Raw genomic sequence first — 72089 nt, forward strand, 5'->3', positions numbered from 1 at the left:
ACATTCGTATGTTGAAGCCCTAACCCCGTGTGACTGTATTTGGAGTTGGGATCTCTAAGGAAGTAATTAAGGTTTATGAGGTCATAACAGTGGGGCCCTGATCTGATACACTTTGTGTCCTCATCATGTAGAGGGCACGTGAGCACACGGCAAGGAGACGGCGGTCTGCAGGCCCAGGGAGGGCCCACACCAGACATGCACCCGCTGGCACTTTGATCCTGGACTTCTAGTCTCCAGAACTGTGAGAAAATAAATTTCTTTTTTCTAAGCCACTAAACCTATGACATTTTGTTATAACAGCCCACGCAGGCTAAGACACCAAGACACATTCTGGGCAATAAAACACACCATAACAAATGAAAAGAAAACAGATACCACACCAAGGGCAGTTTGAGATGATAATGGAATTGGAAAGAGCCAGAGAAAAGCGAGGTCTCCGGAGCTTACGCTCCACTGACTTCAGGCAAATCTGCTCCTGCTGTTGACCCCACTTCAGGCAAGACTGGTCAGCCCACCTGGGGTAGGTATCCTCTGCAAACCTCTCTCTCTCTCTCTCTCTCTCTCCCTCCCTCTCTCTCACTGTGGGGATCTAATGAGGCAGCTGACCTGGCTTCCGGGGCCCAGCCAAGGTGTGACCTGGTAACAGAGGAGGTGTCTGTAGCCAGGGATGAGGGGAAGTGGAAATGGGGCTCATGGATGGTCCTGGGGAGGCATCAGAGTCTTTCCTCTGGCCTTGGGGGCCCCATGCTGGCAGGAGCATGAGCCCTTTCTTGGGTTAAAGAGATGATGTCATCTGCACTGGCCTTTTGCACTTCTTGGAGTCTGCAGGCGAGTGTCCACTCAGCCTCAGAGTGAGCAACATCGGACCAGATTGGAGGACATTCCCGGGGTGGACCGTTGGCAGCTGTGCTGTGGCAGCTGCAGAGCTAACTGTATTCAGTCTTTGAGGGTCCGGGACACGTTTTAGAAGTGGAGTCTGGTCCAGGCAGCAGGACGGATAGCTGGACTCATCCTGGGGTGAGGTGGGGCATGAGGCTGGGGGATTGGCTACAGCTGGATGCAAAGGGACCAAGTATCCCTGCTGTTGGACCTGCAGCACCTACAGGCCACAAAGGGATGCCCTGGGTTCCCAGGAGGCTACTGAGCCAACAGAAGAATGAAGAAGCACATGGACAATATTTTTTAACAGTTTTATTGAGATATAATTCACATACCATATACTTTCTTATCCATATAGAGCATACAATTCAATGCCAGTATTATCATAGAGTTGTGCATTCATTCATCATAACAATTAATTAGAACGTTTTCATCAATAAAAAAAACAACAGCACAAAACTCAGCACCTTTTAGCCATCACTCCCAATCTGCCCATCAACTCCAGCCCTGGGAAGCATTCAGCTACTTTTTGTCTCTCTAGATTTGCCTATTCCAGACATTTCACATAAATGGAATCACACAATACGTGGTCCTTTTTGACTGGTTTCTTTTACTTTACATATGTTCGTCCACGCTGTAGCAGTACTCCATTCTTCATGGCGATATAATAGTTCATTGAATGGATATACCACATGTTATTTACCTGCTCATCACTTGATAGAACTTGGGTTGTTTCTGTGTTCTGGTTATCATGAATATTGCTGCTATCAACATTTGAACACAGTTTTGTGTGGACGGACACCTTTTCATTTCTTTGGGGTATATAGTTGGAATAGAATTGCTGACCATACGGTAATTCTCTGTTTAGTCATTTGAGAAACTGCCAGGTTGTTTTAAAAACCAACGGCACCATTTTATATTCTGCAGCACACTTAAAATATATATTTCTGGTCAATCTGACCAAAAATAGGTATAATTTTGACTCATTGACCCTGCACGGTTATTGATATGTTGACTGTTGTCATTTTTTACATGACAGCCTAAGGGAAAAGAGGGCAGTGCACCTGACTAAATAGTCAGGGACTGCGTGTTTTACACATTCTTGCAGCACAGTGATCGAAAATTGCTGCCTTGGGACAATTTCCAGACACTTGAAATTCTTTAATAATGTCCATCAGTTTTGCTTGTTTTACTGAGGAGGGGCTATGGAGCTTCTCATGCTTTCAAGTGGAACCAAAGAATTTTTTTTAACATAAAAGTGGTCTTAAACATAATTAAGAAAAAGATAAACACCCCCCCACACACACACATACAAAATGTGCAAAGAGCAATAGGCAGTTTACTTTAGAAAAACTAGAAATGGTCCATTAACATAAAATATATTGAGTTTCAAAAATATTTGAGACAAAGATATTTAACTCAAAAGAATATATCATTTTTCTGTTATCAAATTGTTGGAAAGGGGAAGTAATAATACAAAGGATTGTCAAGGCCATGTATAAACAGACACTTTCCTACCTCGTTGAGGAGGGTATTAATTACAATAACTATTTTGGAGGGCAATTTGATAATATATACCAAGATTTAACAAAAATAACACTTTAAAAATTACTAGAAATTTACTTTAGGAAAATTATCTAATAAGAATTCAAAACATACATTAAAATTAATACAATCTAATTGTCTTTTCTTTAGGGGATTGGTTGAATAAATTATGGTGTACTCAAACATAGCTATGGAAATGATTAGGTAGATCTCTATGAATGAACATGTATATTAAAGGTGGGGGGGTATATCAGAGAAGTATGGCCCATATGATTCCCTTGGTAAAATCTACTCTCTATAATCACTCTGTCTAAGTTATATGTATGGCCCTAGCTGGTTTGGCTCAGTGGATAGAGTGTCAGCCTGCAGACTGAAGGGCCCAGGGTTGATTCCAGTCAAGGGCACATGTCCTGGTTTGCGGGCTCAATCCCCAGTAGGGGGCGTATAGGAGGCAGCCGATCAATGATTCTCTCTCATTCTTGATGTTTCTATCTCTCTCTCCCTTTCCCTTCCTCTCTAAAATCAATAAAAACATATTTTAAAAAAACAATAAGTTATATGTATGCACATGCATAGAAAAACACCCTCAGATGGTGTATCTTAAACATTGAATAGAGAGTACCTCTGGATGGGAACCTGGGTGATTTTCATTTTCATATTTTTGTCTTTCTGTGAGAATATGTGTTTAAATGTATCTCCAGTGACATGTATTATTTTAACCACAAAGAAAGCCCACCAGTAGTGTTTCTTCCTGATGGCAGGCCCAGGAGCTGGGGGCTGAGGGTGGGCAGAAGGCAGCCGGGGAAGTCAGTGTCCAGGCAGAGCGGGGCCTGCAGGGTCTGTGGGAGCTCCGTGCTTTTGGAGCCTCACTCTTCCAAGCCGTCCATTTAACAAGTGACAGGCTGGACGTAGGAGACACTGCCGAGGGAGGACCCACCTGGCCTGCCGGCAGGTGGACGGGACTGAGTCGTGGAGCCTGGGAGACGCTGCCCCTCAGAAAGAGCTGTTCTGTGTCCGCGCCAGGCGAGGCCCAGCATCGCTGCCCTTGGAGTCCGAGGCTGGGCTAGTGGGTAGCAGGGGAGGAGGCCACGTCCTGAAGGCGGACACCTGGGCTGGGGCTCTGGAGACATGGGAGGCCCCCTGCAGGCCGGGGTATGACGATTAAAAGGGGCAGCAACAAAGCGTGTAGTTTGACCCACAGGAGTGGCTGAACTCCCAGGAAGAGATGATAGCAAGCAGGGGAGAAAGAAGAAAACGGTGACCAAGGACAGAGGCCTGGGAGGAGGGAGGGAGCCCGAAGAGAGGTGGCCAGGCCGAGTGCAGGAAGGAGGGGAGCGCCCAGCAGCCAAGGGGGACCTGGGCCCCAGGGCTGAGGCCGCCACGCCCCGGCCACACTCCTGGGGGCACACTCCGCACGGACACTAGGTGGCACTGTGCCCACTCTAATGGCCACTCCTTTCAGCCTCGGCCATTCTCTTTTTGTTAAAGAGAAAAACCCATGTGTGCGGAGGGAGGCCCGGCAAATGCCCTGTTTAACAGAGAGAAGCCCGGAGAGGGGCAGGGGCTTGCCCCAGAGCATGTATGGGGGTCACGGCAGAGGCAGGCCTACCTCCTCGCCTCCTGGTTCCGTCTCAGGGCCTCTCTCCTGTCACCCCCAGAGACGAATCCAGAAAAATGCTGGCAGAATCCTGAAGGAAGGAAGCCTGGCGGTCCCGAGCCCCAGCAGGCCGAGCGTCCAGCACCACCCACGCTTAGGTCCTGCGCGTGGGAATCACCTTCCTTGTTTTACCCACCTCATCGCACCCCCCACTCTCTCCCCACCAGATCACTCCCCCATTCACACCCCTGTGGCTCCCAAATGGGCTTTGCCCTGGCGTTTCCCTGAGCCTGGCCTGGGGGCTGTCCCTCTGGAAGCCGGGCCAGAGCTGTCTTGCCCTTTGGGTTCGGCCTGAGGGTGAAACAAGGCTGTAAAAAGATAAGACGCCTTGACGGGTCCATGGCTCAGAAGAGAAATGCATTTGGAGAACAGACCAAGGACCGGACAGCTTTGATTTGGTTGCTGCACCTGGACCCTGACCCCCACAGGGAGTTTTTCTCGGGAACGCTGACCATTCTGCGGTCCCAGGAAGGGACTGAGCTGTATGTAACATCATAGAGTCTAACTGCGGCTCGCGAGCCACATGCGGCTGTTTGGCCCCTTGAGTGTGGCTCTTCCACAAAATACCACGGCCTGGGCGAGTCTATTTTGAAGAAGTGGTGTTAGAAGAAGTTTAAGTTTAAAAAATGTGGCTCTCCAAAGACATTTCAATCGTTGTACTGTTGATATTGGGCTCTGTGGACTAATGAGTTTGCCGACCACTGTCATAGACCATTAGCCACTTGTTATCAGGCTTTGAGCTCCTGCAGACTCTACCCTCCCCTTTCCTGTTAACACTTGTAACTCGCAGCCGCATGTAGCTATCTTCTCCCTCTTGGGTATATAACCGCCAACTGGCAAGGGGGGTCAGAGCAGATTTTTTTTTAAAAATATATTTTATTGACTTTTTACAGAGAGGAAAGGAGAGGGACAGAGAGCTAGAAACATCGATGAGAGAGAAACATCCATCAGCTGCCTCTTGCACACCCCCTACCGGGGATGTGCCCGCAACCAATGTACATGCCCTTGACCGGAATCGAACCTGGGACCTTTCAGTCTGCAGACCAACGCTCTATCCACTGAGCCAAACCGGTTTCGGCCAGAGCAGATTTTTATGGGTGATCGACTGCTCTCCGCACTGCCGGCAGGATTGGAATAAACGCTCATATGTGAGTCCACCTTGTCTCTGCTTCGTTGGCTCAACTGGTGACAGGCAGCCCGGACCCCTTGGTTGTCCCGTTACAGCTCCATCCCCGGCCCCTCTAACCCCTCTTACCCCCTCGGGGCACTCCCCTTCGCTCTAACACCTGCCAGCCGCATGTTTACTTCTCCTCCATCCTGAACTGCAGGCGGGAGGCAGGCCGGGCCGTTTTGTTAGCAGCCTGTCCATCGGGGTCCAGTGGTGGCTCTGGGGACTGAGGACAGCCGTGCTGGCCGAGCAGGAGGGCAGCCGGTGTCACAGGGCAGTGTCTTTGGGACAGCCCGACCGGTACTGCGACGCGGCCACGGGTGTCCGTCTGGCACCGTGGGCAGAGCATCAGCGTTTGAACAAAGGGCGCTCGGAACAGAACGTCTGCCAGATGGTCAGGCAGAGCCGCAGAGCGAGTCCTGCCCAAGGGCGCTCGTGTTAGCCTCACGTCCCCATTCGGAGACCTGGCATGGTCTAATGCAGCGGTCGGCAAACTCATTAGTCAACAGAGCCAAATATCAACAGTACAACGATTGAAATTTCTTTTGAGAGCCACATTTTTTAAACTTAATCTTCTTCTAATGCCACTTCTTCAAAATAGACTCGCCCAGGCCGTGGTATTTCGTGGAAGAGCCACACTCAAGGGGCCAAACAGCCGCGTGTGGCTCGCGAGCCGCGGTTTGCCGACCACTGGTTTAATGTGTTTGAAAATAGAGCATCCCTGGGTTGGAGCTCAGTTCCAAGTTTTGGAAAATGAGGGGGTGCATCTGGAGCAGGTGGGCCCCAGCATGGCCTCTGTCCTGAGCTGGTCAGAGCTCTCCCAGAGTTGGGACCGACAGACCCCTGAGCCAGACAATGACGGCCACGTTCCGGGACCCACGGAGCTGACGGTGGACCAGCACCCCAGCGTGGCACCCCTGTTTGCACAGCTGGATCACAGAACCAGCACTGCAGAACATTTCCCTCTCCTCCCTCGTACAACGCAGCTGCATCAGTGCGTCAACCGAGGTTTGTTACTCAAAGGAGGTCACATGTCTTTATTCACAAAGATGTCAAAAAGGCTACATAAAGGAAAAATGATCTTAACAAGCCTCTCTTCGTTCTATTTTATATTTCAATGGTGAATAACATTTTAAATCTTATCTTTTTTTCAGGAGTGTTCAACATCGGACAAAAGGAATTGGAGTCCTCTGTGTCTGCAGGAAGTTCTGACGTCGGACAAATCGGAACAAGGCGGTGGCCCTCGCCCCTGGCCAGCATCTGCCGAGGGCAGCGCCTTTCGCCGTCTTCCTAAAGAGGAAGGATGCTTCTCGTGGGAGGGAAGCTGAATCCGTGTTCACGCTCCCGCACGTGAGCAGGGGTGGGATGGGCAGAGGGAAAGGAAGGGAGACAGCCAGGACGAGCTCTGGATGGAGGGCGGTCTGGGGAAAATTCTGGAAGCTTTGAGGTTGCTCAGGCTGAGGGAAGTGGTCAGGAGACTCTCTCCTAAAAGTGACTCCAAAGGTCTCTGAATCAGCACTTTAAAAACACACACAGCCATAGCGGGTTTGGCTCAGTGGATAGAGCATCAGCCTGCGGACTGAAGGGTCCTGGGTTCAATTTGGGTCAAGGGCACATGCCCAGGTTGTGACCTCAATCCCCAGTAGGGGGCGTGCAGGAGGCAGCCGATCAATGATCCTCTCTCATCATTCACGTTTCTCTCTCTCAATATATATATATTTTTAAAAATAAATAATAAAATAAACACACGCACAACATAGGTCACCAGACATTACTATATAAAGCAACGAGTAAGGGGGCTATATCGTCCAAAGTAAACATCAGAATACTGGGCCTGCTGATTGGACGGTGTAATTGGAACCGAGACTGCCCACCCCTTCCAGACGAGGGGTGCAGGCTAACGGGCATGAACCCCAAAAGGAAATGCGTGTCTGCGAAGAAGAGGTTGCACCAGATGGTTCCTCATTCCCTGTCCGTCTTCCGTGTGACCGGTGGTGGGCGTGTTGGGAGAGTAGGAGAGGTTAGCAAGAGGAGAGGGTGTCCCCTCAGACCCCTTCCTCGCCCCCCCGGGGCTCGCGGTGCACCCACCCGTGCTCCTACACTCAGGTCAGGTCTGCAGAGACAAGTGACACAGGTCGGCCACAGGCAAAAGCCGGGGAGGGCACGCCGCTGCTGTGACATTCCTCTCAACCTTTCGTTAGGACGAGACTCTTGGTTCAGGCGAGAACCTAGTTTTGCTTGTTTGGTGTCGTGTGCGTGTGTGTGTGTGTGTGTGTGTGTGTGTGTACGCACACACGCGTGTTGAATCTCCCTCATTCTTCATACTGAACGCTTCACTGGGAGAGGAAGCAGCTCCGGAACAAAGCCTGTCAGAAGGTCTTCCGTCCGCACTATTTTAAAGACAGGGCTGCGTACTTCAAAATGATCGGCTCTTCCGCATCCCCCTCTTTTAAACATCGTTTTTATTGAATAAACTACGGGTAGCAAAAAACAACAACAACAAATCAGACAAATACGTAGATGCCACCATGGTATGTTATCTCGTGTCCAAATTCCACATAGTAACCTCGCTGACTGCCCTGAATACAAAACACAGAGGTTTGATGCAGGCGCTACCGTTAGCGTCTGAAACCTCAGCCCTCCCTGGGTACCTTGGCAGGTCTTTTGTGTTTGAGCACCCAATTCCAATGTGTGTGTGTGTGTGGGGCCGGGGGCGGGGAGGGGGGAGGTCTCCACACCTCCAGCAAACAATGCTCAGACACCAGCGGGGTGGCAGAGAATTCAACTCAACTCTGACGCTATCTACCCCAGATAGCATCAGCTTCCACGGGTTGAGGGCTCCGTCCTTAAGACCCCCACCCCCCTATCAGATGCTAATTCCAAGGCCAGGCTTGTACTTCTGCCCACTGGGCTACCTCCAGCTCAGGATGCCAACCGCAAATCCAGGTTGTCGCCCGCACTCCTGACGGACTGCTCTCTGTCTGAGGTTCCCAAGACACTCCCCTGGGCTCAGTTAATTTACTAATTGAAGAGCGGCTCACGGAACCAGAGAAACATGTTACTAGGCCACGGGCTTATTGTAAAAGGATGTAACTCGGGAACAGCCAGATGGAAGAGAAGCATGAGGCAAGGCATGGGGCCAGGGCGCAGTCCTTCTATGTCTCTCCCATGCACTGTTTTCCCGCGTCTCCATGTACTCACCAGCCAGAAGCTCTCTGAACCCCATCTTTTTAGGGGCTCCGTTACATAGGCATGATACAATCATTGGCCGTTGGCAACTGATTCAACCTCCAGCCCCTCTCCCCTCCCCAGAGGTCGGGGGTGGGAGTGAAAGTCCCAACCCTCTAGTCACATGATTGGCCCCACTGGCAACCAGCCCGCATCCTTGGATGAGTTCCAAAAGTCATCATTAACACAGCAACAGACACCTTCATCACTCTCACTACTTAGGAAATCCCACGGGCTTGGGGTGCTCTGTGCCAGAAAAGGAAGACCAAATAAATATTTCTTATAAATTACAACAACACAGCAGGTCTTTGAAAAGATAAGGTACACACCTATTTTGGATACTTCAGCAGTAAGTTTTTTCCCCCTCAAAATGTATGGATAATATATACAGCCATTAAACAGGCCTGTCCACCTTTTGGCATATTCTTTTAAAATACCATTTAAATCACTAGGACAATTACACACAGAAAAAGTGGCTGTGTTCATTTATTGCTCTCGTTACCTGTATTCTGTTCCTCTTAGCAAAAGACCCTCTTCACCCAGCTTCTAGGCCCAAGAGCTCTCCACGATAGTCAAGCTTAGACTCTCAGCTGCCCATCCTTAAATTCCACTGAAGAGAGCAAATGAAATCAAAACATGTTTAACACCTACAATAGGCGATGGCTTGCTATAAGTTCTATAAATGGAAGAAAGCGTAAAATCCTGTCAGTAGAGTTTATAACTTGGCTATGGATATACTCTCAAATTCTCATCGCTGCAGGGCTGATGGTCAAGTTCTTCCCACCCCAAATGAGCTTGCCTGATAGCCTATCTTGGTATGTTATGGGTCACGACTTTTGCATTTGACTATTGTTTTTATTGTTGTTGTTAATCCTCACCCGATGATACTTTTTAACATTGATTTTTAGACAGAGTGAAGGGAGGGGAGAAACAGAGAGAGAGAAACATCGATGTGAGAGAAACACATCGATTGGGTGCCTCCCACCATACCCGGACCAGGGCCGGGGATGGAGCCTGCAACCGAGGTACGTGCCCTTGACCGGAATCAAACCCAGGAACCTTCAGTCCGCAGGTCGACACTCTACCCACTGAGCCTAACTGGCCAGGGCCAACTGCTGCTCTTAATCGCCCTTAACTGGGCCTCGCTGCACTGCTCCGTCCTCAGCCACCTGTCACACTCACATCACTGTCTGGGAATTTAGAGTGCTCTTTTCAAATCAAGGATCTAACTCATCGTTTTTAATATCCATTTCTCTTGGCACTGGTTTTCTTCAGGAAGTCAATGCCAAGACCAGTTTGGCTCTGTGGATAGAGCATCGGTCTATGGACTGAAGGGTCCCAGGTTCGATTCCGGTCAAGGGCATGTACATTGGTTGCGGGCACATACCCGGTGGGGGGCGTGCAGGAGGCAGCTGGTCGATGTTTCTCTCTCATCGATGTTTCTAGCTTTCTATCCCTCTCCCTTCCCCTCTGTAAAAAATCAATAAAATATATTAAAAAAAAGAAGTCACAAAACACAAGCCAGGTAGCAGAAGGTAGTGGAAACTCTGCTCTTTTAGAAGCTACTGATTGCCGCCAGGAGGTATCTGTTGAAAAGTCGGTTCCTCTAATATTTACATTTTCTGAAGATTCCCTGCATTACATCCTCATCGGCACAAAGGCCACAGCGGCTCCACCGGCCAAGTCTGGGATGGCAGGCGGCCTGACACCAACGCAGCGCTGGCCACCTCGCTCCTCCCCGACGGAAGGGACTTCATAAACGTGTCTTCCTCCCCACGTGCCTTCTGGACCCTGGCCGCCGGGAAACCGGCGTTTGAAAAAGTTAGGACTACATCTCCTAGCATGCCGTTTATTCACTCTTGTTGCGCCCACAGCCGACCACTGTGATGCTCTTCTTGCTAAGTGGGCTGAAATTTAATATTGGAAATTAGTCCAATCTAATCATTTCACTAATGAAGGTCAAACTACTCAGACTGTAATTTCCTTTTGGGGAACATTAATTTCTAGTCAATAAAATCTGAGTGTGTTTGCTTAATGAATAGTTCTCCTTCCCAATATACTTCAGTCTTATATTGAGTGTTGGTTGTAGGCAAATCTAGATAAATGCCATTTTGTTTTTTTAAAAATATATTTTTATTGATTTCAGAGAGGAAGGAAGAGGGAGAGATAGAAACATCAGTGATGAGAGAGAATCATTGATTGGCTGCCTCCTGCACGACCCCCACTGGGGATCGAGTCCGAAACCTGGGCATGTGCCCTTGACTGGAATCGAACCTGGGACCCTTCAGTCCGCAGGCCGTGGCTCTATCCACGGAGCCAAACCAGCTAGGGCCAGATAAATGCCATGTTTTGAGAAGACAAACCCATGCTGTCTGAAGAGACTTTGGGCAGTGGGAAAGGAGAGAATAGACCCAGAAGGTTGGGCCAGGGTTCCTCGCTCTCCGGGGGGGGGGGGGGGGGGGTCCTGTTTTGGGGAGGGGGTGCTCTCTGTACTGGGTCTGCTTCCCTTGTTGTCTGGGTCCTGGGCTGAGAGCGGAGTGTTGGTCACGGAGGGTCAGTGCCTGTGAACAGGGCACTGGTCACAGGGGCAGAAAACACGGCCCTTTGAGGGAGGTTTTGCTGCCGTGTGTGTGAGTGAAAGCAAGCCGGGTGTCACGCGGTTCTTGCTCGCTAGTCAAGCGTACTAACGCGAGCACTTCCTTCTGAGGGGGATTCGGCTGAGTCACAGGTCCTGTTCCCTGTCCTCCTCCTCAGTGGACACAATGAAGTGTCCCAAGCAAAAGATGAAACAATACCCCACGCTCGGACGCTGTAAACCTGCCAAGGAGGAGACGGAGTCACCCTTTCTCCATCTTCCTACCACGCTGGTCTCCCAGTTTCCGGAGACAACAAGGCGAATTCGACAGCCCCGTTGACATCATGTCCCAGAGCGCTGGAGACAGAAGGCGGCTAAGGCAACGTGGTCCTTGGTTTTAGAAATCTTTAATCACTGGGGCGACTAAGGCGTGGCCCCTATTTCGCTATTTCTCTTACAAGGAAGCCCGTCCACCCCACACACCGACTTGACAGCTGACGGCCACGAGGTTCAACACGAGCAGTCCAGTCCGAAGCTGGTTTGACAGCTTAACTGATGGGTCCAACAGATGACGAGACACCCCCTGCACCCCACCCCGTTCTGTGGAAACAGACATTGTCAATGCCTTATGAATACATTATTTGGAAAAAGAAAAAAGTCAGTGGGACACAAAAGGAGCAATGAAGCAGGCATGGTAACACCTAGAAAAAATATGATGTTGTCTAGATCCCAATTTAGCTTTTGCCTAAAAACATGAGATATATCATTGGGAGGTACCCATCCCAGGGCCACAGCCGGCCTAGGTTTCTGGAGAGGCTATGCTTCCTATAGGAGGAAAAAAACCCACAAAAATAAAGACAAAATAAAACCTAAAGTTCACTGATATTTTCTGTGGCTCAAAGTTCCAGTAAGAAGTATGTCACGCCCTCGCTGGTGTGGCTTAGTTGGCTGGGCGTCGTCCTGTGCACGGAAAGGTCACCGGTTCAATTCCCGGTCAGGGCACGTGCCAGGTTGTGGGCTCGATCCCCAGTGGGGGCCCGTGCAGGAGGCAGCTGACCAGTTTTGCTCTTATCTTGATGTTTCTCTCTCTCCCTAAAAAAAAAAATCACACACAGAAAAGCTGTCACAGGACAACTGTGGTCCGTCTCCCTGAGTCTCCATCTTCAAATCTCAAGTCATTTAACTGGGGAGAATTCAAAAGCATTTTCTCTTAAATAAACAGTGTCTTATACAGTGGAAAGCAAAATCCATGGGAAATGGTAAGACACAAACCAGAGAACGGTTATTTTGTTGCGCGTGCTAATCTGAGTCTGCCCAGAGCCCCGAGAGCCAGAGCGAGTCTGCTGCAGCACCACGGGGCTCTGACCTGCACCGCTGGGAGGCGGCAGGGAGGAAGACGTCAGAGTGGGCGGGGAGCCCAAGCTGCTCTGCAGCTGCAGACGCAGGTGAGATCTGAGGGAGAGGCTGCAGCAGGAGCCAGGAGAGGCGGGCAGGAGGCGCAGCAGCTGTCTCACACTAAGACTGGAGCAATTAAGACACAAGAGCTTCACAAGCCTGCTCTCTGGAAGCCACGACCCACCATCTCTCTGGAAGAGCTCACAGCTGCCCGAGGCGAAGCCCCTTGCAGGAGAAGGCAGCTTTTACCCTCGGTCCCTCGGTCCCTCGACAGGGAGGTCTACCTCTAGCAGCATCCAAAAAGGACATTTCCGGTAGACTTATATAGATATATATATATACACACACACACTAGAGGCTCACTGCACGAAATTCGTGCATGGAGGGGGTCCTTCAGCCTGGCCTGCACCCTCTCCAATCCGGGACCCCTCGGGGGATGTCCAACTGCCGGTTTAGGCCTAATCCCACAGGCCTGATCCCCCTAACCGCTCTCCCATGCTGGTCTGATCACCCCTAACCGCTCTCCCCTGCCAGCCTGATCGCCCCTAACTGCCTCTGCCTCGGCCCCCACCACAGTGGCTTTGTCCGGAAGGACATCTGGAAGACATCCGGTCTATCCAGTCTAATTAGCATATTCCCCTTTTATTAGTGTGTGTGTGTGTGTGTATGTGTGTGTGTGTGTGTATGCACTCAAATTAACTATACTGTGAGAACTCCTCGAAAACTTTTATTCTTTTTTTCTTCTGACCAGCACACTGCCTGGTACATACTGCCAGGCAGGCATTCAAAAAAATTTTTTTAATAGGCAATTGCTAATACTGGGAGAATGTCACTTTAGTGTTTCAGAAAATGTGTTATTCTTGGAAAGGGCTTGTTCTTTTACGACTCTGGAAAACAGAGGTTTTGTCCTAACTCTTGTAAGCCTCCTGGGATGGGCTGTGTAACACCTTAGATGAACATGGAAGTGCTTTGGAAGGGCGGTTAAAAACTCTCAAGAAATTCAATGTTGTCCTAATTGCAGGGAAGACGGTGGCCTCTGCAGCCCAGGGCCGATTCGCAGCGCTGAGAGGACACGGGAAATGTCTTCTGTGACTCTCCCTGACGGGGACCTTCAGGACAGCCCCCCTGCTGATCCCTGCAGGTTGCCAGCAGCCAGCAGCTGGGGGGAAGGAAGGCCCCAATTGGCCCTGATTGCCAGCCAGGCCTAGGGACCAGGCCAGAGGGTTAGCTCCTGAGCAGGTCCTCCTGACAGGGCCTCTGACCTCGTTCCAGATGTCGTGGTAACAAGAACCAGAACCAGGTATTCAGGGCTCTCCTCAAAGGCCGACTCCCCTCTCCTTCCACTGACCTGGTATTGCATGTGCACTACACGTGGGCAGCGTTCTTACAAATTAAATAACATTCTTAAACTATAGTAAAACATCATTACACCCAGTTCTCTTCGAAAAGTCTTTCCAATTCAATTCCCAAAATTAACTTACAAAATTTTGTGCAAAAACACCAACCTCAAATAAATACGGGGGGGGGGGGGGGGAGGAGTGGGAAGAGCGAAACTGGTTTTTGTCTTTTAAAAGTTAAAAACACCAGCTGCATCTCAAAGGATTTGTAGAAGAAATGCCTCAAGAAGGCCAAGAAAAGCGGCCCTCAGAGTCCGAGGAGCATTCCCAGTGAGGTTGTCAGTGTTCAGAACTCGCAGTGGATGCCCCCGCTGAGGTCCTTCACCACGCCCTCCTTGGCCAGCCTCAGCAGCAGCCTGGTCTCCGTCGTCACGTTGTGCATGGTCTGAAAGTTCATGGCCGCCATGCAGAGGTTGTCGAAGTAATGCAGAGGCGTTCTGGGTTGGCTGAGGTCATAGCCAAAGCCTGCCAAGCTGACTTCATCACACAGGTGTGTGGCTAAGACAACGGCAATGACACCAATCGTGGGCACGTTCTGAAAAAGAAAAAAGACCCAACCGGCTGAGCACACTTCGCTGCTCCCCACGTGGCATACATGCTGTGCCAGCAATAAAGGCCTCGGTCTTAAACATCCCACAATCTCAGTCTGCTGTTTATTTCCAAGCTTTTTCCTGTGCGTCTCGATATACACATTTTTATTTTTAAACAAAAATGGGATGTTCTGCAACTCAATTTTCTAGCTTAATATATTATGAAGGTGTTCTCATATCCATTAGCTTTTCCTTTTTTAAATATATATTTTATAAATTTTTTTTACAGAGAGGAAGGGTGAGGGATAAAGAGTTAGAAACATCGATGAGAGAGAAACATTGATCAGCTGCCTCCTGCACACCCCCCTACTGGGGATGTGCCCACAACCAAGGTACATGCCCTTGACTGGAATCGAACCTGGGACCCTTCAGTCTTCAGGTCAACGCTCTATCCATTGAGCCAAACTGGTGAGGGCCCATTAGCTTTTCTTCACCCTTCACAGTCCCACAATATTGCACTGACTATACCATAATATGTTTATACAATCCCCTAATGATGAATGTGTAGGCTGCTTTTAGTCCTTTGCTGTTAATGCTAGGGTGAGCATCTTAGAATATCCATCTATTCAGATTTCTTTCATTTCTTTACACTAAAAATTTTACAGTACAATTACTGGGTCAAGAACTATTCATAATTAAAATAGATATATATTGCTAGACTACCCTCCAGAAGAAGTGCCAACATATAATTCTACCCAAAAGCTAAGAACTATATTCTGCCCAAAATCTAAGAATTAAATCCAACGCCTTCATCTATTTTCTTTCCAAAAAGCCCATTTTGTTAAGTACTCAGACTTCTCAGCTATGCCCCACTTACACTTTTTGCTTTCCTACTGCCTACGACCCAATGTTGTTAATAATCACAATAACAATAAAAACCCCAACGACGTTATCAAGCTTTTAAATCTTTGCTAAGGAAATAGGCAAAAAATGTCACTTGGCTCTCATTTGCTTTAATTTGATTATGGGTGAAGTTGAATATCTTATCACGTATTCCCTATCTGTATTATTTTCTTCTTTGTGAAATGTCTGTTCATAGCCTTTCTCTATGTTTTTGTTTGGCCATCTTTTTCTTTTTGATTTAATAAGATCTCTTTGTACCTGAGAGCATTTACTCTGTCAGACAGATGCTACATTTCCCCTTGCTTATTTTGTTCTAACTTTTGTTTCTGATACATTTTGCCACTCAGCAATTTCATATTTTACGCAATCAAATCTATGCATTTTTAAAGGCTACCTTTTAAATAAAATCTATCCTATATAATGTCTCCTTGGGAGTTTGACCACTTGCTATGATGTGCGCTGACCACCCGGGGGCGGCACAGAATGAAGGAAGGCCCCAGCCAGCAGCCAGCAGCCAGCAGCCAGCAGCTGGGGGGAAGGAAGGCCCCAATTGGCCCAGATCGCCAGCCAGGCCTAGGGACCCTACCTGTGCATGATTTCGTGCACCAGGCCTCTAGTAATCAAATAAATGAGCATTTGCCTGTGTTTTAAAAATACTATGGAATTTACAAAAGAAACAGGGCAGTCTTTAAAAGAAGCAGAAATCTAAAAGGATTGAAAGATACCCAAGCATATTTATAGGAAAGCCTCTTTATAACTTAGTTTAAAACTTTTGCCAAAGTCTGTTTCTCTTTAGAAAACTTTTGTTGAAAGTGATGCTAACAGACTGCCATGTTCTGGGGCCTCTCTGTGCTTCGTGTGAGAGAGCAGCTAAAGCCCCTGCTACGTGAGTCCAACCACAGACCCGGACAGTCCCTGGAGAGGGGTAGAGCCGCTCTCTTCGGAGGGACGAGGAACCACCTCCTGACTGGAAACCTGGTCCTGGACAAGCTCCTGCAACGGGCAGGCACTCCACGGCCTTCGTGGGCGTGCCGTCGCTGGAGAGGCAGGAAAGCACCAAAGAGGGCAGAGCCCCTGGAGACGATGGCAGCCTGCTGGTAGGGGAAGAGCGTCAACACCATGAACCGACCAGGTGAGCTGGGGAGTGGAGCCTGAGGCGGGAGCCAGAGTGGATTCAGCCCTCACTGCACACAGTAAAGAACTAGGGTTTGTTCTCAAGGAGCCTACTCAGGTGTTTGCTTTCCTTTATGACCAAAGAATTCTTTCTTTACAATCTACACAGTTGTTTTCAAGGGTCTTTATTATTAGAATTTGATTTACCTGGCAAACAGAAGAACCTGCTAATCTGCCCATCAGCTGACGTCAAGAACTATTCATATTTAAAATAGATACATATTGCTAGACTTAGCTCAGTGTTGGTAAACTGTGACCCTGACCAGCTCCACGTCCTAGGAAATATCTCAGGCCCTCAGTGGGGACAGCAGCCCCAACACTTCAAAATTCCTTGCTTTCCCTTACATATAAAGGTTTTGCTCAAGATGCTGTTTAAGAATGATTCCCACTGCTTTAATAAGTTTTAAAGACACAAGTCTAGCTATTCAGATAATAGGTAATAAAGGACCCGCCACCCCCTGGTGGCAGCACAGGCTAATTACAGGTAAAGAATTGCAGTGAACAGCCAAGATTCTCAAATTAGGCTGCAAAATAAAATCGCCCAGGGAACTCCGAAAATCCAATGTACAGAACACAGCACAGACCAATTAAATCAGAATGTCTGGGGTAGGACCCAGGCATCAACTGAAAAGTATTGCTCTGGGAGCTGACTTTATTATCACCTCTAAAGTGATGAGAAATGTCAATTCTCACCTGAGTGGCCCACAGAGTTAAAATAGAAAGAACTTTCCCTATCACAGTGACTTCCAGTGTCCTGCAGTTAGTTATATGAGTCAGTTATGAATATCTGTGTATATAAAAGGCTAATATGCTGAGTACCCGACAATCTGACTGGTTGCTATGAGCGCACTGACCACCAGGGGGCAGACACTCAACGCAAGAGCTGCCGAGCTGCAGTGACTTGGCAGCAGCGGTTCTCGGGGGACACACCCTGAAACCAGAGAGGAGGGAGCCTGATTCCTCGCAGGGCCGCGCAATTCCACCTTCGGCGGTGGGTTATGTTGTTGCTGGGGCACTGTTGGCCCCGAATCTGGTTTACTGCACACTTGTGTTTGCCTTCCACACCCTGTACAACAGCAACTTTGCAGAGTGCCCTCTCGCACTCCAGGACCCCTAGGGGGATGTCGGAGAGCCGGTTTCGGCTGTATCCCCGCAGGTCAGGCCAAGGGACCTCACCTGCCAGAGGGACCCCGCTCACTTCACAGACGCCCTTCAAGCCACGGTGCCACCCCAGGTGCAGTTGGCCAGGGAGGGACCGTGGGAAGTTGGCTCCAAGGCGTGTCTGGTCCATCTCGCCCAGTCCCGCCCTGCTGGCCACCTTCTAACTAATTTCCTTTCAATGTGCACAAATCTATGCACCAGGTCACTAGTCTTAAATAACATCTCAGTGACCTAAGTGTTAATGTGCTGACTCTACTAAAGAGATGAGTCACCAGGGATGACCAATGAACACTGAGGAGCCCTGAGTCAGGGTGCAGAGTGGTGAATACAGATTCAGCTTCTCATCATGGCCTAGATTTCCCCACTGTCTGATGCATCTGTGGACACAGCTGAGCCTAAGTGAAATATGTACAGAGGTCACCCCTCAAACACAGACAAGAACAGTTAACTCCCAGTAGCAAAAAAATAAATAAATACCTTATCTCGGCCCCAGAACCTGGACTGCGGCTCTGAATACTGAAGGATGTCAAAGGCAGTCTCTTTGATAATAACTGGATTCAAAATCCTGAAATGTTTTGGCTGTAATGGGATTTTTTCTGCCACCTGCTTCCAAAAGAAGAGTCGTACCCAAAATGGCTAAGGAAAGAAAACAAGCAATCATTAGGGAGATGTAACAGTCTTCAATCAGTGGAGGGGAGAATGCATCCCCTGATAACCAGGCCAAGCCGTGGTCGTGACCCCTGGCGGGCATGCGTTCTATAGCCAAGTCACAGATGTCTGCAAAGTCACTATCTCAACTCAAAAACCGACTCTAAAGGACCTGATTTTTGAAGGTGGCATTGGACAAGGAGAGAAACTACAGAACCAGCTCTTGTTTGGGGAAGAAATTGCTTAGGGAATGACCAGGGGAGGGACAGCCTTTTTAGGATTGAAAGCCACCATTCTGCCCAGGGAAGACTAAGCCAACAGCGCCAATTCCAGGGTCTTAAGTGCTGTAAGTGCCGGCTCTGTCAGGCCCTCACCCAGGGTCCTCTCTCCACTTACTGTTTCCTCGTCCCGTGAAGCCCCTTGGTAACTAAGTCATTTCGTATGTGCTTCATGTCCCAACTAGAACAACTTCTATTCAATAGAAAGCCCAGAAGACCATGACAACCGGCACAAAACCAAGCTCCGAGATACAGTCCCCACCACGTGAAGCTTCTGTGAAAAGTCTAATATGACCCATTACTTGTGTGGACAGCTAGTTTGTGCACGTGAACATAAAGGCACACGCACTCCACGACAGTTGGCCTCTGAAGTTACTTTCAACATAATGGGTGGGACTATAAAGCAGTGTGATTGATCACCGTCAAGACAAAGAAGAATACGACCAGGTGAGGCCATCTCCCTCACATCTGCCCCCTCTGGAATGCTGGGAATTTACTCCTGTGAATTTACACCACCAACCAAAGCAGTTTGGGAGACGCTCTTTGAGAAGACTCCCCAGAGATTTTATGTATATCCTTTTGAATATCCCCAATAATGGTTTACATTAACCCATGTAAACTAATTTCTAGAAAAAGCCAAAAGCTATAGAAGTTCCAGTCTAGTGAATCAATTGAGTCATCAACCTTGGTAATAACAATTTTTGTCCAAAACTTGATATTCCCATTAAGTAATGATCTTAATTTCCAGCAAGGAGTTCTGAGGGGTTCCCACAGAGGGAGTGGTTATTTAAAACACAACACGGAAGTACGCACTCCACCGTGTCTGCTTAAAAGTAAAAGTCTGCCGTCACAATCAGAGACCCCAAGACACACTTGAAGGCTGGATTTCCAGCGCTTACCAGGGTTTCGTTCTGCACCATTGCGTGAAGCCAGTTGAAGTCCACACTCTTAAATAAAACAGCGACAAACAAGTCAGTGGAATAATATTCCAAGTCAGACAGTGGGGCGCCCTCTGGATAAGTCATCCTTATAGTCGTTTTATTTCCAACGTGCTCTGAATATCCCTCAACGGGCGCACTGTTTAACCTATTTAACACAAAGGACAAGATAAACAGACAAAGCAAGCCATTAGCTACCTTATCACACCACAAAAGAATTCCCTCCTCGTGTACTCTGCACTTTTTTAGGACTGGGAATGGGTAGTGGTGGGGGCCGGGGTGTCCCTCCCAGCAGCCTCCCTGCCCCCACGGCTCCACCCTTTCCCGGTGCCAGAGGCATGCAGCCCTCCTTGCCCTGTGAGATGCCCTGTGAGGGATGCCCCGAGCTCATCTCTGAACGTCAAGCAATTCGCTCCCCAATATGTCAGGCAATCCAAACATATTATATTTGGGGCTTTTTCTGGGCAGTGATGTTTCCTTGAAAGTCTCCCATTGTGCTCAGATACCAGTGGCTCTTGCCAGAATTTCAAAAAGGTAATCAGAGAGGAAAACCTAGAAACCAGGGCCAGGCAGACACAGAGAGGGTTATACATGGACAGGGTCGAACGGGGTGGGGGTAGGGGGTGAGGACCATGGGCCCAGGTGCAGCCTGGTCTTAAAGCAAGGATTTGGGACACTTACAACTGTTAGAGCAGTGAAGGCTTTACAAGGGTGGTGGTTTGGGAGAGAAGTCTAAGAATTCTTCCCAAAGCAATACCACTGCTCACACTGTTACACAGTTTTGTTGTGTGTTTGGTACTTCACCTGTACTACATCACCTGTATCTAACCTTCCTTTTCTATTCCACTTCCTCTTCTAAATCTCAGACACCTACCCCTGGATTATTAAAATATATTATTAGACATGACAACAAAATGTAAGACATGATCCTGAGACCAGCTATTTTTTCCTTTTTCTTTCAGCTCCTCCCCACCCCCTTTCTTTTCTTTTTTAAAATAAAGGACATTAGGAAAACTGGTGAAATGTGACTGTAGATAACGTATGTTGTATCAGTGCTAACCTAATTCTAACCACTGCTCTGTGCTTCTGTAATAGAATGTCCTTGCTCTTGGGAACCACATACTAAAGTATTTAGGGGTAAGGGGAGCTAGATATTTGCAATGAACTCTGAAAGGGTTCGGAGAAGAAGAATCGCATATGTAAAGAGAAAACGATAAAGCCAATGTGCTGCAGTGTTATCAAAGGGGAATCTGGGAGAAGGGTGAACGGGAGTTCTTTGCACTATTTTTGCATCTTTTCTGTTACGCTTAGAATCACTTTCAGTCTAAAAGTTACTCCCCAGCCCTGGCTGGTGTGGCTCGATTGGTTGAGTGTCGCCCTGTGCTGACTCAATTCCCAGTCAGGGCATGTACCTACCGTATTTTCCGGCGTATAAGACGACTGGGTGTATAAGATTTTCCTGGTTAAAAAGTCGTCTTATATGCCGGAAAATACGGTACTCTTCAACATTTCTTGTAATAATGGTTTGGTGATGAACTCCTTTAGCTTTTACCGTATTTTACGGTAGGTTGTGGGTTCAAACCCCAGTTGGGGTGTGTGCGGGAGGCAACAGATTGATGTTTCTTTCTTACATAGATGTCTCTCTTTCCCTCTCCCTCTCCCTTCCTCTCTCTCTAAATTCAATTAAAAAATATTAAAAGTTACTCCCCCAAAGCTTCTCCCTCCTAATTGTGCTAAGTCACCCTTTCTCTGGCCCTGATGCTCAGAGGCCTCCCAGTGCCTATGCATGAAGTCCACGCTCACCAGTCCGGCGCCCACCATCCACCAGGCACCGTTCCAGCCCCCTTCCCGCTCTCCCAGGGCCTCTTCTTCCTCCTCCTGCCCAGGGAGGCTCCTCACCAGATCTCACTGCCTGCCCTCCTCCTCCCTGAAGAGCCAGATCCCGCTGCTCTACGGCTGGAGGCCGCCGTTTCCGCCACATCTCTCTCCTCTGGTTTCTTACCTCCTCTATCAGCACCCCTGGCTTCTTACCTCCACCCCCATTTCCCAGCCCTGCACCATTCGATGGGCACGGGGTCCTGTCGGCCTCCCCCAACGCTGCCCGCGCACAGAAGGCCAGGGTTGAGGTTCTGGAAGCCTCAAAACCCTGCATGTGGAATGCTGGCGCCTGGCGTGGACCCGGGGCCCTATGGTGTCCTCACCTCTGACACCGGCCGGCCGTGGTGGTTTCACCGAGGACTGGGATGTCTAAGGCACATGACACGCACTGTCACATGGACATCAGCCAGTGAAAGGCAGTGACGTGCCTGCCTTCACCCCAACCTTCACACTCCCGCTTCACACCACCCTGCTTTCTGGTCACTGGGGCCCACGGTACCCCTTTCGACCTAAAACTTGGTTCTTAGCTGTTTCTTCTCTCTCTCGGAACTTACAAAAGTCTGGTTCTTGCCTATAACACCTTATACCCTTGCCCTCTCCTCTTTAGCCCCCACATTCCTACACATTCCCCCCAATCCGATGCTAATATTTACTGAGAATTTACCATAGGGCTGCCACTATTCTAAGTACTTTAAACCCATGGATGCCTTTGATCTTCACAGTAACCCTCTCAGGGATGTGCTATTACCGCCTCCACTTACAGGTGAGGAAACGAAGGCACAGGACAGTCAGGACACCTGCCCGAGACCTCAGCTGCCGGGACAAAGGCGGCATGTGTACACACTATTGCTTTTAGTTCAAAATATCTGAACTAACCAGAGATTTCTCTCAACTGGTCCATTTTTTTTAAAATATATTTTATTGATTTTTCACAGAGAGGAAGAGAGAGGGATAGAGAGTTAGAAACATCGATGATAGAGAAACATCGATCAGCTGCCTCTTGCACACCCCCACTGGGGATGTGCCCGCAACCAAGGTACATGCCCTTGACCGGAATCGAACCTGGGACCTTTCAGTCCGCAGGTCGACACTCTATCCACTGAGCCAAACCGGTTTCGGCTGGTCCATTTTTTTTTAATAGCAGTTCCACTACTGCCTCAGACCCCAGATTAGAAACCTTGGTGTCCTCTGCCAGAAAATCCTGTAATTCACTTTTCCAATATACCTCATATTTGATCTTTAAAAAATGTATTTTTTCAATCGATTTCAGAGAGGAAGGGAGGAGAGAAAGATAGAAACATCGATGATGAGAAAGAATCACCAATTGGCTGCCTCCTGCATGCCCCCCATGTGCCCTGACTGGGAATCAAACTGTGGCCTCCTGGTTTATAGGTCGACGCTCAACTGCTGAGCCATGCTGGTCGGGCTCATATTTGATCTCTAGCCTCTAGTTCTTCTTTCTCCATCTCACACCTGGCCCCACACTGCGCACCCTGATTGCAGCCTCCAAGCCAAGCTCCCGTCCTGTTGTCTCCTGCCTTCAGTCAAATCCACATCCTACTCTAATTAAGACCCAACTTCCATCAGGCTCCTGGTTTTGCACACCCTTAAGATAGAGACAGTTCACTAAAGTATATCAAGAACCTTAAAAGCCATCCAAATATCGTCACCCCAACCATTCCAGGGATTCTTGGCATTATTTCCAAGGAAATAATCAGAGATGTACATAAAGACACACGCATGAGAACGTGCAAAGCGTTTTCACAATAACAAGGAAACTGGAGACATTCTAAGTGTCCAACAATAGGAGGGTGCTTAAGTAACGTACGATACACTCGTTTAAAGGAATAGTAAACACTTGGTCAAGTTCGTTTCCCAAAGACATAGAACGACCTCAGAAACTATTCACCACACTATGTTAAAAAAGCAAAACACTTCATAAGAACATAAATGCACTCATTAGTACGCATGTAGAACAAAAGTGAAAAAAAAATACACCAAATTAATAGTGGTTGGTTTTTGTGCCACGAGTGGCATTTTCTTCCTTATATTTTCCTGTATCTTTAAATCTTCAAGAATAAACGTATTTTACTTTTATAATCAGAGAGCATCTTAACCAGCTACGCCAAGAAGAATCCAGGCTGGCTCCTTATGGCCTGTTGCGTGTGTTTCCGCAGCCCAGCCAGCGGCCTGCAGGGCTCACCCACACCAGCCCAGCTCCCAGGCCAGGCACCCCACCCACTGAGCCTCCCGTCCTCCTGGCCTCGTCTGGCACGGCCTTCCTCCTTTGCTGGCTTATCTGAACCTCCCCATCCTCCTAAACCTCACCTCTTCTGAAAAGTGTTTTGCCAAACTGGGGTCAGTACCGCGCAGTTGGGAGCATCTAGTCATATCGTGTTTTTGTTTTCATTTCCTCAACTGTCAACTCCCCCGGTGGCAGCAGGCGTGTGCAGGGGACCAACAGCAGCGAGCTAGCGCTAGAGGAGGAAGGCTGGTCTCAGCCAACGTACCTGATCACCACATCGAACTGGTTCAGGGCCGGGCCCAGCTCTAGTCCGTGGAGTATCCCGCCGCTTCCGATGACCACGCAACGCCTACAGCTCTTCGCTTTCAAGTGTTCAGGAAGGTCGTGCTCAGGCAGGAGTTCGAGGAGGCTCTGCACTTTCCCCGAGAACTGCCGGAATCCGAAAGGAGGGTCGTACTTGTACTCGGCCTCGCTCGCCCTGGGGCCCTTCTTCACGAAGGGCGGCAAGTCCACGCTGTACCTGTGCTCAAACAGCCGCGCCATGGACTTCCTGGCAAACCCGGGCCGGCACTCCCTTTGCAAGACTTGCTGCGCGTGTTTCTGAGCTCTCTGCAATGGAATCACACCAATCTGCGTTCACAACACTGTCAGGCATCAGGAATATACACCTAGAGGCGACACTGTGTCGTCTGTAAGGCGTCTGACGTAGCTCCCCTTCTGACTGTTGTCTTTTAACACAGAACATCTGCTTTTAAGAGTTAATTTATGCGAGAAACTTGAAGGAAAAACCTGGGAGGATCACCTGATATGAGATAGACTCAACAAGAGTATCCTAATAAAGAGGGAATATGCAAATTGACCATCACACCATCACAAAATGGCAGCGCCCATAACCACAAGATGGCGGCACCCAGTCCCCTCAGCCCCATCGGAGTCCCCCAGTCCTTTCAGCCCAGCTGGGGGTAGAGGGGTGGCAGGCGCATGGTGTGGCTGGACCCACCCTCAGCCCCCAGCCACCCAAGGCCAACCGAGGCTCAGGTAACCAGGGCCGGCCGAGGCTAGCGCTGCCGGCAGTGGCAGCAGCAGAGGTGTGATGGGGGCGTCACCTTCCCCTGACCCCGGGTCACCTTCCCAGACTGTGAGAGGGGGCAGGCCGGGCTGAGGGACACCCCCCCATCCAGTGCATGAATTTTCATGCACCGGACCTCTAGTTTATTTAATAAAGGATTATTTCTTGTTGTATATGGTTTTAAATGTTTGCCCCAGCTGTGTTTTTTCTCAAAGCAAGAAGGACCCTCCATCTCCTACCACCCCCAGCCTAACCCTGTTCTAGTAAATTTGGGGGGGAGGGGAAAGATATACTTTGAGGTGTTTAAGATTTCATAAAATCCCATCACACCTTACCACATGGATGAAGCTTGAAGACATTATAGCCAGTGAAATAAGCCAGTCACAAAAATGCAAATAGTGCATGATTCCATTATGTAAGGTGTCTCAACATAGTCAAATGTATAAAGTAGAGTGATGGTTACCTGAGAATGGGGGGAGGAGGAGAGGGGAAGGTGTATTTCATGGGTTGTTCCAGCTTTATAGGATAAATCTGTTTCACAACCTGAGCTTCAACTTTGTAAGATGAAAAAGTCCTAGAAATGTGTTTCACAATGTGAATATACGTAGTGCTTAAAAAATGCCTAAGAAGGTAAATGCTATGTTATGTGTTTCTTACCACAATTAAATTTTTTTTCCCCATATTTCAGGTTCTAATCTGTTCAGGGTGAGAAATCAGGCTTACCTATCAGTTGGGGTAATGAGCTTCATAGAGTCTGGAAATCACTCTCAATGTAACCAAGGAATAATGTCATGTCAACACAGAAGTTGCCTTGGTGTCATATACAATTTTCCCTGTAGATTAACATTTTGCATCGACAAGGAACAACTATCTCATGCCAAGTACACTAGCCCAGCCGAACCCACAAGGCCCGGGGGAACGTGGTGCCACTGCCCATGCCCCACAGCCTTCCTCCTGGCTTAGTCCGGCCAAATGCCGCCTTGGGATCAACTGCTTGGCAGAGGTCCTCCCTCGTCACAGAGCTTTTGGTTCTCAAGTCCACACTCAGCAGCCTCGGCCCTGCCTTACCCCTCCCACCTCCAAACCACCTTCACACGTGTGTGTGTGTGTGTGTGTGTGTGTGTGTGTGTAGTCCTATGTTTCCTGGATTATTTTTAGGATTGAACATGTCCTTTGAACTATGACAGTACTATTACCAAGATCATTTATTGCTGTATATAGTTTCAAATGTTCGCCCCAGCTATGTTTTTTCTCAAAGTCTTGTTATTTTTATTAGATTTTTGTATAACATGTTTTTGGCATGGCTGGTATTTTTTTTTTTCCCCAGTTATACTTGGCATACAACCTTATGCTAGTTTCAGCTATACAACAAAGTGATTAGACATTTATATAACTTACCAAGCGACCCACCCAATAAGTCTATACCCACCTGACACCACCATACAAAGTTATTACAATATTATTATGTGCCCTGTGCTGTACTTTACATTCCCTGTGACTATTTTTATAACTGCTAACTTGTACTTATTAATCCCTTCACCTTTTCACCAGCCCCTGAAACTCCCTCCCATCTAACAACTGCCAATGTGTTCTTTGTATCCATGAGTTTGTTTCTATTTTGTTTGTTCACTTATTTTTTTAGGTTCCACATGTAAGTGAAATCCTATGTTATTTGACTTTCTCTGTCTGACTTTTTTCATTCAGCATAGTACCCTTTAGGTCCATTCATTCTGTCACAGGTGGCAAGATTTCATTCTTTTTATGGCTCAGCAATATGCCATTGTATGTATGGACCACATCTTTATTCAGTCATCTATTGATGGACACTTAGGTTGCTTCCATCTCTTGGTTATTGTAGATAATGCTGCAATGAACCCAGGAGTACATATACCTTTTTGAATTAGTGTTTTGAATTTCTTTGCATAAATACCCAGAAGTAAGATTGCTGGGTCCTATGGTAGTTCTATTTTTAATTTTTGAGAAACCAACAGACCTGTTTTCCATAGGGGCTGTACCAATTTACAATCCCACCAAAAGTACATGCTCCATATCTTCACCAACATGTTGCTTATTGATTTATTGATGAGTCATTCTGACAGGTATGAGGCGGTATCTCACTGTGTTGTTAATTTGTATTTCCCTGATGATTAGTGACACCGAGCATCACCTATATGTCCTCTTGGGAGAAATGTCTACTCAGGCCCTCTGCCCATGTTTTCAATCGGGTTGTTTGTCTTGTTGGTATTAGATTGTATGAGTTCCTTATATCTTTTGGATAATAACCCCTTACTGGATATATCATTGGTGAATATCTTCTCCCATTTGATAGGTTATCTTTTGGCTTTGTTGAGGGTTTCCTTTGCTGTGCAAAAGCTTTTTAGTGTGATGTAGTCCGATGTGTTTATTTCTTCTTTTGTTTCCCTTGCCCAAGGAGACATATCCAACAAAATATTACTAAGAGCAATATCAGAGAGTTTACTGCCTATGTTTTCTTCTAGGATTTGTATGGTTTCAGGTCTAATGTTTAAGTCTTTAATCCAAAATGTGCTTAACTTTAACAAATTGTCTTTAAAAATCCTCCTCCCTTGCCCTAGCCAGTTTGGCTCAGTGGACAGAGCGTCAGCCTGGGGACTGAAGAGTTCTGGGTTCGATTCCCGGTCAGGGCACATGCCTGGATTGCAGGCTTGATCCCCAGTAGGGGGCGTGCAGGAAGCAGCCGACCAATGATTCTCTCTCATCATTGATGTTTCTATCTCTCTCTCCCTCTCCATTCCTATCTAAACTCAATAAAAAAATATTTTTAAAAAATCCTCCTCCCTGACTTTATATTAATAACCCAAAGGTAAATGCAGTTTAGAGATATGAGATAATGAAAAAACATCAGAGGCAAATGGTTAGTGTTAAATAACAATAGGTTCTACTACACTAAGATTTTACTGGATTCCCTGGTAAACTAAGCAAGCCAATGAACTATTAAAAACATAATTCTTAACCATCATTACAGGATATTGTGATGAAGATGAGTATTTTCGATCCAATACCTGTATATCTTGATTTAGCTTCCTGTATTAGCATCACCTACTTCTTGGCAAACTTGATAAGGTCTTCCTTGGACAATGTTTCCAGCCTTCCCCTCTTCAGGGAGCCTGCTAGTCAAGCATTCTCTCCACCTTAGATTTCCCTGTCCCAGGGGTGGCTGGTGAAGCCCCCTCCCCACCCCATTCTTGAACAGACCCCCCCGTGGTCACCCGCCCCCTGTGGCCCCTCGGCTCCGCATCCCACAGCCTGGCCACCACCACATGGGTACTCTGTCTGCAGCTGCTATAACAACATTTTTGTAGACACATATCTATCTTATAGCAGAACCCCCACTTTTAAAATACGTTTTATTGATTTTTAGAGAGAGAGGAAGGGGAGAGGGCAAGAGAGAGAGGCTCTGGCCCTGGTTCTGACAAGGGAAACTGTTATTCTTGGAGCCTCAGGTGAGGCTGCAGACACTAAGCATGATCACGGTCTCAGGTCACGTCATGATGCCTGAGACACCTGGCGAGACTGGCGCTAGTACAGGCACTTTGTGGGCTCAAGGCAGCATAACCATAAGGGCAGAGCTGGCAGAGTCTGGGCTCATGATTACCTCCCAAACCCCAAAACCGCAGCCTCTACAGACAGCAGCGCACCAACCCCGGGGAACAGGAGTCTGAACGCGAATCGAGATCTCCATGAACAGTCCGTGGGAGAGCCCGCGAGGAGCCGGTCCCTCCCGGAGCAGCCCCAGAACTGAGGGCCAGCCCCCCGCCCCACCTGCTACCCAGCAGGACCTCAGTGCCCAGCCAGAGGGGGCAGGGCAGAGGGGCTGCGCATACTAGACAAGCTTGTCTCTGCATCTGGGTCTGAAGGTTAGAAACAGCAATTTTTCGAGGACAAAGGTCTGGTTCCTCACGACAGAAGGACATCGCGAGCATCTGGTTTTACAAGCCTCCGGGACAGAGCGCCGGGGAGACCTCGAGAGGCGGGTGACTGACGCGTGACTGGAAGGAGAGGGGGGGGCTCAGGCTACCGGTGCTCGGAGCTGCTGGGCGGCCGCATTTTCTCTCTAGATGTTTCGTTTGGAAAGAGTGAACTTTCATTCTATTTCCATTTTGGCCGAGTCCCATTGCAGGCTTCAAACTTAATTTTCTGGACAGCGAGCAGAGCACAAGGCTTAGCATTGTCTTCTGACCGTGACCTGGCCTCAGTCACAGTGGGTGCAATCATCAACCCCTGGCAAATAAATGCTCCCAATGCCACCAGACATGCCGAAAGCAACAGCAATTCTTTTTCTTCTGTGTTAACTCCTTCAAAGACACACAACCAGCTCTGAGAAAGCCCCGAGGGGCAATTTCTTCTAACCAGGAACTCCTAGCCTCTCTCCTCCTCCTTTCAAGTTTTAAAGCCTTGGAGGAGAATCTCACCTTTCTCGGAGAGGATCACCTTGCGGAGGAGCTGTGACAGAGAGGAAGGCTCCTCTTCTCTCTGCAGACAGCTCCAAAGGATGCGGAAGGGTCTGGATTGCATGCACCCGGGGTTCGCAGAGAATGGGCGACTCTCAGAGACACAGGATCTCCCAGGCCCCTCACATCAAGGCGTGGGAATGGGGGCTTCAATTTTTAAGTTTTCCAGGGTCCTGGCCAGATAGCTCAGTTAGAGCATTGTCCTGACACACCAGAGGTGTGTGTTCGATCCCCGGTCAGGGTACACACAAGAATTAACCAATGAATGCCTAAATAAGTGGAATACAAATCAATGTTTCTTCCCCCCCCCCCTTCCTTTCTCTCTCTAAAAGTCTATAAAGTTAACAACAAAAACCGTCTTCCAGGCTGAACTTGCTGGCTGCCCACAATTAAGAATAAAGAGACAACTGGTAGTTGCAAATGTCAATGCCTGACGATTTGCCAGGGAAAACCAGGGTATTTTTTTTTTTTAAATCAAAGTATGTTGCTTTTTGTTTCATATCCCACACATAAGTGAGATCATACCACAGTTGTCTTTCTCTGTTTGACTTATTTCACTTAGCATAATGCCCTCAAGGTTCATCCACACTGTTGCAAATGGCAGGGTTTCCTTCCTTCCGATGGCTGAGTAGTATTCCCTTGTATACACACAGTGTCTTTCTCCAATCAAACGACAGTATGGTGGTTACCAGAGGGGAGGGGGATGGCGATGTTGAAGAGGAAAGTGCAATTTCACCTCTCAACCATGCTTTCAACGTGTCCAAGCATTCCTGCAGAGGCCATTGCTAACAGCCTTTATAAAAAACAAAAACTAACAAAACAAAACCACAAATGGCATTCTGAGGGCCATCCCATCTTTAAATAGAAAATATAAAACCCACAACCACCATAACCACACACCTCTGTGACTGCAGGCCAGGCCCAGGGCAACCAGAACGTGCTCAGCCAACAGGGGCAGCAGGGGCCACAACACTTCGCGTGGCTGAAGGTCATCAACAGAGCGAACAGTGCCCCACCCTCATGGCTCGGAGACCCTCTTCGGCTAATGTGCACCCACCATCATTCAGATCTGTCCAATCGCTTTGGACTCACTCCACCAAGAGCCTGGAGGCAGGGCTGTCTTTGTGGGGAGTTCTTATGGAACACCATCTCCCAGCCATGGAGAATACCATGGCCGCACCAGCCAGCTTCCTCCACCATTTCCTCTATTTGGGGTTTCTGTTCTTCGTTCAATGATGCATGACTTCATATCAAATTTAGGAGCTGCTTAGAGTGTGGCATTTGAGGCCTTGCACTCTGGACCTACCGCATTTCAGTCTCACATCCTGCTATTCCCACCCCAAATCCTCAGCGACTTCCAGCTCTTGCTTGCCTCTCATTTGGAAGGCCCTGTGAGGCACCTGCCTTTTGCTCCCTCTGTGTGGGATGAAGCAGGACAAGCTGTGAGGACCACGGTGGCATTTCAACAGGGTCAACAATGCTAAAAAGCTACATTAAAAAAAGTCTCAATAGAATAAAAGACACCCCTCTTTCCACCACGGTTACAGGGTGGCTTTACTTTTTACGTTACTGATTTATGAACTGAGACTTTCACAAATGTGTGAATTATTATTTTTTTAAATATGTTTTATTGATTTTTTTACAGAGAGGAAGGGAGAGGGATAGAGAGTTAGAAACATCAATCAGCCGCCTCCTGCACACCCCCCACTGGGGATGTGCCCGCAACCAAGGTACATGCCCTTGACCGGAATCGAACCTGGGACCTTACAGTCCGCAGGCCGATGCTCTATCCACTGAGCCAAACCAGTTCCGGCAATGTGTGAATTATTTAACTGCCCTCCTAGGCCTCCCTTTTCCCACAAATTACAGGGGACTTTCCACTGTATTCATTTCTGTATTATCTGAATTTGGGGTGTTATTTTCAGTTGTAAAAAAATAATCTTGAGAACTGGGTTGATGTGGTGGTCACGGCGGGCTGCCTAGGGGGTTTCCACACCTTCTCTAGGGAACCACAGTTGTGTTCACCCTTCCTCTACCCAGGCAGTGGGCTTGGGAGGCTGGCCCTGCCCATCAGGTACCTCCATCCTCCTCGTCAGTGATTGGTCAGGAACCCTCACTGGAGCCAATCAGGGCAGGGTACTGGCAGCTATCAGAGTCTGTTATTGGCCCAGTAGTAAAAGTTGGCCCCATAAGCCTAAATGGAGGACTCATAGTCCATGTTTCAGGGGGAAGGTGATAGGGGGGCTTTTTTCTGTTTCCTGTCTATTGGTAGACATGGAGAGTGGAACAGGAAGTATCTGTCCTACTCCTCCAAGGAATTTTAAACTTAATATACATTCCTGAAATTTCCTGCTTTTTAACTGTGGATTTTCTGTACAACTTGGAATTCAAAGATGAGAAAACAAACTGTGGTTTAAGGAATATCTCCCTCTCCCTCTGGAGTTTAATATAGATAAATACATATTAATTAGTGTAAAACGTTAGCACACAATCCCTATCTCTCAAGGGCTTGTTTGTTGGACAGTGAGGAAGACAAATAAATAGTCAAAATACCACAGTGGTGCCCTGGCCTGGTGGCTCAGTTGGTTGGCACATCCTCCCATACACTAAAAGGTTGTGGGTTCGATTCCCAGTGAGGGTACATACCTAGGTTGCGGGTTTGATTCCAGTCAATGCGCATGGGAGGCAACCAAGTAACGTTTCTCTCTCACATTGATGTTTCTCTCATTCTCTCTCTCTCTCTCTCTCTCTCTGTCTCTCTCTTTCTCTCTGTCAAATCAATAATAATAAGAAGAGTGTACATCCACACATTAGATTAGTGGGGCGTGCCTGCATGCAGAATAGCAGCTAAGGAGCTTTCCCAAGTGGCTGCTGAAGATGGCAGAGAGGCAGGTCCTGAGCTTGATGGCCAAGACCATCTCCTGGGCACCTGGTGGCCACCATGGCCAGGCAGGTACTGCTGGGCCAGAAGGTGGTGGTTGTGCACTGTGAGGGCATCAACATTTCTGGCAATTTCTACAGAAACCAGTTGAAGTACCTGGCCCTGCCAGTTCCGAGCCCCAGCCACATCTTCCATCAGACCGAGACTGCGTGGGGCCTGCTACTCGGCAAGACCAAGCAGGCCAGGCCGCCCTGGAGAGCCTCGAGGGGTTTGACGGGATCCCGTCACCTACAAGTAAAAGCGAATGGTGGTTCCCGCTGCCCTCAATGTTGTGCTTCTGAAGCCCACACAGAAGGCGGCCTGCCCAGGGCGCCTGGCTCATGAGGCTGGCGGTCAGGCCGCGCTGGAGGAGAAGAGGAAGAAGGCCAAGACCCATGGCCAGGAGGGAAAGCAGTTCATGAGGCTACAGAAACGGGCCCAGAAGAATGTAAAGGAGAACTGACAGATACACAAAGGTCCTCGAGACCCATGGACTCCTGGTCTGAGCCCCATTAAAAAGAAAGAAAAGTTGGAACAAGGAGACATCAATCTGGGGCAATGGGTGAGAGCACGGAGTTCCAAAGGGCAATCTTAGGTCATGATTCCTTTTCCTGAAGTCCCAGAAACTTGTATTTTTATAAACACCATCTCCGTTCTCAAATAACTTATACTTTAGATGGGACAACGAAAGGCTTACATAAATTATATAATAATTTATGTAAGCCTGGCACAAGAGAGCTCACCTTTCTCAGCTAATCCCTACTCAAGAGCAATTACCTTTGCAGCTGGTCAACAGTGTGCAGAAGGATGCACAGAGAATGTGGAGAGTGCAGCTCACAGAAAGGGAAGCGCTCACAGATATGAGCATTTAGGCCTTTCCCAGGAGACAGAGACCGGACGTCTAAAAACCCTATTCAAGAGAGCTGTGAAGAGCCTTGGAGTGGAAAGGGACTTGGGGATGTCTGAAAGCCAGCCAGATCGGGAGGAGAGGGAAGGCCCGAGCAGTGGCTACTGGACACATCCTGCTCCAGCGAAGCACACGTGCTAATGCTGATGAAATGCTGAGTCAGCGGACGGCGGAGGGCAGAAGCGGGGAGGACAGGAAGGCTCCGTGATCAGCAAGACCCCTGAGACACGGTGTCTGCCTAGGCCAAACTGTGTGTTTAACTACGCTCTCTCCATTGACTTCGGTGTCTATATCACTAAGAGTTTGAGGCACTCAGGAGAGACAGATTAAATCAGAACCATGTGAAGAAAAATCAGGATTAGAAAAGGAACGTGTGGATATTATCTAACTCAACTTGGACGGCCACCCTGCTACACAGATGCTGTTACCTACACTGCATTGCTAAGAACACTGGGTCTCAAAACAAGTTCCCTGCCCAAGGTCACCTTGTTCCTAAGTGGCATTTACATTTGATTCTAGGTCAGGAACTTCAGCTCTCTCCTCTCTGCATCGCACTGTCCACCTCTTCTGGCTTCTTCTCCTAGGACAGACTCCCTACCCAGGCAGAGTGCAGGGTCATCAGGAGCTCAGACTCTGAAACGACACTGCTGGGTCCGAGCCCCGACTCCACCCCTTACTCGCCATGGTAACCGTGCACAGGTGCCAGTCTCCTGTCCTCCACTTCCTCAGCCGGGAGATGGGATTAATAACAGTGCCTACATCCCAGGGCTGTTCCGAGGGTTAAATGAGTTTACACGACTAACGCACTTTTACAAGTTACACAGTGCACACTAAACTAGATGAGTTAACTAAACTAGATGTGAACTTGGGCAAGCAGCTTAACCTCCCAGGCCTCATCTGTAAACTGGGGAGAATACAGGGAAATCTCGCAGTCACAATAACTAAATACCACATGGAAAGCACCCATATGTGATTGGTTATCATCACGCTACCTTACTTAAAATCATCTCTTCTTTCATCCAAGGCTGGACGTTACTGGATAATTTAAGCACTCAAATAATCAGTGAAATGAGCATTTAGTAGGTCAAGTGACTTAAAAAAATAAATGTAAATTTAAGAAAAAAATCTCGAAATACAATGTGAAATCATTAAAAAGGAAGACGAAATGCAGGAATGACAGAGGATATTAAAATAAATTCTTCCCCTTCTGTTTTAAGAACATGACACTGACAGCACTGGGGCCTGGTAACCACATGACAGATGTCCTCGAGTTCAGTGAGTGGAATTCCCCTGACCCCGTGACCTCAGTCACAGAAGAATGCTGTGGGCTAGGGGTTGTATTTTAGGCTGGGTTGTCCCTGATTCTGGTTTTAGAGTGCTAAGACTAAGTGCTATTTATAATTTTAATGAACATCTACTTACAATATGTTAGAGATGATACTACTGTTTAAATGTATGTTTGGAAATGTTTCCATTTAAACCACACCAGTGGGATATCTAACCTTGATGCGGTCAGGATCCACATAATGCACTTTTTTCATATCACATTCTTCAGTAGTATAATTTAACTTGAGGATATAAAGGATCCACACTCCAAACACAAGAAGTATGCACCTAGAAAAGAAAAATCAATTAGTTATAATGATGCAGTCACGTGACAATCAAGCGTGATCATGGGAAATAAGTGAAAACCTAACCCAAATTCAGTTTGTCTGCTATGCAGCGTCAAAGTATTGTCTTTACAGGTGACCTCGGGGTGACCCCTTAAGACACTACTTATTCCCTGAGAAGATAAATTAGTCATTTATCTGGACTTTGTTAAGTCCAGGTTACTGGACTTAAGTAATATATTTTTTATTCTTATTTTTTATTGACAGTGAGGTTCTGAGTAGGTCTCTCTCTCTCTCTCTCTCTCTCTAACATATTTTTATTGATTTCAGAGAGGAAGGAATCGAGAGATAGAAACATCAATGATGAGAAAGAACCATTGATCAGCTGCCTCCTGCATGCCCCCTACTGGGGATCAAGCCTACAACTGGGGTATGTGCCCTGACAGGGAATCATGCCATGACCTCCAGGCTTGATGGGTTTTTTTTTGTTTTTTTTTTTAAAGGAAGGGGAAAATGTGTTAAAAGCAGGCCCAGTGTCTACAGCCCTGACCCCCCGGTACTGTAACTCCTGGTCATGAGTCTGTCTTGCCCACACTGTGAGGAGCATGGGGTGCATATCTAGTCTATTCTATTTGCTGCCATGTGGCCTGCACCCAACACAGTGCCAGGCATGTGCAGGCCTCAATAAATATTGGTTAATGACTAAAAGGAGATGGAAAGTGATATAAGTATTTATGGATGTACATTTCCTTTTCTCACCTTTTTAAATCTATGCCTTCTAAATTAGTAAAGTGAGATGTGAAACCAGATTTCAGAGCTCTGTTAGTACATTTAGACATGAAAAAGGGGTAATTTTCAACTTGGTTCAGCTGGTACCATATAAAACTAACAAGTTCCTCCTTTAACAATTCTAACACTTACTAGGATGTAACGGTGACCTGGCTGAGACACCTGTCATCCTTTTTAGCATTCAATATTTAATGTTATTCAAATGCCTTTAGGGGCCTTTAATTAATCATATTTTTGATTAACTTAAATAGCTAAGGGAAAAAGCCCTCTTTTGTTATATAACAGCAGGAAGAGCTGTGCACGGTCAGAGCTGCCCTCGTGGGCATCCGAGCTCAGGTGCAGAGCCTGCGGGCCCCCGGCGGGGCACTGCCCTCTCACCAAGTGCAGTCTGATGCACGAACCCAGGGCACCCGCACGGACGCGCTAATGAGTGTGCCTTTAAGTGATCCTTTGACCAAGTGTGATCAAGAGTAAGAGTCACCGTTAGGGCTCTTATTGAACGGTATTCCCAATTCTACACAGTTGACCCAAACTGGGGGATCTTTGGGCCCAAGGGCTCATACTTACTTGAAAATGTCTTTTAACAACAAGTTGGGTCTTCGCATCTTGTTCTGCGCTCGGGTGTACCATTGCAGGGAGGGTCTTGAGCAATCGTTTCTCTGTTTCGCACAGTGATACTCGCTTGGCATTGCTGTGAAGAGGGAGGAAGAGAGCAGGAGGAGGAAAAAGAGGGACCATTTAGGTGAATGGTATTTTTAAAGAGCCTTTATGTGGGACATCCATACCAAGGACTGCTACTCAGTCATAAAAGGAGTGAACTACTGATACATGCAACAACTTGGGATGAACCTGGAAAGAATTATGCTAAGCCAAAGACTAAGAGGTTACATATTGTACGATTACATTTACACAACGTTCTTGAAATTATAGAAATGGAGAACAGATTAGTGGTTGTCAGGAGTCACATAAGGAATGGTGGGTACGGCTACAAAAAAGCAACATGAAGGAACCTTGTGGTGATGAAAATGTTCTGTAACTTTGCCTGTATCCCAGTTGTGATATGTACTATGGTTCTGCAAGATGCTACCATTGGGGAAAACTGAGTAAAGATTACACAGGACCTAAAAAAAAAAAAGCCCTAGCCGGTTTGGCTAAGTGGATAGAGCATCGGCCTCCAGACCAAAGGGTCCCGGGTTCAATTCCTGTCAAGGGCACATACCTTGGTTGTAGGCTCCTCCCCTGGTTGGGGTTTGTGCAGAAGGCAATCAATCAATGTGTTTATCTCACATCGATGTTTCCCTCTGTCTTTCCCTCTCTCTTCCACTCTCCCTAAAAATTAATAGAAAAATATCCTCGCATGAGGATTAATTGAAAAAAAAAATTACACAGGATCTCACTGTATTATTTCTTACAATTGCGTGTGCATCTACAATTATCCCAAAATAAAAAGTCTAATTTTTTTAAACAAGCCTTTACCTTTTAGAGATACATGTGGAAATATCTATAATAATAAAAGCATAATATGCTAATTAGACTGGACAGCCAAACGACCTTCCGGATGACCTTCAAGGCGAAGCCGGGGTTGCAAGGGCGGAGGGCAGCCACTGCGGCTGTGAGGGCCGAGCCCCTTGCATGAATTTCGTGCATCGGGCCTCTAGTTTATAGATAAACGAACAGAAATGAGATTTGCTTCAAAAAAGTCAGGAAGGGGATAAGTATGTGGTGGGGAAACAAATGACACAAGACTAGCTTTACACTGGTAATTGTTGAAGCTGGGCGATGGGTACATGGGCTCATATAAATCTCAATACTCTCCTACTTTTTTTAAAATCCTTACCAGAAGATCCTCCCTTACCCCGCCCCCACTGATTTTTAGAGAGAGAGTGGAAGGGAGGGAGAAGGGGGAGAGAGAAACATCTATATGAGAGAGGCACACAGACTGTTTGCCTGCTGCAGGTACGTGCCCTTGACCCTTCAGTCAGTGGGCCGACGCTCTAACTACTGAGAAACCGACTAGAGCTCTTATACTTAAAAAAAAATTTTTTTTTAATTCTTCTTTTTAGAGGGGAAGGAGGAGGGGAGGAGGAGGGAGAGGGAGAGGGAGAGAGTTAGTGGAGCAACAAGAGAGAAGGGGCCTGGGTCCCTGGACAATCCCAACGGCAGAGCCGCCATTCCACCCTGGACTGCCTGCCTCCGGACTGTGACATGATGGAGAAACAAACTTCTGTCTTGTTTAAGCAATTGTTAGTTAAATGCAGTGTCAGATCTCAACTAATATAGGCACCTATTGCTATGATAAATTTATATATCAATTTAAGAAATGTCCTTACTATACTGAGTCTCTCAGCCAGGAGGAAGTTCTCATTATTCACTTCATTTTCCCCATTAGGGTTGTGCCATTTTGTTTGGGGGGAAAAAATGATCAAACTGACATTCAAGTATTTAATTTTTTATTAGTATAAACAACCTCTCCCTCAACACCAATTCTGTGTAGCACTAGAGGGTAAGAATTTTCAAAGGTATATATGATTCTACTTGAGCAGTTTCAGAAAAATGGTGCCCAGGACTTCACTAGTAAACCCTTGCTGAAGAACCTACTGAATTCTTTTTTTTTTTTTTAATATATATATTTTATCGATTTTTTACAGAGAGGAAGGGAGAGGGAGAGTTAGAAACATTGATGAGAGAGAAACATCAGTCAGCTGCCTCCTGCACCCCACCCCACCCCACCCCCACTGGGGATGTGTCTGCAACCAAGGTACATGCCCTTGACCGGAATCGAACCTGGGACCCTTGAGTCCACAGGCTGACACTCTATCCACTGAGCCAAACAGGGTAGGGCCCTACTGAATTCTTAAATGAGAAGTTAGAACAACTGAGACCCTGGAAGGCTGTTAAACACCGCAGCGTTGTGGTTGCTGACATACATGGTCAGCCAAGTGGAGCTCCAGAGAGCAAGGCTGACGTGGTTCCAGAAAGAACCCGGGCTCCACTTCTGCCTACGGTGGTGCCCGTGGCTCTCTCCTCCGCCCCTCAGGCTGTAAACCTGTAAACGACATGTCCCAGACCCTCGCTGGCCAGCTGGCTGCTGTGAAGCTGTGCTGTGGCACGGACATCCTGGAGGAAGACTGGAAGACACGAGGCAAGAAGCAGCCTTTCCACCCCCCGGACTTGGTGGCGCTTCTGATGGGGCGGCCACAGTAGCGGGCGAGGAGGCTGAACCTGCGACTCCAGCAGGGGTGGTGGGCACCTGGCACCCTCGGTTCCTACTGGACACAAGCCAAGGCACGTCCGGGAGTTCTCCGATATATGTGCGCGGCAGCCCAGGGTGGCAGCAGCTTTTCGGTCGGGGCTAACACTTCCTTCTCGCTTCGGCGGCTGCAGGCCTGCCAGCGTCTGTGTCATCAATGCCCCGCAGGAGAGCCCTCTCTGCCCTAAGTGTCTGTGTGGTTTCTGGTTTCCTGCTGGGCATGACTGGTACATCAGGTGATCCTCCTCTGCACTTTCAGGAAGTGACTCGAGCAAGGAAAGGAGGGGCTCTGGGGGTGACAGGAGGGTCTACAGTCCTGAACACCACCCTCTTCTCACCATCACTGCCATGTAACATGCTAAAAGAAGTTGTGGGTTTTGGGGTTTGTTTTGTGTTCCTGATCACACTGCAGAGGATCTCAGGAGAGTGCAGGATCTGTAGCCTGACACTGGGCTCAGCTCCTCCACCTACCAGCTGTGAAGCGCTGAGCGAGTGACTGACTCTTGCAGCTCAGTTTCCTCGTCTGTGCAATGGGTGTAACATTACCTACCGCAGAGCATGGACTATGGGGAGCAGTGGTGGCGCATAACCAGCTCTGCCTAAGTGGTGGCTGTGGCTATTACCGTACAGAAAGGGAAGTTAAAGGCAGCGCCCAGCTCTGTTTTTTCCAACGCATCTGACAGGACTTGAAGGCACTTGCCTCTGCAGTTACAGGCGTGGCTCTGGCCCTGTGGCAGGGTCCTCTCTCCAGCCCACTCCATTTCCTTTCCGGGGTCTCTCTGGAGAGGCAGCCTCCTCCCAAGCCGCTCAAGCACTCAGCCTAGGTCAGGTCTCGGTCAGCATCCTCTCCCCCCGCTAACCCCTTTCTAAACGTTGGGCTTCCTCCACCGGCCTCTTCTCCCCAGCGTCAGCGCTGATGGCCTGAGTCTTGTCTTCCTTCATGTCGTCTGCGCACCACGCCTGGGATGCCTGGGACACGCTTCCAATTCTTATCAAGGCCCGATGAAGACGAGTAAGGGCGAGGCCCCGCCTTCCAGTCCATGTGTAGCACTAGCACTGACATTTTCAAAATTAAGAATTAACTATTTAATGCCCAACCGGCGTGGCTCAGTGGTTGATTATCAACCTATGATTATCAACCTACGACCCAGAATCTTCAACTCCCACACGCGCATCTTTTCTTTTTAAAAAAAATATATTTTATTGATATTTTACAGAGAGGAAGGGAGAGGGATAGAGAGCCAGAAACATCAATGAGAGAGAAACATCGATCAGCCGCCTCCTGCACATTCCCTACTGGGTATGTGCCCGCAACCAAAGTACATGCCCTTGACCGGAATCGAACCTGGGACCCTTGCGTCCGCAGGCAGACGCTCTATCCACGGAGCCAAACCAGTTAGGGCAGACTTGTCTTGTTTTTTATTACCTTAACGGTTGTGAGAAGTACTAGTCAGGTACTTTGGAAAATGTACTTCACCTGGGCTTTGTTGCATGTCTTTCTCGTGAGTCTACTGGGATTATGGGTTTTGGGAAAGAAGCCCACAGAGGTGAAGTTCATTCAAAGGCACCTGACTCCTCCTTGTTGCTGTTGTCCTTGATCACCTGGTTGAGGTTGTGTTTGGCAGGAGTCTCCATGTGAAGTTACTCTTCTCCCCCTTCCCCTTCTGCGCTCTTTGGATGGAAGTCACTATGCACATCCTACACTCAGGGTTGGGGAGACATGCTCTATCTTGTGAAGGGTGTATTGTCTACAGAAATTATCTGAAATTCTTTGCTTGGGAAATCTGTCTGTTTAATTAATCACTTATTTATATCAGTATGGCCTCATAGATTTTTTTTTTAAACTTTGAGTTGTAATCCAATACTACTTTCTTTTCTTTTTAAATTCTTTCTTTTAATTACTTTATTGATTAAGGTATCACATATTTGTCATCAACCCCCCCCCCATTCCCTTCCCAACCCCCCCACACACACGTGCCCCCCTCCCCCTGCACACGCGCATCTTATCACTACAGGGTCCCGGTTTCCATCCTCAGCACAATGTTCTCTTTGTCCCACACTATTCACTAAGGATTTAATCACTTGCCTTTCATGCTCCTCCTCCAGGGAGTGCACCTCCGAGTCCATATCTCTAGGCAGACCCCTCACCCCAGCTCAGACCTGTGTCTCTATCGCCCTGCCTACTATCTTCATCTCAGACCAAGTAGCACCTGACATCTTCCTCTATCCCTCGCTGCACCTTCCCCTCAGCCATCCACGCCGAAAACCTGCAGGCTAACCCCAGTCTTCCCTCTTTCATTCCCAGCCCCAGTTAATCCCCAGGGCCTCTCAATCATACCTTCTTGGATGTCCCATGCCCACTGACATTCCCCTAGTGGAGGTCACTTACCTGGCTCCCCACCTCAATGCTGTCCCCTCAAAGCCGTCTTTCTGAAATATATTATCCGGTTGGTAGTTTCCAGCTCATCTCAGGTCCTAGGACTCCAGGTGACAAACCTGTCTGTCACACTCTAGCCTCAAAGTTACCGTGGGAATCCTGGACGTGCCCGAGTATTGCCTCCATGCCCTGGCACAGGACCTGCAGTCCCAGTGGGAATCCCTTCAACCATCTGCCTGGTGAACTACTTTTCATCCTTAAACACCTTCCTCTGTGAAGACCATTTTTCTATACCACAGCTGTCGCTGGGCACTCGCTCGCTATATGTGTACCACAGAGAACTGGATTTTCTGTTAACATTTTAGGTCTCCTCTATCTTTCCACAAGCACCTGGTGGCTGAGCTGCCGGGCCAGAACTTTGTTCGTCTTTGGATCTCCAACGTCTAGGACAGGGTGCAGCACATATCAGACCCTTAAGAAACATCTCCCATTGAACGGAATGTGTATTGTAAGCCTATTGCCTGTCATCAGATACGATACCCACCCCCCAAGTCCCCAAAATGTATTTTCTCAATTATATTTAAGATGAAAACTGAAGTTGAATGTTAATGGAGTCAGAGCTGCCATCCCAGAGAAACTGCCTCAAATCTTAGAATGTTAAAATTGGGCAAAATAACCTTGGGACTGGGCCTAAAGCAGCACGGTATTCCACACTACTGTTTTGACTAAGAGACTTTATTCTTTATTCTTTATAATAGCGAAGAATAAAGCATGTGCTCTACTGAAACATCTAAAATACCCTACAAGAAAGAATCTGTGGGTAAATTATGGTACAAACCATATGGAATACGTCATAGTCCCTAAAGGCCTGGCCACACGAAACTAGCGTCTCAGGAATCATACATTTGAGCCTCTTCCACTCAGACTGCCAGGGTGAGAGCCTCCACACCATTGCTTCACTAACCATCTTTAAGCAGAAGAGACCTGGGGTTCAGAATTACGTATTTCCACTTGCACATAAAAATGTAACCGGTTCTTCTTAGATGCTTGCACGCCTGAAGAAGACACAATTCTTATCAAGGCCCGATGAAGACGGGTAAGGGCGAGGCCCCGCCTTCCAGTCCATGTGTGGCTCAGTGGTTGATTATCAACCTATGAACCAGGAGGTTCGATTCCGGTCAGGGTACATGCCTGGGTTGTGGGCTCAATTCCCAGTGGCGGGGGGGTGGGGGACGTGTATGTGCAGGAGGCAGCCAATCAATGACTCTCTCTCATCACTGATATTTCTATTTCCCTCTCCCTTTGCCTTCTCTCTGAAGTCAATAATATGTTTTAACATACACAAAAAAGAATTAACCATTCAAGACAAGAGTAGAGTAGACACCACAAAGCGGTACACGATGAATTGCCAAATTTACTGTACACACCCTTACTAGTGCAAGGGTAGGCATGGCATTAACATTTGGAGGGAGGAATAAGCCTACACATGGTATCACTAAGCCTTAAAAACAACTACTTCATTGGCTTGCTAGCTGCATTTAACCTGCCAAAGGCCACACATGACTAAGGAGCTGAGAATTCCAACCCACAGCCATCCACCTCCAAGGCCATGCCCTTCCACCTGTAGGTGCTTAGGAAAGGTAGGTCTTAGAACAGGTGGGTATACATATATGTGAAGGGATTTTTTTGTTTGTTTTGCTTTTAATAATGAAGGCATGCCAAGGTATCGATCATTGTAGGAGTTTATCTGTGCATTATAGGATGTTTAGCAACAGCCCTGACCTCTGTCCATGGGATACCACTAGACTCTCTGGTCCTCCCCATCTCTCCCAGTTGTGACAATCCAAAGTGTTTCCAGATATTGACAAATGTCCCCTAGGGGGCGAAATTACCCTGACTTGACCCATTGGGACAAAGTCATCTATATATATAAAAGGCTAATATGCAAAGTGTCCCCTCGAGAGTTTGACCAGGAGACCGGGGGTTCGATTGATCGCTATGATGTGTGCTGACCACTGGGGGGGGGGGGTGGCGCGGAATGAAGGAAGGCGGCAGCCAGAAGGCCCCAATCAGCCCTGATAGCCGGCCAGGCCTAGGGACCCTACCCGTGCACGAATTTCATGCACCAGGCCTCTATTGTATATATTAAAATCCCAACATTGCCATATTTTTAAAGTATTAAAAGTGTGAAAAAATAACAGAAACAGAGCCACTTTAAAAATGGAGTCAGAGCTGCCATCCCAGAGAAACTGCCTCAAATCTTAGAATGTTAAAATTGGGCAAAATAACCTTGGGACTGGGCCTAAAGCAGCACGGTATTCCACACTACTGTTTTGACTAAGAGACTAAAGATCAAAGACATTCTTTAGAATTAGCATCACTAAGCTAGCTAATCTACACCTACAGATATTCCTTCTTTCTATTCTTTTAATTATTCCCCTTCCCTTTCTCATAAATACCTCTTGCCATCACCTAACAAAACACTATTTGGGTTTCTGCCTGAATCAGCACTTCGGGAGTGAGTATTCCTTTGGATCTCAAATGAACGCTTGTTGCCTCTCATTTTGGCCTTCTACTTACAGGTTAACAAAGGTAATTAAACCTAATGCAAAAACTGAAAACCAAAGACTGTGGGTTAAAACCTGATGATACCTGAGCTTCAGTATCTAACCAGGAGCCAACAGACACGCACAGGCCTGCATTCACACGCCACCTGCCAGGTAGAGTTCACAGGTGTGCAGGGGTGGAAGGACAACAACATTCCTGGATCCATGTAACTCAAGAAGAGCCCCTTTATCCCATTCCTCTTCCACCACCTAAGGGGAGTGGGGGGGGGGAAGTGGGGGGAACACACTATTTCTCCCTGTTTCCACTGAGTAGGCAGTGTCTCATTCATCTTTTAAGACTGTGGAATTTCACCCATGATATCAAAATCATCAAGTGCTGGCCAGAGCACTGGCTGAGACCACACCCAGTCGGTTCTGATACCTTATTCACCTACCAACGCCTCCGCGGAGGTCTCAGCCAGTGATTCTCCAGTCTGACCACACACCAAGAATCACTGGAGGAGGCTGTGATGTACTCAGATTCCCAGACCTCATCCTCAGAATCTCCCACCTAGTAGGACCAGGTAAGGACACGAAATGAGCAATGTGAGCAGGTTTCTCCCAGGGTTATGTGGGTGCAGCACTTAGAGTAACCCTGCTCTCCAGCCAGCTTCTCGCAGCTATACTTACAACAGATTTTAGCCTAAAGATTTTCAGGTCCTACCTACCATGCAACATGATGAGGACCTGTTTCCTGCAACTAGAAATAAGAGTGTTGCTCTGTGAACGCACAGTCTACGTTCCACTAATTTTGGCCACCAACCAAGATGCAAGAAGCACTTCAATGATTCTGAGGTATGCTGTTTAATTTACTTGTAATCAACCAGTATTCCTCTAATGTTGAGAATACATCATTACTAACATTCAGCTGCCTGCTTTTCACACGTTTAAAAGTGTTACGGCACCCTGACCGGTGTGGCTCACGAGTTTGATACCTGGTCGGGGTGTGTACAAGCAGCAACCCATAGATGTATCTCTCTCACATCGATGTTTCTCTCTCCCTCCCTTCCTCTCTCAAATCAATTTTTTTTTAAGTGTCAAGACAATCCTGAGTCCTCGGAATAAAACGCACTCTCCAAAACTAGACCATGCCCAGAACTACAGATGGTATTGCTAAGATTTCACTGAAGTGGCAAAGATGTTAAGATGGCAGCAACCCGTGCAGGGTCAAATCCAGAGCCATCTCCCCTCCCCACCTTTCTTACACTCTCTTCCTCCTCACTCCACTTCAGCCTAGCAGGCTTCCTTCCTACTGCTCCTCACACCAACATCCCCCCTTCCCATCTCAGGCCTCCACCTGTTTCCTTTGCCTCTGTCAGCATTTTTATTTTGGTCTTTGTTGAAAAGTCACCTTCCTTGACCACCCTCTGTAAAACAGCATTCCAACCCCCCAAGCCCTGTTCCTCACTTCCCTTCTTTACTTCTGAGCACTCACTGCTACTCAGACACATGTGCCTACTGTCTGTTCTCCCCACTAGAAGATTTCTAGAGAAGGAACCTAGAACAGCGCCTACCACGTAAAATGCACTTAAGAAATACTTGTTGGCCAAAACCGGTTTGGCTCAGTGGATAGAGCATTGGTCTGCGGACTGGAAGGTCCCAGGTTCGATTCCGGTCAAGGGCATGTACATTGGTTGCGGGCACATCCCCCGGTGGGGTGTGTGCAGGAGGCAGCTGGTCGATGTCTCTCTCTCATCGATGTTTCTAGCTCTCTGTCCCTCTCCCTTCCTCTCTGTGAAAAATCAATAAAAAAAAATTTTAAAAAGAAATACTTGTTGAAGGAATGAACTGAAGAATGAATGAATGAATGAATGAATGAATGCACTGACCAATGGCCTGCACCTAGATCCCCACAGAAAAGCTAATCCAAATTGAGTGGGTCCTAACAAGAGGCAGACGTGAAGACAGAACCTTTCTAGGGACGCAGATATCACAACTACTGGGTGTATATGGAGTGTCTACAGTATGCCCCGCACATGGAGAACAGGGATACGGATCCTTTTTCAAACAAGAATCACTGTGTGTACGTTGAAGAAGGAGATAAATGAAATCAAATGACTGTCCCTCCCACCACCACGGGGGTGGCAGCGGGAGCAACAGAACAAATGGATCCATTGTTACTTCCTTTTCTTTTTCCCAATTTATTTAGCAAGAGAGAGGAAGGGAGGGGGAGGGAGAGAGAGAGAGAAAGAGAAACATTGATTTGTTGTTTCACTTTATTTATGTATTCATTGATTAATTCTTGTATTGAAGGGGAAAATAAGACATTTGGGGGGGGCTAGCTATCTGAATCTGTGCCAGTAACCTGCCTTCTGACGTACACCCTTGCTTGCCGATAAATGTACGCTCTTGCTTGCCAATAAACTCCATTCTTATAAAATTCCTTATCTGTGATGCCTGTCCTGCCTTGCGAAACCTGTTTCCTGGAATACTCCCATTTTACAGAGGCCATAAACCATAAACCATATACAATCCCCAGAGGGGCTGGCAGGCCTCTGGGTGTGGTCTCACTTCCCCACCCCAACTCTCGGGGAGGGTGGGGGGCCTGCAAAGCCCACGAAGAATCCAGAAGCCTGACCCATATTTTGGGGACAGAGGAACTAAGAGTATAAAGGGAAAGCTTCGTCCACATCCATCACTCAGGGTTTGGAGACTCACTCCCCTGAGTCACGGCACTAGTGCAATCTGCAGTCAAGGCAACTTTTCTAATTTTCTCTGAGTGCCCGGCTGATTAATTCTCCCCCGCCGACTGGCAGCTTATCTGCAACAGTACGTGCTCTTGAAACCAAAATGTGGGGTGTTTTGAGTCAGGATTTGTTGTCTTGAAAAACGGAAGAACGGATTGGAGGACAAAGATGGTTAGCGGGAGCAACGTTTATTGAGAGAAGCCAGTCCTGGAAAAGTGCAGCTGGGGTTCCAGGAGCAGCCAGTGTCCAGAGCTTCGGGTCCATGTTGCAGGTGAGTGTAGTTCAGCATCCAAGTGAATTAAAGTTTATTAGTCCACGTGTAGAGTCCCACATGGCCATCAGCCACGTGGGCACAGGGGAGCTTCCCCCTCCGCAGGAGCCCGGGACCTAGCACACTGGGGGGAGAAAGCATGTGCATATATATGCTAGCTTTTGATTGGTTCCTTCAAATAATTCTGCCTTCATAACATCATGCCTCACTGCCTTGTGGTTGGTTATCTGCAAGCTGCTTGTCTTAGCAACACTTTAAAGTTCACAGCTCCCAGGCACGCCCTTCTTTCCCCGCCCAAATGGGTTGCCTTAGTAACTTCCACCAGCTGAGTTCTACTTCCCCCTCCCAAGGTCCCAACCCTGTCTACCTAGCTTCCTTCTGTTTCCTCACCCGGACCAAAGATGGAACCTCCAACCTTGGCATATGAGGATGATGCTCTAACCAACTGAGCTACCCATCTAGGGCATTATTTTGTTTTTTTAAGAGAAGAGGAAAGAGGAAATATACTCACTGCCCGCTGTTGGCTATCTGACTAGGGCCAAGTCACCTCTGAGGATGTTCGCTAACACGTAAAGAGCAGGGTTGGGTGAGAACACTTGTATCGCCCCTTCCTCCACTAAAATCGAGTTTCACGTACCTACTTTTCAAAGAACAGGAAACATAAAACTTAGCTTATTCCGTGGATGCTAACACTTGATGGCCATTTAGGAGTCAGAAACAGGAAGCTGGAGTAAGTAGAAGAAGATAGATTTAAAACGATTAAAGGGAAGACACAAGAGAGGAGAGAGTGGAGGGTGTGTGTGTGTGTGTGTGTGTGTGTGTGTGTGTGTGTGTGTGAAGGACAGGACTTCCTGGGAAAGAAGAGCTGGAAGGGAAAGAGAAAGGAGGAACAGAAGTGTTGCCACCATGCTTACCCTACTCTGTTCCCTGAGGTGACAAGTTCAGAGGAACTCCTCTCTTTGCAAATTCAGATAAGCAGACCCACCCACAACCAACCTCAGCCCCCAGCTTACAGCTACCCTCCTAAATCCAAGAACTGCCCCTGCTACCCCGACCCCACAGGAGAGATTCCAGCCAGAGCACAGAAGGTTGCCCTCACCTGGATAAAAATGAACTGGGGGCTGGAATGGGACACCCCCCCCCCCATGCAGAACATTGTACCTGCAGGATTTCTACCACAACATACAATATGAGGGTCTGTCAGGCAGGAGAGGGGGCCATCTTTAACTGGCCAATGCCAAGCTCTGGGTAAAACGCACCCGCTGAGGCCCGGGGCCGTATTTGCTGGCAAGGGCTCTTCCAAAGCACCTTGGTGTGGACGAATAAAAGGGGTTCTTTGGACAGTAACCTCAAAGGTGATCTGATCATAAATTCCTAACTGGGCAGGTCATGGTGGTTAGTCACACCCCAGGCCTGTAAGTTCTTCAGTGAAAGGTTTTAAGCCAACCCAGCCCATTGTTCCTGTGCGTCTAGGTTAACACACTTTTGAAATATCAGAAGTAATAACCCTCTAAGGGGGTGTCCACCCTCAAGAGAGCATATAGTTTTGTTAACTATCCTGGAATCCAATCCCTGCCTTGCTTTCTCCAATTGTCCTTGTGTCCCCTCCTTAATTTCAAATGCATAAAAGAAGCTGCAAAACTGTTAATCTCCAGAGCATTTGAGATCTTGCTTCCTGGCCTGCATTGTCAGTTTGGCTCAAGTAAAACTCATAAAAATTCTCTACAGGTCCGGACGTTTCTTACATTGGCACTGGTGAAGTACACCGAATTCATGCACGAACACCCTCAACTGCATCTGAAAGTCACATTCTGCCTGGGACGCTGCTTTCACAGGACAGTTGTAGGCCTCGTCTAAACCAGGTCAGTGTGTGGCTCAGAGATGGTTGATCTGAGGACAACCAGCAGGAGTGAAGTCTCGAACTGAAGGAAGAAACCTTCCTGTCAGCTGAAGCCGCACTGTCAGTGGTTGTCCGCCTGCTTTCTGCCGATGCCAGGGGAAGCAAAGCCCGTAGGAAGAGAGCTCGGGTTGTGGGAAATGACTGCAGAACCGACCACCGGAAGGGCAGGCACTGAGAGGCCCCACCGAGGCCCTGATGCTAGACTGGCTGCAGCACCATGACCCGGAGGCTTCTGAGCTTTTAAACTTCATTTTTTGACAAAACCTCACACTTATGGAAAGATTGCAAGAAGAGTACAAAGAATTCCTTTACTAGTATACCCTTTACCCAGACTCCCCAACTGTTAACAATCATCACATTTGCCCCGTTACCATGTTCTGTACAGTATATAACCCACATATCACTTTATTATTTTAAATATATTTTTATTAATTTTTAGAGAGAGAGGAAGAAGCATAGAAAGATAGAAACACTGATGACAGAGAAACATCATCCATCAGCTGCCTCCTGCACGCCCCCTACTGGGGATCTAGCTCCCAATACCAGCATATGCTCTGACCAGGAATGGAACGAACAACCCTTAGGTTTCTGGGTCGACGCTCAACTGCTGAGCCACACCAGCCAGGTCACGCATTACTTTTTTAACCGTTTGAAAGTAAGCCGAAGACATGATATTTACACCTGCGTATTTTAGCATTCCCTTATACAATAACCACAGGCTATTGTTATAAATAAAAATCGGGAAATTACTTCTCCTTCAGGGGTGTTATCTACTCTAAAGACCTTACACAAATGCCCCTAGGAGTCCCCCAAACAGCCGGAGAGCGAAAGCAGGGTCACATGTGGCATTCAGCGGTCATACCTTTCCAGCTTCCTTTCATCTGAAACAGCTACTTTATCTTTCATGACATGGGCATTTTTTGAAAAGTACAGGCCAATTGTTTTGTGGAATGTCCCTACTTTGAGGTTTGTCTGTTTCATCATGATTAGATTCGAGTTGCCCATTTGGGGCAGAAATATCCCAGGAGTGATTCTGTGACCTTCTTGATGCGTTTTTCCCAGGACACATGATGTTGATCTGGTGTTAAATTGGACCGGTTGGTTCAAGTGGGGTAAGGCAGGTTTCTGTTCTGTCAAGTTACAAAGTCCCTTTGTAATTAATAAGTAACTTGATGGGAGACACTTAAGAGACTACGCAAATATCCTGCTCCTCACCAAACCTACTTGTTTTACCACCCACTGGTGGATTCTTGCCTGGATAAGGATAAAATTCTGTGTGAGGTCAAACAAGGTCAAACTTCACGGGGAATACAGGAATGGTCCCAGTGGTAGCTGATGAGCATGCGGCACTCCTCTATCGACTTAATTCAAATAACTCCAGGTTGTGCCCACTTTTAGCTAATAAGAAAAAAAACCCACCATCTCTGGATTTGCTTGCGAGCAGCCACGGATATGCCAGTTTCTCTCACGGTGAGCCATGCCTGCTGGGAACTCAGCCCTTCCGTTCACAAAGTGCCCAGTGGCTGCAAAAAGGGCCACGTGAGAGCTAACCATCCTCGCACTGAAGCCCGGGTCTCCAGGGGCAACGCTGAGGGCGCAGCTCCGTGATTGCTGGCCCCCTGCGGCAGGGCACGGGGAGCTATATTTAAAAACAAGACCGCCAACGCTCCACCACCCTATACTGAGGCACAACCAAGTTTGGGAACTCTGATGTCGCTTATTCGAGAACCGTCTGTTATCACAAAGTTAGAAGCCAGAAATTAGGCAGAAGCAGAGAGAACACTTTGAAATCACATACTGGTTGTTACACTACAGCCCAGTGACGTCCAGTTAGCATGCCAGTCCATAGTCTAGGGTCTTTTCTCTTTGCACATGCATACTTTACCAGGACGGAGATCACGCTGCCCTACCAGCCTTCTGCAGGCGGGACTGCACTGGACAATTAAGGAAAAGGATCTGAGTGTCTCAATTCTCCCAAGGATGGTCTGAATTTAAATTCATTCCAGAGGCAAAGGAGAGAAGTTATTCGTAACATGCAATGGCTGCCTTAGAGTATCAGGGCTAAATTCTCCTGTAGAGCCCAACTCTACAAGGGCTGGTCGGTACTGTTGTGTAATTTGATGTTTACCTAGTAATCCATTAAATAAGCATTTAACAAGCACTTTCCACACACAGGCCCTGGGAGTATAAAGATAAACAAGACATGGCTCCTTTCCTCTATAAATGAAGAACCCAGGCAGGGAGAGTGAAAAGCACCTAAATACCCCGAATATTGACTAACGCCACGCTAGAGGCGCGGCAGTGCACCTGGGATGCCCTGGGCAAGGACCCGCTAGCTCCATCTCAGGAAACCAGGGAGGCTTTGCTGGGATGATGTGTAAAAGGGTCCGTGAGGGACAGAAATAGAAGAGGCATTCCTGATGGTAGGAAGGGCATGCCCAATGCCCAGAGAGGCGTGCGCAGGCCAGATCACAGGGAGATGCGACTAAGAAGGAACCAGGCCTCCAAACTGGCCCCAAAGGAGGCCCGGGGCGGCCGCAAGTGGTGAGCTCACCCTAGGACAAAGGTGACCAAGGGAGAGGGTGGGCAAGGGGCTGCTGAGATCACTGCAGCCAGAGGGGAGGCGGGAGCTGACCAGAGCAGGGACGGCAAGAAGGGGTACAAGAGACGTGCAGGAAGAAGATGCCGCAGGACTTGGTGACTGAGCTGGCAGGGGCTGTTCTTATAGCACTCAGTCAGCCGAGATCAGCTGCTTAATAACCAGTCCAGGCCACTAATGGGGGGAAAAAAGAACATGCTAGAGGGCTCCACATACTGCCACCATTCTGAGATGATTTAACCGCAGAGGAGGGGCCAGAGGAAAGAAGACATGACATTGAGGTAAACTGAGGAAACTGCTCATTGAACTGCCCCTCCTCTTGGGTCCTCCGAGCTCTAACTAAAGGCCTTAGATTACAGCTCTGGCGGTGGCCCCGTAACAGCAAACGGCACACGCAGAGCATGCCACCCCCATGGCAGCCACGAAGAGAGCAAAGTCTAGAAGCTACCTCTTTACCGAACGATTTCACTCTTCATGGATGGGAAATACAAGCAGTCGGGCTGAATAAATAATTCTTCGTGAGAGAAAGTGAAGGTTAGGATTAAGAATTAACAAAAGCCACTCGGGACTCAATACAAGCAGCCTCCACCGTAGGGCCTTCCCCAAACCTGAGTACAACGGGAAACGCAGGGAACGAGATCATGGGACAGAATGTATGCAAATTCTACAACAACCAAGTGTGGGACCAGGAAGTGACGTCACCACACAGGACCCCAGTAACACTCGGCAGGGAGTACCTGGCTAGGTGGATGGCTAAGGGAAGCGGGAGGATTGGACAGGCAGTTTATGCAACAATCTGGTATTGACTAATCCTATTTTCCTATAGGAACGGAAGGACCAGACTGGTTATATCAAACCCCAAATCAGCAAGTGGAAATGACCCAGCAAAGGGACGGTCACTGGGAACAAGCTGGAGTTTGACAGGCCCTGGCAGTTGGGAGCCTGAGGGAGAGGGAACAGTCAGTATAGGAGACAAAGGGAAGTACTGTGAGGGCCACTTCGAGCTCAGAACAGGTGGAACATGTGTGAATGTCTAAAACCAACAACATGTATTTAGGTCTGTAGAAGGTACAGCGAAAGCATCCAATTTCCTTTTATACCCCAAATACACAGCCCTTTTTCACTCTTTGCTCCAAACATTTGGAAAAGCAGCATTTGGGCAGGCTCCCAAACAGACATACCTTCATGCACAAACCCGGTTTTTAATCATGTGTGGAGCACGCACCTGGGGGTATAGAAATAAGCAACACGGACGGCGTCTTTTTCAAAAAGCTCTCACAGTCTCATTTTTAAAAACTGGACAAGTAGATTTATGACCAATGTCATTATTTTCATAGTATTTCTTCTTTTTTTTTTAAATATTTTATTGATTTTTTTACAGAGAGGAAGGGAGAGGGATAGAGAGCCAGAAACATCAATGAGAGAGAAACATCGACTAGCCGCCTCCTGCACACCCCTCACCGGGGATGTGCCCGCAACCAACGTACATGCCCTTGACCGGAATCGAACCTGGGACCCCTCAGTCCGCAGACCGAAGCTCTATCCACTGAGCCAAACCGATTTCAGCCATAGTATTTCTTCTTAACTTGCTCTACACCGGACATGAAGGCAGTGTCAGGAGATGTTTTAGATTTGGGGTGCGTGTGTATGTATGTGTCTCGGAGGGGGCTTAGAAAAGGCTCCGCCCAGGAAGGAATGAGTAGGACTTGAAGGGGGTGGGCAGGAGAGGCAGGTGCTGCCCGAGCCAGGACAGCAGGCACAGAGGATAAAAGTTCCCAACAGAGTGTCTGCAGGTCCAGCCCAGGAGGACACAATGGACCGAGAGAGGCTAGAAAAGGAAGCAGTGCAACAGCGGGAGGGGATTTTATCCCAAAAGGAGCAACTCGGGGAAGGGAGAATTGAAAATGGAACTGGATTTTGGAGAGACTTCTCTTGAGGCTGGACCGGTGACGGAGAAGTCCTCTTGTGCCTGGACCAGGAACAGAGCCATCTCACCAACCTCAGCTACCCCCTCCCAAGAATCTCCACAGGAGCCTTCCTGAAGGGCAGGGAGGAATGCACTAGATGCTAAGAAGAGGGGATACATTTACCTCATCTACCCCCAGCAGGCCAGACTGCCCCAGTCTGAATCCCAGCTCTCTCCTCCAGAGTTTCTTAAGCTTTCTGAACCTTGGTATCCTCGTTTGTAAAATTGGGGGTGACAATGGTACCAAACTCACATGGCCTTTGTGAAAATTAAATGGGCTGACACATATAACATGTCTAGAACAGGTGAGGATGAAGTGAGTCGGTATTTACCCCTTTTCCTGCTCCACCTGTTTTGCAGCATGTGCGTTTGTTTGCGGGGGAGGGGTTGTTTAGCATCAAGATTGTCACAAAGAGCCCACTCTCTCTGCCAACCACAGAAACACTGCTAGATTGCCATGACTCTAGAGTCACTTGGCAGAAATGAATCCCATCGTTGTCAGCTCTCACTCTTCCCTTTATCAGGACAAATCAGCTCGATGTTTACTGGCTAAGGTTTAGAGCTGTGCTGCCCACTAACCACATGTGGTCGCTGAGTACTTCCAATACGGCCAGGCCGAACTGAAATGTGCTCTGCATAAGTGCAAGATACACACCAGTCAGGCTTTGAAGACGCAGTTGAACAGAAAATTGTAAAATAGCTCATTCAACAATTTTTATAACTTGATTTGGCAATATACTGGACATATTGGGTTAACTAAAATATATTATTATTAAAATCAATTTCACCTGTTTTTTTTAAAAATTGCTTCCTTCTCATCCATTGGATTTATTTTAGTTGCTATGTTCCTAACTTCTTAAGTGATTAGCTTGTTAATGCCTTTTTTCTTGCTAATATGAACAATTAAGACTGCACTCTAAATACTGACTCAGTTGCATCCCACAGTTGTTGTTTTTTTTTTGTTTGGTTGGTTGGTTGATTTTTCTTATTAATCCTCACCTGAGAACATTCTTCCATTGATTTTTAGAGAGTGGGAGGGAGGGGAAGAGAAACATCAATGTGAGAGAGACACACAGATTGGCTGCCTCCTGCCCTTGCCCTGTCCGGATCTAGCCTGTAACTGAGGTACACGCCTCTGACTAGAATCGAACCCACGACCCTTCAGTCTGAGGGCTCTATCCACTGAGCCAAACCAGTCAGGGCTCCCACAGTTTTTTTAAGTGTCCAATTCATCCAAAAGTTTTAACATCTACTTTCATTATTACTTCTCTATCTTTCAAATGTCAATACTTTCAAATTTTTTAAAAGTTTAAAAATTATCTCTTAAAAAAATTATCTCTTAAAATTGTCATATCATTTAGTTGCATTGTGTTCAGAGAGAACTTTGTATAATACTGATTATTTTAAATACGTTAGAACTTATTTTATGACCTGGTGTGTATACTCAATATTTGTGAAAGTATAATCTTCGCTTGCAATCTCTCTCCCTCTCCCTTCCTCTCTGAAATAAATTTAAAAATATATTTTAAAAAACTGATGTTTTTATCTTCCTGAAAAATTCAAACTTTAATTTACTTATTTCTTTTAAAAATTTTATGTGTAGCTACTTGAAATTTTTAAATGATGTGTGTGGCCTGGGTTATATTTCCATTGGACAGCGCTGGTCTAGGGAAGGATCAGCAAGAAGCCTGCACTAGCCACCAAGTCCCGGATGACTAAGGATTTTATTACTGAAAATGATAAGCCAAGGGGAGTGTATTGGCGGCCTTGATAAAGTACCACACTCTGTCCTCCTCCCCTGCTGCTGCCCTCTAAATAGGAAATGAGAACAAGATGTGAAAAGCAGAACGGAGGTGAAGAACAGACAGAAGAGGGTCAAAAAGCAGGAACAACACAAGCAGATGCTGAGGAGAGAGGGAGGCCAGGGAAGAAGGAACGCTATATGTGTAAGAGAAAAACTGCTCCAGCTCTAAATGTAACACATATAAGCCTTAATTATGAAAATGACACATAGTCTTAAAAAAAGCCTTAACATTCAAAAGGCAGAACTCCTATTTCACCAAAGTAGACTTTTAAAATTGTTTTCATCAATTTTCCTTCTTTGAATGAATTGAATCATATCATACAATACTTAACTACTATGATTCCAGATATTAAAAACTTAAAGGGAAAGGGGGAAATTCATGGGTATAGAAGTTGATGAACCACTGAATCACTTAATCCTGGCTATTTTTCCATGGCGTGTAAGAAGAGAACAAAAATGTCTTGTATGGCCCCAAAAGACAAAACAAGAAATGGGCTTTTTCTTTAGGGCAGAGATTTTCAACCTTTTTCATCTCATGGCACACACAAATTACTAAAATTCTGTGGCACAAACAAAAATAGACTTTTTGTCAATCTGATCCAAAAACATAATTTTCATTCACACCAGATGGCTATTATTGTGTTGGCTGTTGCACTTTTTTATTTGTCAATCTAAGGGAAAAGAGGTCAGTGCCTCTGACTAGTCAGGAATTGCGTGTTTTAAAAAGTAGAAATTCAGAGGAGCAGGGAAGGCAGGTCAGAGAAGTAGAAACAAAGTATAGAAAGTTCAATGTTATAAAAACTAAAGGAAAAGAGGTTCCCAGCAGCCTTTGCAGTAAGAGGCAAGGGAGCTGAGGCAGAGAAAAGCAGTTTGGCCAGGAAATTCTTCCCTGGAAGACAGGGACTCTTGGAGCTAAAGGGTTCCCACAGCTCAGCCTGTGGGAGACTGGGGCCTAGAAGTGACTGCACTTGCCGAGAACATACAGGGTTCGGCCAGGTAGGAACTGATGTGATTCCCAATCCAAATCCTCCTCGGGCATCTTGGTGGTAAGTGATGTAGCGCTCATCATCTACGAGTGAGGAACTACCAATGTATTTACTAAAAATTTGGAATAAATAGCTTTATCTGTAGCTCTCAAAGCTGAGTAAGCATGCACCCACCCACCCATCCATACGGGAGCCCCATAAAGATATGAAGACTGAAAGGGCAGCCAGGTAATTCACATCCTCTTTCATTGTCCATTCACTTCCCAAGAGCCAACCTGCTTGGATAAACGTCCCTTATTGCTGACAAATAGCCCAGCAAGGAAAGCAGGGACGAACTGGAGGAGGCAAACCAAAGAACAAAGGGTTTTTTCTTACTCTGCCTTGAAAATACCTTTAAAATTCAATACCAACCTGTTTTGATAACAAGGGACAATTTGGTAGTTTGTGGCAAAATTACAGGCATTTTCAAAATAAAGTCATAAATGTAAGTTTTTTAGAATGTATGCCTGTCCGCCTCTCTCTCTCTCTTTCTCTCTTCCAGAAACCCCGGCATGCCTTCTTATCTCACCCACTTCTTTTTTTGCCTAGGGGAAGAAACGGCTACCCATTATGAGCATGTCTCACTTCATCTCCCAGGAGCAGCAGCGCTCACAGAATGAACAGACATGTAAAAAGACCCACGACATTTGGCTACAGGGCTCTCCCAGCTCACAGCAGCCTCTCTGCCCAAGCAAGCACTGGTGGGGATTTCGGTGATCCCCAGCTCTACCAGGAGGGACGTAAAAAAACCTTCTTCAAAACTGTCAACTTGCAGGATTATGCAAGTGAAACCACAACCATGGTTGAGTCAGTGCCCTTCGCTCAACAGACAAGGATTCCTCTTCCACAGTTTCAGGACATGCATCCTTCTGAGGAAGAGGAACAGCAGTCACAAGCTCCGAGTAGATGAGTCTCCTTCCTCTTTATAACCCCAACACCCAGCACCGTGCTTGGCACCAAGAGCAGGCAACCCACAGGTGCCAGATAAAGCGCAGCATGTAAAACCGTGTTCTCTTTTTAAACAAAAGAGCAGAGGTCACATAGCACATGAATGAAGACGCGAGGACATAAAATTAGTCTTTCAAATCGGCTGGCGATTCCGCAGCACCTTCTTCACTCCTAAACACCTTTTGCGGCCAGAACCATGGAACCACGGGCCTGGAAGTGACCTCGACCCTGAGCAGGTCAAGCCTCCCAGTACAGACCGGGAGACGGAGCCCCACAGGGACACAGATGTCGGCCAAGGTCACCCAGCTGGTGTGGGCTGGAGGTAGAACCCCGCCTCTCCCTATTCGCCCAGCTCCTCAGAGATGCTCTGCGAAAACCTGGGGTTACTTACACCCTTAAAGGCGCATAATACATGCACACCCAGGTCAAGTCACTGCTTACAATTCAGAAGGAGCCAAAGATCACCAAAACATGTCTCTTCCGCAGGGCTGGACGCAGAGTGGGGGCAGGAAAGGTCACTGGCGAATTTCTACCCGCAGACATCACACATGACGCCCTCCCGCTGGGTGCCGAGGGTCGTTTCTCCGGAGCTACTAGTTACCTTGTAAAAAGGGTCCCCCAACCCCGTTCCCGGGGAAACGAGTTAACTCGGCTCCGCTGGCTGGGAAGCTTCCAGCAATGAATTAAACGCCGAGCCGCTGCAGAAAGCTGGGGGAAAGGGCCACTGCGGCTGGACTCCACACCCCCGCCGTTCACCCCTGCGCCTCCACACCAGCGCCCCACGGCCCGAGCCCACGTCTCCGGAAGGCGCGTCTGGGGGAGCCGAGCCCCGGGCGCTGTCCGCGGGGGCGGGGGCGGGGGCGGAGCCGCCAGACACGGCCAGGCGGGGGCAAAGCTGTATCGCCACCGCCGCCCCCAGCCCGTGGGCCCCGCTGCGCCCAGGAGAGGGCTGCGCCACGTACCTCGGCCGGCAGGTGCCGCCGCCGCCGCCGCCGCCGCCTCGGTTCGCGCCTGCAGTGGACGCCGCTTCACGCCGCGGGCCGCCTCCGTGCGCATACTAGGGAGCGGGCGCCGGCCCGCAGCCAGCCCCCGGCCCCGCGCGCCCGCCCGCCCCCGGCGCCGCGCTCGCGCCCATTCAGTCCTGGACCGAGTGCTCGCCCGCGCGGATGCGGAGGAGGGGCGTGGGGGCGGGATGCGCGTCACGGGGGGCGCGGGAGCCAATCGGAAGGCGCGAAGGCTACCGCGGCGGCCCCGCCCCCGGAACGCACGGCCCCTCCTCCCGGCGAGGTTTGGGGGAGCTGGGCACCCCTGCTTGGACTCACCCAGGGCGGTGGGTGGGCAGGCTGTCCTGCTGTCTGGAGCTCTGCGCTGCGGCTGGAGGGTGGAAGGAACCAAAGATGTAGTCCGTCTGCTTTAGGCTCTCACTGCGCCGAGGACTCGGAGGTGCGGGGCCAGTGAATGGAGGGGCTTTACATAGTCGCCTGCGTGGCTCACCAGCAACCGCACCCCAGGCAGACACTGGTCCCGAGCCTCCGCGGCCCTCCTGACCAGCACGGGCTGCACGGGCACGTCTGGGAACTTTTGGAACAGCCTTCCAGGTATAGGATAATAGAGAGAGAGGCGTTGCTGATTATCCGCCAGCTTTACAGATGGGTGATTGAGGTCCAGAGAGCAAGAAGTGGGTCACCCTAAATCATTTAGAGCAGCTGCCTGGGTCAGTATCAGAACCTGTATCGGAGCGCCCACTTCCATACCTCCGCAGTCCCCTTTGACTCTAGACTTTAAAACAACATAAATATTAGTGAATCCTAAAGTTCAGAAATTTCAAAGAGTTTAAAACGTTGATATGTTATTTCTGTAACTGTGTATTATGCGCCTGCGACGTATTTGTGCCCCATGACTTGACTCTTCAGGAAAGTTGGTCTTGCTTTCAGAATTTCCTTTCACGATAATGAATTCAAAACATCGTGGTTATGTGCCTGTAATACCACTTCCTGTTTGAAATGAAGATCCTACACTTAGATCCAAATATATTTGCATAAGCCCCGAGTCTTGTCACTCTCTTATTGCTAGGAGTTCTACAGGATTTGCATAACGCCAAACAAGGTTTGAAGGTGTGTGTTCTTCCCTGGGGACAGGGGTTCTGGGAAAAATGTGTCCCTGGGTAACTGAGGTCAGGAGGGAAGTCTCTGAAAGGAAGGGTGGGGGGACTGCCTTCACACCTCCCACAGAGTTTTTGCCATAAAAATGCTTCTGCATGATTCTAAGGTGAGGACACTTGAGCATTTGGGGGGGAATAGAGGAAAAGCTGTCACTGGAGATCTAATCCAGAAGGTTGGCCAAGGCCGGCCAGGCAGAGCAGCTGCCTGGGTCAGCGACAGCTGCCAGCTGCAGGGAGAATGCTGAAGGCCTCGCCCCCTCTCATTTGGAGACCAGCCTGAGGCCTGCCTGCTTGGTCAGACACGTTACCCCTTTGCTTCAGCGATTCTTGCCCTTTTCTCCCAGTTACTCCTTGTCCATAGAACTAGGCCCTGAAAACACTGACTGGCTTGGGGTCCGCAGTACTCCAGCTTGGAAGGTGGTGGTGGTGAGGAAGAAGGGGAGCTTGAAGCTGCCCCCATCTAGCCTAATAGGACAGCTGTTTAGCTTCTCTTGTACCCCCTCCCTCATCCAGCCCACTGACATTTACTAGAGAAATAGGCTGACCCACTTGTGAATCAAGACAAGCCCTGACACAAAACATCCTTTTCACTGGCCACAGGGCCATCTTTAGCTACTGTTCTGGATTAAGACAGAGATTTCCCAAACAGTAGATTAGGATCAGCCACTAGATTTCAAAGCCTCACCTGGAATCTCTTCAAGTCCGTGGCTGGTGTCAAAACACCCCCTGGACACTGCTAGCAAGAAACTGTAAATCTGGGCCAGGAACCATGATTTTTTCATTGGTCAGTTCCTCATGCTCATCGTCACTTTGGCCGTTCTGTTAGCAGGCATTTGGTTGCCCCCAGCATCCATGCCTCTTAGGTAAGTTTGCCCCAGTCTTAGCTCTGTGAGTGGAGTTTAATTGACCTAAGTCAGTGGTTCTCAGAGTATAGTCCATGGACCTCCTAGTGGTCCCTGAGGACCTTCCAGGGAATCTCTGAAGTCAAAATTAGTTCATAATAATCTACTATTCTCAGTGATGGTTCAACAGCAAAGTTGTGCAAAACTGCTGGTGCCTTCACAAATCAAGGTACTTGCACCGAATTGTACTAATATTCTCTACCACCACATACTCATGAGAAACACACGCAGTTTCACTTAAGAACGTTCTTACTAGTGCAGTAAAAACTATTAACTTCAGTAAAATCTCAATTATTGAGCATGCATCTTTTTAATAAATGACAAAATGAAAACTGCACACAAAACACTTTTGCTACAAACTGAAGTATGATGATTATGTAAGAAGTGCTTGTGTAATCATTTGAGTTGCAAGCTGAACTAGCTGTTTGTTTGATTTCATGAAACACCATTTTTTACTTGAGAAAACACCTGACAAATTATGGTTATTCTAACTTGGGTATTTGGTAGATGTTTTCTTGGAAATGAACTAAGTGAGTCTGTCTGCTCAAGGAAAACGATTGGCTGTTGCCAAGGATGAAAAAAAAATCCCAGTTTTCAAAAGAAACTTAGAAATTTGGAAAACTTATATCATTATGTGTTAGACAGCTTCTCTTTCTGATGGTGAAATTAATAGATGTGATTTTTGGATAGTGGATAATGTATAATGTGTCAACATTTGGAAGACCTGCATTTACTCAGTGAGTCAATGTTTTCCAAATGGCTAATGCATGATGTTCCAAACTCATTTATTTTACATGAAAGTCAGACAATGGATTTTCATTTAACAATATGAAAAGTTTATAAATAAGGTTTCCTATCCACAGTGCAAGCAATCTTTAAGAAATTACCTCTTGGAGAGTTTTGGTGTAGTATTAAAGAAGAATATCCAGTTTTCTTAAAACGTTATTAAAATACTCCTCCCTTTTCTACTTATATGTTTATGTGAAGCAGATTTTCTTCATGTACTTTAACCAAAACAATTTGCAATGGGTTGAATGCAGAAACAGATATGAAAATTCAGCTGTCTTCTATTAACTCAGTCTTAAAGAGAATTTAATTTCTCTTTAAATATTTCTTTTTAATTTATTGATTTGAGAAAGAGAAGGAAGGGGGGAGAGAGAGAGACAGAGACAGAGACAGACATTGATTTGTTGTTTCATTTATTTATGCATTCATTGGTTGATTCTTGTATGTGCCCTGAGCAGGGATCAAGCCCCCAACCTTGGTGTATCCAGATGACACTCTGGCCAACTGAGCTACCTGGCCAGGGCAGGAATTTAATTTTAATTTGGCAAATATCAAAAGATAAAACTTCCATTACAAATTTTCTCTGGGATCCTCAGTAATTTCTAGAAGTGTAAAGCGGTCTTGTGACCAGGGTTTGAGACCTGCTGGTCTAAGCCACCCAGAGGCATCCCATCCTCCTTGCCTCTAGGATTGGTTCATGGGTGCCCATAGAAACCAGACTGATCCAATCAGAGGGAATCTCAGGAATTTATTGGATGGTGGGAGAGAGATGCTTTCATTTCCTGGTAGACAGGAGCCAGGCAGTAAATGGCCTCAGAAGCTGCTGATAAGGCAGCAATTTTAAGTATTGGAAGAGGTTATCTTAGAAAGAGAATAATGTTGTGGGAAGCAGGGAGAGAGGTTAGGAAGAAACCATTTCCTTTTTGACATTTTTGAGCCATCAGATCAAACCACCCCACGGCCCATCCTACTGCTTGCTATACATTCCAGCTTTATGAGCCAATGAATTCCACTGTAGGTTAAACCAGTTAACCTCAGGTGCCCCAACTGATGCATTGTGACCTGTTTGTGCATATTTCTACCTAAACCAAGAACTTAATGTCTCAGATAATATACTTTGTAGGGTTTACTCATTCAGCCTTTATCATTAAAACACGAGTTAGCTTCTGAAGTAAAGTTGGAAGGCAGAGCGGGGTCTGTGAGGAAAGACTAGCAGAGACAAGTAGGGTCAAAAGTGCTAACAACATTTTTGAAAGCAATAAGGAAGTGTGGCATATGATACTGAATAGCAAGATCATAGCAGATTTTTAAAGATATATATTTTTATTGATTTCAGAGAGGAAGGGAGAGGGAGAGAGAGGTAGAAACATCAATGATGAGAGGGAATCATTGATTGGCTGTCCCCTGCATGCCCCACACTGAGGATTGAGCCCGCAACCCAGGCATGTGACCAGAATTGAACCCGGGACCCTTCAGTCTGTAAGCCGATGCTCTACCCACTGAGCCAAACCACCTAGGGCAGCAGATTTTTTTATTTCATTGCATTTATGTATTTCTCAAATTGGACAACATAAGTATGTATTACTTTTATTTTAAGGAAAAACTAGAACTATATTATTATTATTACTGGATGCCCGGTGCATGACATTCGTGTGCAGGGAGTGGGGGGGGGGGGGGGAGAGGACTCCCTCAGCCTGGCCAGAATGGGGAGCGGGCCTAAGCCAGCAGGTGGACATCCCCGAGGGGTCCTTAGCACCGTTGCAGAGGTGGGTGAGGCTCCTGTCACCACCACTGCGCTCGCCAGCCATGAGCCCGGCTTCTGGCTGAGTGGTGCTCTCCCTATGGGAGCGCACTGACCACCAGGGGGCAGCTCCTGCGTTGAGCGTCTGTCCCCTGGTGGTCAGTAAGCGGCATAGCGACCAGTCATTCCACTGTTTGGTCAATTTGCATATTAGGGTTTTATTATATAAGATTATTATTGATTGATTTTAGAGAGAGAGAGATAGAAAAACATCAAATTGTTGTTCCACTTATTTATGCATTCATTGGTTACTTCTTGTATCTTTCCTGATCAGAGATCGAACCCCAACCTTGGCATAGCAGGATGACATTCTAACCAGCTACTCAGGCTAGAGCTACCTGGCCAGGGCCTATATTATTATTATTTTTTAAATATATTTTTCTTGATTTCAAAGAGGAAGGGAGAGGGAGAGAGAGAGAAAATCATCAATGATGAGAGAGAATCATTGGTTGACTGTTTCCTGCATGCCCCACACTGGGGATTGAGCCCTCAACCCAGGTATGTGCCCTGATTGGGAATTGAACTGTGACCTCCTAGTTCATAGGTCAATGCTCAACCGCTGAGCCACGCTGGCTGGGCTATGTTATTATTTTTTAATAGCCCACTGAATGGGCTTAGAGAGCAGGTTGGCATTGGGATATGCCAAGAGAACTCTTGGGCTAAAACTGCTGGCAGGGAAGAAAGAAGATCTGTAAGGAATGCAGTGTGCCCAGAAAACAAAGTTCCTTTCATTTACAGTTTGCCAAGAGCCAACCTCAAAGATTCAAGGGGATGAGCAGGAATCCCAAGGGTTAAGGAATCATTAATTATGCCTCAGTCAAATCAGCTGGAATATTTGCAATTAAAAAAATAAGAGGATAGAGGCCAATGTGAAGATTATGTCAACACTGGAAAAGGCTTAAGATATAATATTAAGTGGAAAAAAAAAAAAAAAAAGAGGACAGGCATTATATGCAAACTTCTATCATGTGGCCAAAAACTGGAAGAGAGCTTAAAAAAAAGGAAACCGTTGTGGTGTTAGGATGGTGGGATCATGAATAATCTTGCCTTCCTTTTTAAGAAATGGCCTTTCATGTTGTTATAATATTGGTTTTTTACAATAAATAAAAACGAGTGGAGTCACTGGTTCAAATTACTGAAGTCTCGGAGTCCTCTCCAGATGGCCTGTTTCTTTGCGCCAGCCAAATGGCTCTCATCGGACACACAAAAAAAAAAAAAAAAAAAAGCTGTGCCTTCCCCGGGACCTGGTATTTTCAAAGCTATTAGGGGTGGCACTGATGTGGCAATTTTATAGGTAGACAGAAGGAAAGGAAGGAAAACAGTTGTAGCAGCCAAAACTGAGGACGTGTGTGAAGCAGGGGATCAGGAATCCCTGGCTGTCTACCATCACCTTATTGTGGGGGTCCTGGCCCAGCCACTGTCTGTCTTTTTCTCCTGGTGGGCTTCACCTTGTGTCCAACTCCTAGTCTCATCCTCCTGAGATGCAGTCTTTCCCGCAGTCCCCAGGGCAGGGGGAGCACAGCTGCAGCCAACAGAACACAGACTGTCTGCTGCCCTGAAGCACAAAGGAAGTCAGTCCCTTGAGGTTTTTCTAGGAATGTTTCCTGTGAGCAATCACGGGAGAAGCAGGAGTAAAACAAACAAAGAAGGGAAAGAGACAGAAACATCAGGGGAAGGCTTTCTGCTGGCAGCGGGCGGCTCCGATGGAAGAAACAGTCCCATGAAGACAAAAAAAAAATTTTTTTTTGGAAGCTGTGGTCCGTGTCTTCAGACACGTAGAATCGGGCCCTCGTTTTGTCTGTTATATAAAATTGCAAAAAACATTTGCGGAGTGCCTATTATGTGCCAGGTATTATGCTAAGTGCTTTACATAAATTAATCATTTTATCTTCAAAAAACACCCATTTGCGGTAGGATCTTCTTATCCCCATATCTTATCTAAGGAACGTGAGGCTTGGAAAAACTTAGGGAAATGAAGTACACTGCCCAAGGTCTCCTGGCTAAGAAAAAGCAAAGCCAGGATTTGAATCTAGGCCATCAGACTCCAGAGCCCACCTAAGACATGGTCCTTGCCCTGAAGGACCAAATGGTCTAACTGGAGAGAAGGATATTTTAAAACTGATTAACAGGTAAAACCAATAGCATGATGAGATATAAGAGAAGAACTTTTAACAAAGAACCCTGGGAGCTTTAAGGGAAACGTGGCTGGATATTCCTCAGAGCTCAAGGACACCTCAAGGCTGTGGAAATAAAAATTTTGACCAAGAACTGCAAGACAAACAAAAGCTTTATTTGTGGGTCTTTTTTTAAAGAATTGCAATCCAGGAGACACAGATTTGGGTAGAAACCTAATGTGCGCCAAATGGAAAAGGGACACAGTTTATAAAGACAGAAAAGCGGGGGGGGGGGGGGGGGGGGGGCGGATTTCAAAAGGATTACAAGTTGTTTTGAAAGACCTGTGATTGGTGCTGACAAGTAAACTTAATGTATGTGATACCTGATTAATTGCTTGTGTCTATTGCTAGGTGAAATTTTTATTTTTTAATAGAAAGTTCAATAATGCCGAACCATTTGTATCGGAATGTACTCATTTGGTTTAGGGCAGTTCAAATGTTCAGTTTTGACTTCCGGTCAAGATGGTGGAGTAGGTAAACTCTGTGGTTGCTTCTCCCATGACCACATCAAAATTACAGCTGAATTATAGAACCACCACCCTTGAGAAGCACCTGAACACTAGCTGAACAGAACTCCTATAAGTAAGGATATAAAGAACAAGCCACACAGAAACTGGTTGAAGGGTGGAGACATAAAACGAGCTGGTCCCACACCCATGTATGGTGGTTAAGAATCAGAGGGAACCCTAGCTGGTTTGGCTCAGTGGATAGAGTGTCGGCCCATGGACTGAAGGGTACCTGGTTCAATTCTGGTCAAGGGCATGTACCTCAGTTGCAGGCTCTATCCCTGGCCCTGGTCAGGGCACATACTGGAGGCAACCAATCAATATGTTTCTCTCACATTGGTGTTTCTCTCTCTCTGTCTTCCGCTCTGTCTAAAAAATAATCGATGGAAAAATATACTTGGGCGAGGATTAACAACAAAAAACAATCAGAAGGGATATCTCAGCTTCAGATGTCCCCCCTGAGAGCGAGGCGTCCCAGTCCCACACCAGGCTCCACAATTCAGACCACCAGTGTTGGGAAGAGGAGTCCCCACAATATCTGGTTGTGGAACCAGCGGGTATTCCGTCCAGATGGGACAGAGGGCTGCTGGAGTCCCAGGCATTCCCTTTAAAGGGCTGAGCAAGGATCCAGTTGCTAATAGACTCACTTGCTTTGAGCTCCAGGGTCGAGTAGCAGCTTGAAAAGGGCCAGGGACATACAAAAAGGAACTGAATTGTCTGGCTTCAGAGTGAGGGCTGGAGGGACAGCTCTCTTCAGTTAAAGTGCCCGCAGGTGCCATTGTGCTCTTGTCCAGCTTTCATCCCTCTGAGCCTTCAGGCACAGGCCACACCAAATCAGAGCTCTCCACTAATCTGCCTAATACTACTCTCACCCCACCCAATTCACACACCTAGCTGGAACCTCTTTCAGAAGCTAACCCAGCCAGCCTTGGTTATAAATTTTCCTAAAATCTCTCAAAGGCCCACAAACTCCAAACAAGCAGCAGCTGGCTCAGAGTTCCCTTGCTAAATGCTCCCAAATTCAGCACTAGTGGAAGCCAGCCTTGGTTCACAGGATAACCACTCCCAGGTGCTTCCAAGCCCAGCACAGACAGCTACCAACCACAGATTACTCTGTAGCTCCTACCAGGTGGTCTCAAGCCAGACACAGAGAGCAGTTGACTTCAGCTTGCACTGGAGCCCCTCCTAAGAGTCTCCAGAACCAATACACTTGGTTGCTATCTTCAGAACTTAACAAAGTACCACCCAATTAGTGCCACAAATTACAAACCCAAGGGGGTGGACTCCACAGACACCAGAAACCAGCTAAAGTAAATCTTGCTTCATGAGGTCATCCCCCGCATAACAGTTTGTCCCCTGTAGTCAAGGCTAGTCCTTATAGCCAGTCAGCCTGAGCATCAAACCCACCCACTGACATACCTACAGTAATCAAGGCTCAACTACAATAAGGGAGCACATGCAATGCAAACAAGGGACACCCTTGGAGCACCTGGCTCAGGTGAACAGGGAGACTGTGCCACTGGGCCCCACAGGACCCCTACTACATAAGGCCACTCTGCCAAGACCAGGAGATGTAGTAGTTCTACCTAATAATAGAAACAAATACAGGGAGGCAGCCGAAATGAGAAGACAAAGAAACAAGTCACAAATGAAAAATAGGACAAAATACCAGAAAAAAGAACTAAACAAAATGGAGGCAAGTTAACCACCAGCTGCAGAGTTCAAAACACTGATTATAAAGATGATCAAGGAACTTAGTGAGAACTTCAACAAAGAGATAGTAAGCATAAAAAAGAACATAAAAACCATTAAAAAAAACCCAGTCAGAAATAAAGAATACAATAAGTAAAATGAAGAACACACTATGAAGAAATCAACAGCAGGTTAAATGCAGCAGAGGATCAAAGAATTGTTTGAAAAACAATGTAGCAAAAAACACCCAATTGGAACAGCAAAAGGAATTGAAAAAAACAACCAAAAACGAGGCTAGTTAAGGGACCTCTGGGAAAACATGAAGCATAACAACATTTGCATCACAGGGGTACCAAAAGAGGAGAAGGAGCAAGGATTTGAGAACCTAGGTGAAGAAATAATGACTGAAAACTTCCCCGTACTAGCGAAGGAAACAGACACACAAGTCCAAGAAGCACAGAGAGTCCCAAACAAGATGAACTCAAAGAGGCCCACACCAAGACACATTGTAATTAAAATGCCAAAGGTCAAGGACAAAGAGAGAATCTTAATAGCAGCAAAAGAAAAGCAATTAGTTATCTACAAGGGAGCTCCCATAAAATTGTCAGCTGACTTCTCAACAGAAATTTTTTCAGGCCAGAAGGGATTGGCATGAAATATTCAAAGTGATGAAAAGCAAGGACCTATAACGAAGATTACTCTATCCAGCAATGTTGTCATTTAAAATTGATGGAAAAATAAAGAGCATCTCAAACAAGAAAAAACTAAAGGAATTTGTTGCCAACAAAGCAGTATTACAAGAAATGTTAAAGAATCTTCTTGAAAAAGAAAAAAATACATAAATATGAATAATAAAATGGCAATAACTACATATCTATTAACAATTATTTTATTTTAAATATATTTTTATTTATTTGATTGAGAGAGAAAGGGAGAGGGATAGAGAGATAGAAACATTGATGAGAGAGAAACATTGATCAGCTCCCTCTAGCACGCCTCCTACCGGGGATCAAGCCTGCAACCCGGGCATGTGCCCTGACTGGGAATCAAACTGGTGACCTCTTGGTTCACAGGTCAATGTTCAACCACTGAGACACACCTGCCAGCCTAACAATTATTTTAAATGCAAATGGGTTAAATACTCCAATCAAAAAATATATGGTGTTTGAAGGAATGAAAAAACAAGACCCTTATATATGCTATCTACAAGAGACTCAATTCAAATGGAAAAATGAAAAAAAAAAAAAAGAAGGACACACACAGACTGAAAGTTAAGGTACAGAAAAAGATATTTAATGCAAATGGAAATTGGGGGGCGGGGAGCTAGGGTAGTAATACTTAGACAAAATAGACTTTAAAACAAAGGCTATAAAAGAGATAAAGAAGGATACTACATAATGATAAAGTTATCAATCCAACAAGAGGAGATAATCCTTGTAAACATTTATGCACCAAACATACAAACACCTAAATATATAAAGCAAATATTGATGGACATAAAAGTAATATAGTCATAGACGAGGATATTAACATCCTATTGTCATCAGTGGACAGACTTTCCAGATACAAAATCAACACAGAAACAGTGCCCTTAAATAACAAATTAGACAGGTAGATTAACTGATTGTTTTAAAGAGCATTCCGCGCCAAAGCAGCAGAATATACATTATTTTCAAGGGCACATGGCACATTTTCCAGGCTATCCCACATTTTTTTAGGTAAAAAAACCAAAACACAAGTCTCAATGAATTTAAGATTGAAATCATATCAAACATTTCATCGAACACAATGGAATGAAACTAGAAACTAATTACAAGGGAAAAATTGAAAAACATACAAGCACTTGGAGACTAAATAACATGCTACTAAACAACGAATGGGTTAACAGAGAGATCAAGGAAGAAACCAAAAGTGTGCCGCGCCAGCACAGCCAAGGGTTCGGCGAGCCTGAGGGAGGTGGTGAAGGATGGAGAAATGATAGACAAAGAGAAAAACCTGGGTCTAGGTGGATCTTTCTGTGCCTGGCTGAGGCCATAGAACAGATCCAGACTGCAAAGTTGAGGCTTTATTTATAGTCAGGGACAAACAAGGTAATCTACAATGTTGTTGTAAGTTTCACTTGTTTTGGCAGCACTTGCTGCCCCTCCCACAGCCCACTAGCTACCCAGGAAAGATCTAGGGCAGTGATGGCAAACCTATGACACACGTGTCAGCACTGACATGCATAGCCATTTCTGATGACATGCAGCCGCATGCCGAGGATGAAACATTTGCTGCTCCTAAGGATGAAACATTTGCGACTAGAGTCTTGGAGTTAGTTTTTTCCTCAAAGTGACACACTACCCAAGTTATGCTCAGTTTTTTGGCGAAGTTTAACACACCAAACTCAAAAGGTTGCCCATCACTGATCTAGGGAGCAGTCACAAGATCAAGCTTAATTATGCTTAGGGGACTGTGCCCTCCAAGCTGGGACTTGTTTGCGACTTTGCCAGCAGGTCAGTCTGAGGCTTAACCCTATAACCACTTCCTATACAAAAGATACCTTGAGACAAATGAGAATGAAAACATAGTGATCCAAAATCTATAGGACACAGCAAAAACAATCATAAGAAGGAAATTCGTAGCAATACAGGCCTACTCAAGAAACAAGAAAACTCTCAAATAAACAATTAAAATCATACACCTAAACAAACTAGAAAAAGAACAACAAAGAAAATCAAAAGTGAGTAGAAGGAAGGAAATAATAAAGATCATAACAAAAATAAACAAAATAGAGTCTTAAAAAGGTAATACCAAAGATAAGAAAGCAAGAGCTGATTCTTTGGAAAAATAAACAAAATTAATAAACTTTTAACCAGACTCATAAAAAAAGTGAGATGATTCAAATAAATAAAATTAGAAATGAAAGAAGAAAAGTGGTAACTGACACCACAGAAATATAAAGGCTTATAAGAAAATACTACAAACAACATCATGCCAACAAATGAGACATTTGGGAAGAAATACATAAATTCCTAGAAACATAATCTCTTCAAACACTGAATCAAGAAGAAACAGAAAATCTGAACAGACCAATTACTGCTAATGAAATCAAATCAGTAATAAAAAAAACTTTCAATAAACAAAAGTCAGGACCAGATGGATTCACAGGCAAATTTTACCAAGCATTCAAAGAAGAATTAACACCTATCTTTCTCACACTATTCCAAAAATAATTGAAGAGAATGGAAGGCTCACAAGCTCCTTTTACAAGGCCAGTGTTACCCTGATTCTAAAACCAGACAAAGACATCACAAAAAAAGAAAATTATAGGCCAATATTCCTGACGAACATAGATGCAAAAATCTTCAACAAAATATTAACAAACTGGATTCAGCAGTACATTAAAAGGATCATACACCATGATCAAGTGAGATTTATTCTTGGGATGTAAGGTTGATTACGTATTTGCAAATCAATTAATGTGATATACCAAATAAAGGATAAAAAAATCATATATTGATAGATGCAGAAATAGCATTTGACAAAATCAAGCATCCATTTATGATAAAAACTCTTAGCAACTCTTGGCAAAGTGGAATAGAGGAAACATACACAACGTAATGAAGACTGTATACATAATAAAGACCACAGCTAACATCATAGGCAACAGGAGTAGCTAAAAGCATTTTCCTTAAGATCAGAAACAAGACAAGGATGTCCATGCTCACCACTTTTATTCAACATAGCATTGAAAGTCCTAGCCACTGCAATCAGACTAAGTAAGTAAGTAAATAAATAAATAAATGGCATCCAAATTGGAAAGAAGTAGTACTGTCATTATTTGCAGATTACATGATACTGATATAGAGAGAACCCTAAAGATTCTACCAAAAAAATATTAGAACTGATAAATGAATTCATTAAAGTATGATACAAAGTTAATATTCAGGTTGGCTGCATTTTATGAACCAATAAAAAAACTATCAAAAAGAGAAATTAAGAGAACAATCCCATTTATGATTGCATCAAAAAGTAAAATACCTAGGAATAAATTTACCTAAATACCTAGGTAAAAGATCTGTACTTGAAAAATTATGACATTGAAGAAAGAAACTGGAGAAATGCAAATAAATGGAAGCATACAGTATACCCTGCCCAAGGACAGGAAAATTTAGCATCATTAAAATGTCCATACTACACAAAGCATTTATTTATTTATTTAATACCCGACAAACTACCAATGGCATTTTTCACAGAATGAAAACAAATAATTCTAAAATTTATGTGGAACCACAAAAGAATCTAAATGACCATAGCAATATTGAGAAGAAAGAACAGAGTCGCCCTAGCTGATTTGGCTCAGTGGACAGAGCACTGGCCTGCGTACTGAAGGGTCCCAGGTTCAATTCTGGCCAAGGGCACCTTCCCAGGTTGCAGCTTAATCCCCAGTGGCGGGTGTAGGAGGCAGCTGATAAATGATTCTCTCTCATTGATGTTTCTATCTCTCTCTCTCCCTCTCCCTTCCTTTCTGAAATATATATATATATTTAAAAAGAACAGAGTTGGAGGTATCATACTAACTGATAGCAAAGTATACTACAAGGCTATAGTAATCAAAAGAGAATGTTACTGGCATGAAAACAGACACATAGGTCAATGAAACAAAATAGAGAGCCCAGAAATAAATGCACACCTGCATGGCCAATTAATCTATGACAAAGGCAGCAAGAATATACAATGGGGTAAAGACAGTATTCAATCAATGTTATCGGGAAAACTAGACAGATACATGCAAAAAAAATGAAAGTAGACCACCTTCTTATATCATATCCAAGAATAAACTCAATATGAATGAAAGATTTAAATATAAGACCCCAAACCATAAAACTCCTAGAAGAAAACATAGGCAGTAAGCTTTCTGACATTGCTCTTAGTAGTATTTTTTTTATATATATATATGTCTACTTGGGCAAGTGAAACAAAAGAAGAAATAAACGAGTGGAACTACATCAAATTAAAAAGGTTTTGCATAGCAAAGGAAACCATCAATAAAACCAAATGATAACTATCAAATGGGAGAAGATGTTCACCAAAGATATATCCAATAAAGGGTCAATAGCCAAAATATATAAGAAGTTTATACTTTTTAACACCAAAAAGACAAACAATCCAATTAAAAAATTGGCAGAGGACCTGAATAGAAAACGCTCCAGGGAACATGCAGATGGCCAATAGACATTTAAAAATATACTCAATGCTATTAGTCATC

The 72089-nt window shown here is 46.5% G+C and overlaps 1 protein-coding gene and 1 pseudogene across 4 annotated transcripts; one reads left to right on the plus strand and one right to left on the minus strand.

The window, feature by feature from the left end:
• Positions 1-13972: 13972 nt before the first annotated feature.
• On the minus strand, positions 13973-58346 carry ST3GAL5 (ST3 beta-galactoside alpha-2,3-sialyltransferase 5). Of its 4 annotated transcripts, XM_054728111.1 has the most exons (8): positions 57779-57830; positions 36603-36712; positions 35951-36074; positions 34487-34598; positions 23864-24207; positions 19437-19623; positions 18089-18247; positions 13973-14379 (listed from the first exon to the last, which is right to left on the minus strand). In XM_054728111.1, the coding sequence occupies exons 3-8, from the start codon at positions 36070-36072 to the stop codon at positions 14131-14133; spliced, it is 1173 nt and encodes a 390-aa protein (XP_054584086.1). In that variant the 5' UTR covers positions 36073-36074; positions 36603-36712; positions 57779-57830; the 3' UTR covers positions 13973-14130. The 4 variants fall into 4 exon arrangements, with proteins under 4 accessions (XP_054584086.1, XP_054584087.1, XP_054584088.1 ...); XM_054728112.1 differs by lacking the exons at positions 36603-36712; positions 57779-57830 and adding an exon at positions 58139-58346; XM_054728113.1 differs by lacking the exon at positions 36603-36712 and having other exon boundaries at positions 57779-57968.
• LOC103299051 (60S ribosomal protein L13a-like) lies at positions 32035-32583 on the plus strand (annotated as a pseudogene).
• Positions 58347-72089: the final 13743 nt, after the last annotated feature.

Source organism: Eptesicus fuscus, chromosome 16, assembly GCF_027574615.1.
Source record: "Eptesicus fuscus isolate TK198812 chromosome 16, DD_ASM_mEF_20220401, whole genome shotgun sequence".
NCBI lineage: Eukaryota > Metazoa > Chordata > Mammalia > Chiroptera > Vespertilionidae > Eptesicus > Eptesicus fuscus.

Bases quoted from the DNA above. Each gene is read 5' to 3' on its own strand.
- ST3GAL5 (XM_054728113.1), bottom strand. From the start codon at position 57,872: ATGCGCACGGAGGCGGCCCGCGGCGTGAAGCGGCGTCCACTGCAGGCG. The intron at 19,624-23,863 runs GTACGTTGGCTG...TGTGTTAAATAG, and splicing joins CAGTTCGATGTGGTGATCAG to GTTAAACAGTGCGCCCGTTG. The intron at 14,380-18,088 runs GTATTTATTTAT...TTTCTTTTTCAG, and splicing joins GGTTCTGGGGCCGAGATAAG to AACGTGCCCACGATTGGTGT.